This window comes from Wolffia australiana, chromosome 19 (genome assembly GCF_029677425.1).
Source record: "Wolffia australiana isolate 7733 chromosome 19, ASM2967742v1".
NCBI lineage: Eukaryota > Viridiplantae > Streptophyta > Magnoliopsida > Alismatales > Araceae > Wolffia > Wolffia australiana.
Genome location: NC_135853.1, coordinates 4207450 through 4279538, shown reverse-complemented (window position 1 = coordinate 4279538; position 72089 = coordinate 4207450). Strand labels below are relative to the sequence as shown.

Genomic DNA, 72089 nt, shown 5'->3' with positions numbered 1-72089 from the left:
CCCTCTGAATTTTTTTATGTGACAGTCTTGCATTTGTTTAGTTTGGGCGAGCTCTAAATAAGTTATTTGCATTTCAATGAGGGTTTCAGATTTCTTGCATTTGATGGTTGGATAAATATATCCTTCCTCCCGTATCTTTTGCTCGTATTTTTCAGCCGTGATAATAAATGGTAATACTGTTGATTGTTTTATTTTTTTATCCTTTTATCCTTTTTTATTCTGCTTACGTTTTTATACTTGTTGTTCTTCTTATATTTATCCTTTTTTACATATATATAACATTACAGATTCTCACCGTTGTGGCTTCTCTTTTATTTCTTTCTCATGTTTCTCTAATTTTTTATTTTATATGGTTAATAATTTTCATCATCATTTATCCAATGGATTCATCTTAGCTATTCCAGCATTTTCAACCCTCTTAATATATTTTTTCATATCTTCCTCGCAACATTTTGGTTCACTTTTGTCCCTTACACCATTTTTATTCTGCTCATGTTCTTCTCATGTTTTTAGATTTTAGATAATTGAAATCTAATTTTTATTCTTATTTTTATAGCTTCTATCATTTCCCTTAGGTTTTCCTACTTGTGAAACATGTGTTTGGTTACATGCCATTTCTCTTTTTTAATATATTTCAGGACATGTATATTAACGATTATCATAATTTTTATTTTCCATTGCTCAACCTTGGCATATAGACCAGCCCAAGAATCATTCAAAGGTATATTGGCTGACCTTAAGACATATCTAAGACCTAGACTTATGTACAAAGGCTAGAGGGCATTGCAGATAATTTTAAGGGGCCAGATTCATCTTTAGAATGCATCATTAAGTTTAACTTATGGGTCTCAGATGGTCCATAACTTAATACTTAACCTTTATAACGCCCTTAATGTGTTCATGGTTGTTGATCATTTGAGAGCCCATCCAGCAGCCCGCATTGATTAAATGTGGGCAACAGGGGCATTTATGGTAATTCAATTCTAAAAAGTAAATAGTTAGGACAGCTCTTTGTGCGCCATTAGGCTCTAATTTAAGGGGCATTTATGGGAATTTCCTTGCCATCACCGATGGTCACACTTCCTCTATAAACAGACAACCAAGGTGAAGACAACACTCTTTCTGGAAGTCTATGTCTAATGAAACCGGTCCTTGCCTCTCTTTCTTCTCCTTTTTTCCTTAACATTTTTTTTAGTTTTATCATTGAGGGAGAGATCCTTCTGCTTACATCTTATTCCATTCTTTGAATCTGAGGAGGTGACATCAGGTCTCAAATATTGTCACTATACAAACAATGTCTGTTATTGACATCTTCCAGCATCTGTTCATGTGGATAATGATAATGGATATCATTGGAGGATATCAGATATCAAATTTTAAAATACTATGGGTAAATTACGCTAAGAAGCCCATTTGAAGTGGAGGCCACCACCGAATAGGAATGTGCAAATGCCAACAAGAAGTATGGAACATCAGAAGTGTTTTTATGTATGGTCAAAGAACCTTGTTTTATACATACCCTTATTTCATTGAATGAAATAGTAGAAAATGAGGAAATTCCCATAAATGCCCCTGGGAATTAGAGCCTAATGGCGCACAAGGAGCTGTCCTATCTATTTACTTTTTGGAATTTAATTACCTAATTAAAAATATTCTTCACTAATAATTGTTAAAATAAGACAATAAGGGACTATTTAATAAATTCCTAAAAGATCATTCGCGTGATGTTTTATTCCCTTATTCAGTAAAAATTAAATGAAAAGTTATACAAAGTATTCCTTACATCTTATTAAAGTATTCCTTACAACTTATTAAAGTATTTCTTGATATCGTATACCAGTATCTTGTATAAGTATCAGATTTATGATATTTTGTCCCTAATATCTGTTATCAACTTCTGATTAACTTAATATTTGTATTTTAATTAGTATTTTATTTTTAGATCATCAAAATTTTGTAAAAGACCTTGAGTTTTAAAAATATGATTAGAGAGTGACGAGGAAGTGTCATAACCGCAAATAATGATGATGATTAAGTAATTAATAACTTTTAAATTGTGATTAAGAGACAATGACGCATATTTTATAATTATGAAATAGAGAAAAATATGATGCTGAGATGAGAAGGTGATAAATATGTTTGGTTATTGCCCATGAATGGAACATTGGAAAACTCTTTTGCAAGATGCGTAAGCTGAAATCAATTCAATTATGATCCAGAAAAATTGGTAAACTTTGTGTACCTTGTGGGAAACTTGTTCTACCATTATATCTTCCTACATCATTTAATCTTATGTGTGTGACACTCTAGGCCCATATGTCAATCTAGTTTATAACTCTAAAAGCCCAATGACATGTATTAACTGGCCTTATTAATTAGTCAATGATTGATTTAACCAAACTGATAGGTTTAATGTTCAGATCGTGGGGTGCCTATCTACACGTAGTTCTCTAGAAGATATCAAGTAGTGTTTGAACTCCATCATGGAATCTTTACCATCATCGATTACGATATATGTGATAACACATAGACTTAATAGGTCAATATGACGATAATTACATGTTTACTTGAACTAAATTGGATATGTATATTATGTTATCTACTCTAGATTATTTTTTGATTTTTTTAAAATTTTAAGTATTTTTATGGATTTTAGGACATCATATTCTGAAAGAGAATATTTTTTTAGATGAATATGGTTTTCCTGTATTTTTGACATTATATTCACAACAATATCTATTTCTAAGTCAGAAAATTGATATTTTTGGCCTTATATTTAATTTTAAATGAATTTATTCATGTATGCCACTGTTGGGTGAAAAAAGGGAGTTGCTGACATGGCATGCAGAAACGACAAATTACGAGCAAATTCATATTTACACATTAAATGCCCTCAAAGGTTAAGTGCAAGCTTGGGCGCATGACACATTCCCATTAGATGGCCAGGTATATCCTCTTTTTGTCATTTGATTGCCTGTGAATCGTCTTTACTGTGAAAGGGACATGTGTATGTGTGGATTCACACTGATTAGGTCAACCAAGCACTGGATTTTATGCACCAACCATGGTGCATTTTTTGGGTAAATAACATACACTGAAACTCTCATGCACTAGTGGACGCACGGAGAAGAGGAGATTATCAGTCGGATAATTCGGATTTATCCTTATTTTTACTTCAGGAGATCTAAACCCTCAAGAGAAGGTTCGGGACACCATGACATATCATCCCATTTAAATATCTCTATCTATATGTTAAACATGATACTCTCATGTTAAAGTTCTCCGTATCACACTCTTCGAGCACATTTCAGATTTGATGTCTCCATCTACTTGAGGATCTACCCCTTATCACCATTCTACCCACCATTCTAGCTTAGAAGAGGGAGAAACATGAACATTACATAAATGTAGAGTTAAATTTCATGATTAACTTATAGTATTCACACATAAATTGTAGGCTTAACATTCATGTGTGACATGGGGAAGTGAGTGGATGATTCTAAGGCAACATATTTTCCTCCGTTATGCCAATGGAGTATGATAATGTACAACATTTTACAGGCCCCGTGATGCATATATGGAAATTTTATTTCTGAATTTTGTATTCCTAACTTGCGCCCGTTATTTTTTATTTCATTTATGGTAATTTTAATAACCGGATATTTGTAGCGCTAACACATGTCCCTGCTTCAATGGCGTTTCTGGTAATTCTAATTTCCAGATGTTTTAGTGATGACATGAGTCCTTGCTTTCTCGTTGCATTAATGATGAGCTTAGTCACATATTTGTATCCTTTTACCATGTGTCCTAATTCTAGTTTCATTTTTTGGAAATGATTGGGGCAGCCAATAATCAGTCGTAACCATATATTTTTAAGTCCATGCAAATGCATTGACCTACTTGACTATGAAGGTAAGGTTAATGGGCCAAAAAAATGTAGTTTGACTTCACATTTTGATGGTAAAAAGTGGACCACGTATGTGACCAAATTACTAAGATTTGGTGTAAGTCAAGTTAATTTGACCAGTCAAATGGATTGGCCCAAATTCGGGTTTAAGCCTTGGGGTCAATTATGCATTATTCAAACATTTATTGTTATTTTACTTCAAAAACTTACTTTTTATGGGAGCTGCCCATTTCAATTGCAAAAATGTGTCTAAAAATTTCCTCCCAAGTTATGTCACAGAATAAAATGGTTAATGATGAAACTAATGAGCCAATAATTAAGGAAAAACTTAAAAAACACACATGTTAATGAAAAATTAATGAGCCTATGATTTGGACAACAAAACTTCACATTAATGATGTGATTTATTATATTGATATCTCCCACTCTCTCTTCTCAAATGGCATATTTATGGGTCAACTTGGAAACATCCTAGAGCATCTCTTACAAGTCTTGGTTTCAAGGTTATTGATAGGAAACTGGGCGTGGAAAGAAGAAATGAAGGGAAGACTATTGAAAGGAAAAGACAAGAGGAAAAGATCAAGGATTGAATCCTCGAGAGGTTTATATTTCTATTTTTACATTTTAATACTTTGAATATAAGAGAGAGAGAGAGTGAGAAAGAGGACTAGTGATAGGGATTTAGGAAGATTTGAAAGTAAAGGAAAGATGGAAAATTTTGGATTGAATATAGAGGATTTGTGAGAATAATTTAAGAAGGTTTTGAGAAAAAGAAAGAGGGTAATACAAGCATTGAAATAAAGAGGGACTAAGAAGAGAGTTTTTTAGAAATATTTGAGAGGATTAGAAAGGGAGAGATCTTGGAATCAAGGATGATCAAGAAAATAACTTATCAAGCTATTAAATTCATTTTACTGGGAAAAATATAAGAAGTATATTGGGATGTTTTAGAAGAACTTATTGGGCCAAATGTAAGGAGGATTTTTGTGCACGGATTAAAGAATTTCTTTGGGCTTCCTATCATACGTATTTGAGGAACATTATTACATTGATTTCGGAATTATATTGGACCTACTTAGACGAGAATTTAAAGTATCTTGGTGGGCTCATTTTAAGGAATAATTATTGGATTGTTTTCAACAAACTATATCGGAAAACAATGTATCTCCTAATGGGTTAAAGTTGGAGAGTCTTATAGGGTCTACATTAAGTTCTTATTGGGCCAAGATTTGAATCTTAATGGAATTCTTGGCGTGTGATTAATATTTGATTGTATTTATATTTAGTGAGTTTACCATGTGGGATCCCATTCATTGGACGAATAACACATTCTACTTTCAGGCCCATCCGACCAAACATAACCATATCTTTGATCTAATTGATGATAATTTCTCAGATGGGCCAATTTTATCTCCTTGAATTTTTGGCAAACTGGGAACAAACATTGATTCCTGATGGTTTAAGTCACCTTTTGTGCTATTTCAATGAGAGAGCAAATAATTAATAATTTTCACTCATAATGTGATGGTGCAGCGCCGCCGGACACCATCGAGCCGTCACGCGAGGAGACACCGTCGTCATCGTGCCTGCCACCGACACGTGTCCAGCCAACACGCCAGCCGCAGCAGTGACGCGCAACCCCAAATTCAGATATTCGGCATGACGACACGCCGCCGCCACCTTCGGATCGCTTATCGTTCTTGCCATCATTTATATCTTTTCATCCTTTCACCTTCTTATTTTGTTTTGTCTTTGTAAGGAGGGGAAGAACCCATATGAGGATTCTTTCCCCTCCCAGCACCTAGTGGGCCTTAACAGGCCTATATTTCCTTTCCTTTATTTTCATTTTGTTTTGTTATAGGGGGGGCCAGTATCATCCTTCCTATATAAGGAGGAGGGGCGCCCCCCAAAGTTATAACATCCTTGAGAAGTCGAAGAGTCACGTACGTGAGAAGAGGAAGAAGAAGAAGAAGAAGAAGAAGGGGAAGAAGAAGAGAAGGGGAGAAGAGGAGTCCTCTGCCATGCCGCCGCCCTCCCGCCGGAGATCCGCCGTGCCGCCGCCGCGCCGCGCCGCCACCCTCCTGCCGGTAGTCCGCCGCCCAGCCGTCCCTCCATCGATCTCTCCACGCCGTCGTCTCTCTGCCGAGTCCGCCGTATCGCCGCCATCCCGCCCGAGCCCGTCGTGCCACCGCCCGTTCCATCCCGTCGCGACCATTCATTATCGCCTTCGTCGTCTGTCCGCACGATCAGATCACCACCGTCGTCTTTCCCGCCGCTGACGGCCGACCTCGCCGACCGGACGCTCGCGCCGTCGCCCACGACTACGCCCTCCGCAGCCGACCGACCTCTACTCGTCGCTCGGCCGGACTCGCCGCAGCCCGTCGCCCACGACTACGCCCTCCGCAGCCGACCGACCTCTACTCGTCGCTCGGCCGGACTCGCCGCAGCCCGTCGCCCACGACTACGCCCTCCGCAGCCGACCGACCTCTACTCGTCGCTCGGCCGGACTCGCCGCAGCCCGTCGCCCAACGCCGCCGGCCTACCTCGCCCGACTGAACCTGACGCGCCCGCTCGCGCGCTGCGTGCCAGCGCGCGCGACCGCCGTGTGCTGTGCCCGCCCACGCGCCGCACTCGCCCAAGCCTGTGTCCGCTCGTGCGGTGCGCCCACCGTCGCTGCGACCACCGTGAGCCGAGGCCGCCCGAGCCCATCGCGCCCGCCTGCGCGTTGCCTTCCCTGCGCGCCTGCCGGCGCGCTGCCAGTCCGCGCGTGCGCTCGCCGCGCTCTTGCCTGCTAGCGCTCCAACCCCCCCCCCCCCCCCCGCCGCCACCTCGCTCTCCAGGAGCGCCCACGCCTGCACCAACCTCCGCCCAGCGCCAAACCCACGTCGGCACCTACGGTCTCCTATTCCTCCGGCATCATACCGTCGATACGATATAACTTGTCGCCAGCGCGACGAAGGTATTTCCCTGCCCTGTCCTTACGTCTCTTCCGCGCTCGGGTTAGATAGGTGAGAGCGAGACAGGTTGAGAAAACGACGAAAATTGCACGAGAGTCTTACCTGCCCGGTACGAGTCGGGTTCTTCAGTGGGACGTCCCCGTTCGGCGACGTACTCGCCCTCGACCCACTCGGGCGAGGTTCAGGAGGTCCGTCTGACCTCACTCAAAGCGAACCCGTCAATTCTCTGGGACGGCATCCACCGCTCGTCAGCGCACGCAAGTACTACACGTAGGATCTCATTCGCTCACGTCATCATACTTACCTGTCACTAGCATCCGTCGGACGACGTAGTCCGATTAGACCTTGATTCGATACCGAGCCGTACCCTCAGTGACGACCGGACGACGTCTTGACGACGTCTGGCATCATAATGATTTTAATTTTTTAAAATATTGTATAAGAGGAGAGGATGCCAATCCACAGAGAGATCAGCTGAATTCTAGTCATTTTAGAATTTTTTTTATAGGTATTAAGTTCTGGGAATGTGTTGGGAAATTAATATAAAATGTTTACTGAAAGATGTGATTAAAATTTTGTCATTTGATCACAATTTGAAAACTTGAAACAACAAAAATGAAAGATTTTGGAGTGAGATTTAATATTTTGACTGGTTTCCTAGATAAATTGTAGTTAAAAATTGTTAATGAGCTAAATACTAAACACTAGTTAATTATCTTTTCCACTGGTTCAATGTGAATTCTGCCATATTTTTGCCTTCTATGCCTCTTCGGAAATGACAAATCCCTTGAATTGTCTACTGTTCTGTCATGGCATGGACTTTTTATTTTCTCTACGCACCTTAGAGTCTATTAATTAGGGAATGTCACTTCTGGGACGTTACAGCTTGGACATGCCGAGACAGATGATGAGTGGTGATAGACATCACCGTGATGTGGAGTTTGTCACGCCTCCTGCCCCCATCATGTATCCCTGTATTTTACAAAGTTATGTCACATGTTCGTCACCCATCCCTAAATCTGACGTCCCCTCCTTGTCCCATCACAAGACCTCATCCCATCATAGGAGACGAAAGGAATTATCCACAATTTTAAAAAATAAAATATTAATTACTTAGTTTAGGTTGAAATTTTCAATTCTTAGCTTGTTGGCTTGTTGTTATCCAAACCTTTGGACAAATTAAACTACCACCTGCACTGCTGATGATTCTTCTCTTCCCCCCACTGCTCTGCCTACCCTTCCTTTGCTGTCTGCAACTCTGCCTCGCTGCCTGTGAATCTGCGATTGTACGTAACATGCCTCTCTCCTTCTCTTCTCTCTATCATTCGGTCAATCTCACTCTTGCTCTGTAACTCTCTCACACACACTCTCTCAAAGACACACTCTCTCGAGAACTCCCTCAGGCCTCTCTCTCGGACTCAATCTCCCACTCTCCATCTCTCTCTTGTTCATCCACTCTCCTTCCTTCTCTCTATCTTCCAGTCTCTTTCTCTCTCAGACTCTCTCTCTTGCTCCTTGACCACCTCCATCTCTCTCTCTAACTCCCTCAGTCCCTCTCTCTCTATCTCTTTATTAGACTCCCTCTCTCTCGAAGGCTCTAATTCACTATCCCACTCTCCTCTCTCTCATTCTCCCACTCTTGGTCTCTCCCTCTCTCTTTGACCGCCTCAATCTCTTTCAGTTTCCTCTCTCTCCCAGACTCTCTTTGTGACTTGGTCACATTATATTGTATTCATAGATATTTTAATAATTTTTAAAATATCTATCATATCTCTCCTTTCACTTTAAGTGTAAAACACTTTTATTTTCCCTTTAATTCCCTTTTCTCCATAACTAAAGTTGTTAATATCAAATAGGTTATTATACATAAATACTTTCTATATATTTTAACATCATCATATACTTAATATAACCAATGGTCTTGATTTTAAATTAAGTGTTTATGTATAAGAGTCTATGAGCCCAGAATATTTATTTTTCTATTCTAAAGAGAAAAAATATTATCCCCTTTTTTGTCATTTAAACTTCAGTAACCATCGTCCTCTGTCACGGCCGTCCCATCACATCACATGTCTGATACCCACTGGCACCATCACCTCACCTGTCAAGGGTATTTCATCATACCATCCATCATCATCACAGGGCTAAAAAAACATCATCTATCTCCATCACGTCATCTGTCATGGATACGTCACCACGATGAATGACATGACGGATGATGTTAGTTGTTCCTGATTATCAATATGAAAATAAAAGAAGAGAGAGGGGTATATTTTATTGTATAGAAAATGGGCTTGAGGTTTGACTTTAGTCATACAGCTTATGATTCATCATGTTCTTGGTAGACAAGTGACAACATGGCCCAATAACTAACATACACATGCTATTTTTAAAATCCTTGTCTCTCAGCACAGTTAAATCATGATGACTGAGTTGGTAACTACAATTTAACTAATCATGATGACTCACCACAGGATTGCTCTTGCAACCTACAAGCCCACTCTCGTGACCTGTGACTTTGTGGAGCTGTGACCCATCGTCCTCTGTCTATTTAATAAGCTCAGAGAATCCCTCAATAAAATAAATCAATGCATTTAAATATATAGTTCAACATAAATTAACTAGTTCTTATTGAAATAAATGCCATAAAATGATAAAAATATGTTTAAATAAAAATATTAAAATCATTCACAAAAAAATCTAGAGATTTTTTGACTTAACTTCCTCCATAATATTTTTTATAAACTTACAGTAATAATATACAAATGGGAAGGATTGTGTGTATGCATAATGTAAATATTCATATAAATAATTTACAAAAATACTCATGAATGCATATAAATAATTTACATGTCATTCATAATAAATTTATGCCTACAAGTATGTTATTATTTATCTTATATATTTATAATGAATGACATGTAAATTATTTGCATGTATTCATGCCATCAATCAGATCAAATCATTTTATAAAACTGCAATCATTGGTACTGTATTGATTGAATATTTTATTGCGTCATGATGACGATCATCAAATCAATCAAATATTTGGAATTAATTTGATTTTATTTTCTTTAATAGTATCACAATTGAGCTTCCAATATTTTTTTTATCATAGTTCCAATTTATCGAAGTTGATGGACCAATGTTAATTAAACTTGGCGATTGGTGATGATTAAGTGAAATCATATTTGAATCATAAATAATCCATCTAGAGGACCAGGGAATCTAGTCCATCATGATTGATCCAACTGAACTATAACCATCGCCGAAACTTGGTGATGATTGATTGAAATCATGTTTCGATCATAAATAATCTATCTAGATGATCGTGGAAAATCTAGTCCATTATGATTGATCCAACTGAACTATAATCGTGAACAATCAAAAGTTGATTAATTGAGAGGTCTTAAAAAGACAAAAGATAAAATGCGAAGATATTTTTATTGATAGAGTAATATTGTGAAAGGTACAATCAATTTCCAATTCCTATAAAATTTTCTCAAGGAGATGGGAGATCTGGTTGGAAACCTGATAAAAAACCAGAATCAAAATGTTCCAGGTTACTTGGTGGAAAATACAATTTGAATCACCATGCATGCAAGATTAGGAAATTAACTTCCAAATTTTATTTATTGGCCCATGATTTACGCCTTGATTTGTGGTATGTTTGCATATAAACATGATTGTCTTTTTTTAATTCAATATTAGTTACTTATATATGTGATACAAAATTTTAAATTCATGAAAACTTTATAATTACGCAAGTTGATAAATTGTACTTTTGAATGATATTAATTTATTTTCGCTAAAATTAAATTTCTCAAATGCATTTTTACCGTGTGTCAAAGTGAGTCAGATGTTTTTCTAAATAATAGTTATTAGAGCAACATCATGAGTAATTATTTTAAGATGCCACTATTCTGGAGATCAAAGATCTACAATAAACATATAGTGTCTTTAATTTAATAACTAGACGCACACAAAATAATGCTTCTAACGATAGTTTCACCTATTGTGACATTATGTTTAGTTTCACTTAGATGGATGATAGTTGGATGCTAGGTTGAGATTATTCTCGTTGGACATTTTTATTTACCTGAAATTTTAATTATCATATGGGTTGTGGTATATGTGGAATGACACTATAAAAATTTATATTTGTTTCAGTTAATAAAGTTTCTAAGATCATCTTCATTCAGTTTACAATTTTAAAAAAATTTCAATGAAGTACATACACATAATCAATATTTATATCAGTATTTGTGAAATGATTATTTTAAAGTGATGAACTGAACAGCATTCCCGAAAGCGTTCTACGTGTATATTAAGTGCAAACAAAATTGAAAGCAAAACATTTTCACATAGGAAATAGGTATTATATTTGGAAAAAAGGTCTATAATAGGAATGGGGCACAGAAGAGTTAAAGACATTTTTTTAATGAACTAAGAAAATCTATAAACACAAGTAATTAAGACTTGGAACAAAAGACAAAATATATCTACGATACTTTCCTCTTTGGCTGACCATAAAAATTAATCAAAACCTCTTATTTATATTTCGATAATAGATAATAGTATTCCATAGACATTATATTTTTACAATTTCATTAATATTTAAATCAAAATTACCTAGAACCTTCTAAAAATGTTTTGTCAACTCTTTAATCTTTAAATGCTTTAAAGTACTGGTGCTTTTTGTTACGCACAGACCATGGAGAATAGGCAACAATGGGTTGAGACCATTGAACGTCTAGGGTAGACTATCCACATCTGAGTCAACAGGGGACAACGTCGTCCACTCCGGGCCTAAGAACAAAACTAGTCCCTACCTACCCCACCTTCCCTGTGGGTCAACGATGGCAGCTGGAATAAAACACTTAAAACATACACTATTATCATTTTATTAATGTTGTCAGTACTGGACAAATTACCTCAATCCAATGTTGCTTTCCGAAATTCAGATATCCTATGATAATAAATGAGATCCAATATCCAAGATCGATACCATGACCTACCAGTCTACAAGGTGGCAATAGTACCCCCTACATCCGATACATATTACTGTACCAATATCCGATACCCTCATCTGATAAACTAGTATTCATACACATTTTATTAATGTCATCGATACAGGAAAAAATTGCCTCAATCCTTTTCCAAGATTTGGACATCATACGCTGACATACAAGATGCAACATCTGCCACTATAGGGAAGGGCGTGCAGTGTGGTGCGAAAATTCGCACCGATTGTGTGAATTTTTGACCGCACGAGAAGCTCTGTGCGGATTTGTGCGGAAATCCGCACCACACATAGCACAAATTTGCACAGCTCACGATCGCCGGGGCCAGGGCGGCGCCGCCGGGTTGCCCGTACGATGGCACCGGTGAGGTGTGGAAGAATGTGCCGCCAGTGGCCACTCTGGCCATCACCTCGGGTCCCTGCCGGCAGATCTCGTTTCTGGTGTAGGGGGTGGAGGAAGCTGAGTCGGACGGGCGGGCGTCACCACCTAGCTGGCAGAGGAGAAGGTCCACCCATGGATGTTGTGGGCCTCGATGCTGACCTTGGTGGCAGGGGAGAAGCGCACGAATATGAAGTCGTTAACAAAGCAGGAGAGGTCGATGCGGAGGGAGGCGGCGACGGAGACAAAGATATGGAGCAAGGTGGCGCCTTCGTAGTCAACACAGGAGTAGACTGGGTCGACACTCTAGAGGTCGAGGGGGAGGTCGGCGACGACGGCAGGCCCAGCCGGGCTGAGCCCCCAGTCGTCAGCGGCGAGCAAGAAGGCGAACCCGCTGCCGACGGAGGAGGGGTGGAGAGAGCCCGCGGTCGTCAGCGAGAGAAGGGGGGGGAGGGAGGGGGGGGGTCGCTGGTGGGGGGCAATTTGAAAAGTTTTCACAATTGCACATATTTGCACCACACAGACTCCTGTGCAGTGCGTTGTGCAAAAATAGTGAGTGGTGCGATGTGCGAATTTTGCAATGCACCGCACAACCGCACATTCGCCCATTTGGTCGCAAGAACGAACCTTCCCTAGCCACATTCCACACGCTGATGATAATACTCCCAACATCCAATACATACTACAGTACCGATATCCGATATCATCGTCTGACAAACTAGTACACACTTACATTTTATTAATGTCGTCAATGCAGAACAAAATTGCCTCAATCCTTTTCCGATTTCTGAACATCGCACACTGACACACAAGATCCAACATCTACCATAGTCTACACCCTAACGAGAATAGTCCCAACATCCAACACATACTATGACACCAATATCCGATATCGTCGTCTGACAAACTAATAGACATACACATTTTATTAACGTCGTAGATACAGGACAAAATCGCCTCAATCCTTTTCAGACATCTGGACATATGACGAGAATATTCCCAACATCCAATACATACTACATACCGATATCCGATATCGTCATCTGACAAACCAATAGACATACACATTTTATTAATGTCATAGATACATGACAAAATTGCCTCGATCCTTTTTCGACATTTGGACATCTAACGAGAATAGTCCCAACACCCAACACATACTACAACACCGATATCCGATATCCTCATCTGACAAACTAATATACACACATTTTATTAACGTCGTAGATACATGAAAAAATCGCCTCAATCCTTTTCAGACATCTGGACATCTGACGAGAATAGTCCCAACATCCAATACATACTACAATACCGATATCCGATATCGTCATCTGACAAACCAATAGACATACACATTTTATAAATGTCGTCCCAACACCCAACACATACTGCAACACCGATATCCGATATCGTCATCTAACAGCATGCTGTTCTTCGAGGATATAAGACAAACACTAGCGACCATCATGAACCCATCATGAATCCATCATGAAGGTGATGGCACGTGAAGACAGACATACTATAAATACCGGCGATTTGCACAGATCACGTATTCGTCTGTCTTCTCTGTCTCTCTCTCGCTCTATCACTATCTTTCTATCAATCTATCTTTGGGGAACTGACGTACCCAATGATGTAGAAGGGGAGAAGAGACGATTTGCGATTGCCACCTCAAGTTGATTGTCATCTTCTGAAACTTGATCGAAGTCTGAATCTGACCCACCTTCTTGTCGAGCTGAAGAGAATCGATCGGCAAGCCAAACCATTCCTTCTCACACGATGGCAGAGACGGCGACGGACCCATTATTGGAGAAAGTGTATTTTGATGATTGCCCAGGATGTAAGGTCGATCGGTGGAAGGAGAAATCTACCTCGATGCCCGTCAAGCAGTTCCTTTACGTTTGGCTCGTCACCCTCGCCGGAGGTTATCCTTTTCTCATCTTCTGATTGTTGTTTATCTGAAGATTAATCTACTCGTTTGCTTCTCTGTATCTTGATTCTTCCTCTCTTATGTTGATTTTACTTTTTATTATTAATCTCCAGTTCTTTGACTTGTTATGATGGTTCTTCATGTATTGTTGTTGTTGTGACTTCGGATTTTTCAATTTGATGGGGGTTCATGTCCTTTGGTATGTGTCATGAGATCATTTTGACTGAATTCCTTTGTCTTGGGGTACTTGAATTTGAGGTAGACTGAATGCTTTGTCATCCTAATCGCCAAGGCTCACTTCCCTTGACAAATTTACGGCGTCGCCCGATTTTTAGAAAGTTTGAGGGGCTGTAGTTAGTTTTCTCTCTTCAAATCATTGAGATTTATGCACCAAAAAACTTGATAAGTTAAATTGTGTGAGGGATACGTATCTTGGCCCTCTCAGTTAAGCTACTACGTAAGTATTACCTTGCCCAGCTTGCAAGTCTACTCTTGGAATTTGGTTCTCAGAAGCAGGTTTCATGGTCACAGAAGACAAAGATGAATGGACAATGATGATCCATCATCATCCTAGTCATTGATCTACATCAAGATGACTGTCATTTGTCACAAATTGTTGAGGAATGATTATGATGATGATGACTTGTCCTCATCCTGTTGTCACTTTCTCATTTTTTTCTCTTTCACGTGACGAGGACAATGATATATTGTAATCCTGCGCTGTCATTCGATTATGGCGAGAATGGCAATGCCAATTTCAGCCTGGCTGCATACAAAGACAATGGGGGGGAGGACTCATCATTGTCCCTAATCGTTGTCCTTAATCGGGGAACACTAGTTAGAAGTCCACCAGTGAAAATATTTTTGACATATGATGACTATCTCACATTTTCTGTTTGGATGATTTTTTTTCAATATTTTTCTTTCTTCAATATGCTTTGTTCGATCAGATACCATAGCACAACGAGCTACGTCGATTGCAGGCTTCGTGTTGCACTGAAGCAAGAATGAACCAAAATATTGGATCTTCAGGTTATCGGGAGGGCCTGACACTGAATCCACAATTAGAGTTTCCTTCAATTGGATCTCATCTTATTAAAATATCCAAAATATTCTGGTTCAACTTTGTTTCTCTCTATCTTTTGAAAAGGGATCAGTTGTATTTCAAAGTCATTGACTCACTCTTCAATAGCATCTTTGGCTCATCTTTGTTCTTCCCACTTCCTGATACCTTCTCAATGTTTCTTCCTGATATTTCAGTTCCTATGTCGATATATGGTTCCACTTTGCGTATGACTTAAAGGAAATCCCGATGATAGTAGAGTACCAAGACGAGGTGAGAGCTTACACAGGGCCTGACATTGTATGTGGATTAGGATTTGATGCCATGTCATCACTCACATCCTTCGGAGTCCTAGAATGATGAATTAGCATTGGGGATTAGACGATTAAACCTCTTTTTTCTTTAAGTCCCATATTTTCACATTTAAATCATTTTTCTCTATGAATTCAACTAGATTTTACCCCATAAGTAACTACTGAACCCTTATTGCATCTCATAAGGATATGCTTTATCGTTGATATACCAAGGGAAGCAACGAAAAAATAGGCATAATGTTCATGATGTCCGTCTTCATTGCATTCAACATTAACATGGTAGTCATCGACAAGGTAAGCAAATGTAATCTCTTATCAAAATTTATCACCATCCTAGTCTAGGATTGTGGAAATGAATGGACATTACAAAATATGGTGCTGTTAAGGGCAGAGATCCACACTGTTCTGGAGTTGTGGATTAGCCAAATATTTAGAGGGAGCCATATTTGGAAGACCACCTCTGATTTTTTAGGCATGGGTGAAGAATAAGAATCGATGATTTGCTAGGATAAGGTCCCCACTGATTTTTTCATGGAATGAGGTCTTTCTCAAGAAAGAGGAATGAGAATAAGCTTTAGAAATCTTTTGTCTCATCATAACCTTCTTCCAAGGGAGTCACGATGCTTGTGGATATGAGCTTTTTGCACTTATTATTTCCATGTTGTATATTTCCTAAGCTCAGAGTTGTTCACATTCGATGGCATTCTCCCAAAACTATTGATCGATGAAATAGAATGAAAACTCAGGCTAAGAAGATAGTGGTGGTCATTTCAATGCTACAGAGAAAAAATCCTTATCGCATGGAAATTCTTCAAGAAACAGTGGATAAATGGGGATCAGGAACCATTATTTCGTTGGTTCTCTGTGGTTCAAAATGAAGGCAAGGTCACTTGGGAGGACTTGCATAGCTGATAATTTTTCATCTGTAGGTCGCAGAGGAGAGGCCTGGAAGGTCAGCAACTCTAGTCGTTACCATCAAATTTTGCTTGATGTATACATAGTGTCTCCTTTGTTAATGTCATGGAAGAGATGCCGATAGTCTTGAGAGGAAATTAATCTTCCCAAAATATTCAAATATTTCCCCATGTTATCCCTCAACCCTGGGCACCTCTGGCAGTCCGACTGCTTAATCTTGTTTTTTCTCTCTCTGAATAAATACAGGCAAAGAATAAAATAACAAAACAGTCGCACATCAAATTATGGCACCTCTCAGTGGTGTGCCGCTTGTTATTTGTTTGATAATGTTTTCATATGAGCGGAGTATGAGGGGGTCAAAACATTACTTTTTTAGAAAAGGGACGGATTTCAATTTTATTCGACTGAGAGGAGTCAATAATCTTCAGCTTGCAGGAGCAAGGAAGAATAAGCTATGTCGCCAAGTAACCTGTAAGGGGTTGCATTTAAAACATGAGAAAAAGAGATAATAACGCGAAATCAGCTGTTTATTGATTTTGGGGCCTAAATTCCCCCGTCAGCTATTCAACTTGGATGTCAGATCCCATCCTTTAGATCCAACCTGAACCCACAATAAACTTACTTTTGGAGAACTACCTCTTGCATTAGTAAAGAAGTAATTCCCTTACTATAAGCTATAGCTGTGTTAGCTCCGTTGCAAGGGCATATACCTATTAAAATAGATATTTCCTTTATTATATCTTTATCATGTACTGGGTCCAAATCACATTTACTATTTTTTTCTTCTGTTTCTTTTATTTTTTCTTTTTACTCACAACAGCCCACATATATAAGAGGCCTGGCTCATTTGCTTTGTGAGGAGTTATACATAATTTTCGGTGTAACCTGCAGTCTTCAATAATCAATCATGATAAAAAAAAGTAAAAAATTGGGATCCGCAACAATTTTAGTTGTTCTTATGTCAGTTGACCTCGTTTTCCATGTCTTCCTGGGTTTAGTCCAAAACTTTGTTAATTTCTGTCTAGAAGATTGCATTGTCGTTCTTATTTGTTTCCAACATTGAATACTGTGTTTTTGGATGTTCATCCCATGACACACTTTTTTTGTTCCTTAGTCTGTGAGTGATGGAAATACTTGTGTAGGATTCACGTTAACTCAATTTGGATTGTGGGTTAGTAAAGTCAAGATTTCAGCACCACTCTGAATCATATATATTTTTACTCATGTCAGTCTTAGTGTTTTGTTTGAGTGTGTGCATTTGCATGATTCCTTATCTTTTTTCCTGAATTGGGTTTTTTTTCTTTCCAGCCCTGCCGATATCATCATTGTTTCCTTTTGTGTACTTCATGGTAAGTAGGTTACTTATATGATGACTTCCTTATTATTCAACATAGTCAGTTGTATTATTATGACTTAACAACTCTGAAAATCCTATGGTCTGAGCTTTTGTGTTCATCAGTTTCAACGAGGCATTTATCTTGTCTAAGGCCTCAATACTCATGAAATTTGGCGTTCTTTACTTTATGATAGGTTAGAGACTTAAATATTGCGAAGTCTGAGGAAGATATTGGTTTCTATGCGGGTTATATTGGTAATGGTTTGCACAACTCCTATTAACTTTTTTATTTTTATAATCTCTTTTCAGTTCATATTATAACACTCCATGTTTTTCTCACAGGGTCTTCCTTTATGTTTGGAAGAACTTTGACATCGTTTTTATGGGGAGTAATAGCTGACAAATATGGAAGGAAGCCAGTTATTTTCTTTGGCATTGGTTCAGTGTTAGTATTTTCATTCCCTGGTTTTTCTGGAGTTTACAAATTAATAGTTTTTGTCTTGTAACTTTGCATTGTCTTTTGCAGAATAATACTTAATACTCTGTTAGGGCTGAGCGTTAACTTTTGGACTGCAATCGCAGCTAGATTTCTCCTAGGATCCCTAAATGGTTTGCTTGGTCCTATCAAAGTATGTAGTTCTCCTAAAAGACATATCAATGTGGACGAAAAATAATTTTTGGTTGTTTATTGACAATTTTCACGTTTTATCTTGTATCTCTTACCGGATCCACAAAATATTTTTTGTTTGTTTATAATTTCTATTCTTCAGGCATATTCCCTTGAGATCTCTCCTCCACAGTATCAAGCAACTGCATTGTCCCTTGTAAGATATTTAGTTCGTATCTTTTTCATGATATTTTCTCTTACATTATTAACATTAGAGCCATTAATTTTTTTAATGATGGATTTGTTGGAAAGATCTAATCCTCTGATCTCTGTATGCATGGTGATAATTCTCAATGGGTATGCTCGTTTAGAAGCTCAAAACATGTTGATTGTTTAACTTTTATGGTTGTGTGTTTATGTGAATTGGGTTAAGACAACTATTTTTATGACTGTGTGTTTATTTTTTTTTTTCTTATTTGTCCTCATTGTTTTCAGCATATTCAAACTGAATAATGTTGACCTATTGATACCAAACAGTTTCGACCTGATTAGAATAAGGGGAATGATAAACTTGTACATATGTAACGATATATTTGGTATTTTTGCTTTAGAATCTGAATTAGAATGTTTGGCCTAAGATCTATATTTTTATGGCGAATATTTTGAATTTTTTATGAGATTATTTTAGGGATTTTCCATTGAATGTGACGTGCAGTTGGTTGTCCTGCTGTGCGTTTATGGTGATTAAAATTGAATGTAGCTTTAAACTTGGAGAGGGTGCTATTGTTGTCTCCCATTTTAGGCTTTGTTTATATTCTTCTTTTTAAGTGTTATGATGTTTCATTTTATGGACCAAAAATTACGTTAACCATGCCTAATCGTTCCTGTTCATATATTATTAATTTTATGCATAATTTCCATCCCTAATCACTTATGTTCTGAAATTATTTTCAGATAATAACTTCTTGGGGTATGGGACTGATTATTGGACCTGCGGTTGGGGGATACCTTGCGCAGGTTTGATCAATTTCAATTTTCACCATTGTCAACCATTTCTGTTCAGAAACTTTTGGGAATGCATCCACTCTCATTAACTGCTCCACTTTTGCTCTTCGGGAGTCAATTTTGAAAACTGAGGAGGACATCTCCCATTTCCATGGTCACATTCCATTTTTACACATCCTTTTCTTGAGAAATGTCTTATGACTCCAATGACCTTGAAACGCTTCCCACCAGTGGTTTGGGCAGTCTGCGTCAAGGGAATATCTGTGATTGTCCTCTGCTGGCTCAGTATTTTGTGTATGTGTTGATAAGAGTCTTCCAAAGACATCAGAGGATGAAAAGGACAAGGGACTTCGCATGTGCGCACAACGGAAGCACGTGTGAGATTGTGGGACAAAAAGGCTATTAATAAAGGGCTTCCCGTTCAAGATTGGCAGCTGCCTCATCTGGAACAATCAGGATTGAAGGAGAAATTGGCCAGGGGGGAACCCTTTCAGCTGGATGGGCGATGCTGATTCGGCCTAGCTCTTTCCCTTTTCCATTTATTTTTCCCTCATTCAACTTGTCCAGAAATTCTTTTCATATTCCTTGTTCTTGTTCATACGATAGGGTGGAATTTTCAAAATCTCACCAGTTGTGGAAATATTCTTGATACCAGCTTCATTTATCTTGAAGTCAAAGGTTCTTGTCGAATGTATTATGTATAGACTCTTAGAATGTTAATGCACAAGCTGTTTAGTTTTGCCTTATTTTTTCATAAGATCCTTTGGACTTATTGGAAAGGAGCACTGGCCATCGGATTGGGTCAGGGTAAATGTTTGGCCTGGCTCAGCCTAAAAGGCCGCTGGCCATATCTTTTTTTTCTCTCTCTCTCTCTCTCTTTCTGTTTTGGCTATAAGTACCCTGCTGGGACTAATTGTTTGCTAAAGAAACTTGTGGTGGTTTCTCTATCACGTGGGTTGCATGTAACTAGGGAGTGCCCTGCTGCATGCAACAGGGTGAAGATCTGATGCTATACGCAATCATATATATGAACCCCAACCCAGGTCCAAGCTGAAGGCCGACTGATCAACCCAGATAGGCCTAATAGCAGGGCCTACTTAGGAAGGAGATCAGAGGGGACGATACGGCTTTGGACTTCTGTAAGTGTGATATAGTCCTCTTCGGCAAATATCGATATACGCGAACTTCAATTGGTGTACAAATTTGATATCAAGAAAAGTCAGAATTACCGGATTTGCAATACACGGAATCAATGAGAGAGTTGATCCACGTACAATGTAGCTCCAGTTAAAGAGAAAGAGTGATAGAGAATTGAGTTGAAAAGGAGAAGAGAGTGGTGGTAGACAAGGCGGATCGCTCTCGTCTCCCTCTGAGGAGGAGAGTCTCCCTCTCAGCCCGATGTTGATGCCAACAGACTTCAAGAAGTGCCCAAATGACTTATTTCCTCCTTATTTATAGATGGGGACCTCCGCCTATAAGTGGCCTTACACATTATCCGACGTGGCAGCAGTTAGTCTTCTTTTCTTCTTCCTCTTCTCCAGGTAAGTCCGAGGAAGACTCGTATCAAAGTACTATTGTCCATTTGCCTTCCTTGGCCCCTCCTAATTCCACCCCCTTCTTGCAGACGTCCATACCTGCGAGCTAAGTCGGGATCTCCTCTTCGAGCACAAGGCGTTGTCCATCCCGCCAGCTCGACGGCGTAGTCCATTCTGCCAGCCCTTCCATCTTCACACACACTCTCTCTCTTGTTTCTCTCTCTTCTTCTTATTCATAACCATTATCGGAACAGGAAGTGATTTGTCATCTTTATTCAAAAAAAATATTGTTACAAATAGAGGAAAGTAACAAGATTTCAACAATATTGTTTTTCCCGGACTCATCTCCAATCTCTCTCTCTGTCTCTTTGGTAGGGTTCGAAAGGATGATCTTACCATTCTGCTGGAGAGATAGTGGTGGATAAGGGTAATTCTGTGCTAGAACCCCCTTTTATTTCAGCGCAATTCTGCAGACTGTAAGTGCAGCTTGTGTACCTCCCGTGGATGAAGTGTGATGGAAGAAGGAAAGAACTGAGACAAGATGGGACAGAAAAAAAGGAGATTTTTTGGGTTAGAATAGTGTGAAGTGAGGCTCAGCACGAGACTCAATCTGTTTTCACTCACGTGTGGTCCTTTCCCCCCCACACTCGGGACTTCAATATATTTATTCTCAAAGATCATTCTCAATTCTCAAAACCCGTTCGTCATATTTAAAGATCATATCGATTCATCCACAAAGGGGAGTCAGACAGGGTTGCCCGTTAGCACCTCTACTTTTTGTTCTAGCAGTGGATACTTTGGCTACTTGCACCCTCAGAGCCTGGGAGCACAGCCTCCTAAGAGGCCTCCAAACAGAGAGTTATCCGGCGGGCATTCCCTTACTTCAGTATGCATACGACACAACGTTCTTCATAGAAGGATTGGCAGAGGAGGCACGTACTTTATCTACATTATTAGATCTATTTTCAGACTTCTCAGGCCTACAATTGAATCGAGCCAAGTTGGCATTTGTGGGGTTCGGGCTTTCTGGCGAGGAGGAGTCCCAATGTGCTAGCGCTCTTGGCACACCTAGAGGGTCGATCCCGATGAGCTATCTGGGTGTTCTGTTGACAGGGAGAAGTATGTTAAATGCAGATTGGCGACCAGTGATTGAGAAGGTGGAGAGGAGATTGGAAGGCTGGCAGAAAAGAGTGCTATCAAAAGGGGGTTGCCTGGTGCTGCTGAGATCGGTGCTCTCAGCGATCCCTGTTTTCTATCTTTCGGTCTTCAAGATGCCAACAGGTGTGGAAAAACACTTGGATAGATTGTTGAGAAGGTTCTTTTGGGGAAACAATGAACATGAAGAGCGCAAGGGGGTGCCTCTGGTCTCGTGGAACATAGTATGCAGATCTGTGAAACAGGGGGGTTTGGGGATCCTCCACCTGGAATCCATGAATTTGGCATTATTGACCAAATGGGTGGTAAGACTTGGATCAGCAGAAGAGGACCTAGTCTTGAATGTCCTGAGAGACAGATATGGCTCAGAAATTGATTGGGAGCGGCTTTGGGCCAAAACTCGTGGGAAGTCTCCATTTTGGCTGGGTCTATGCCAAGCCTTACAGTGTATCCGCGGGTTTTTTGACGCCAAATTGGGAGATGGTGCTGATTTTCGATTTTGGACCGATAACTGGTCCAATAAATGCATCTTGAAAATAGAATTCCCAAGACTTTTTGCAGTAGCGCGGAGCCCTCACACTACCACTACTGGTGAGTGTTGGGATGGAGCTTGGAACCCAATCATGACAGGGGCATTATTGGAGCCACGGTTTTTGAAATTTATGAAGATGCAACAAGTCCTTCTCCATCTTAGCTCGACGAGGGAGTCAAGGGATGGATGGATGTGGCAAGGGAAAACTTTTCCGGTAAAAGAGGCCTATATGAAGATCAGAGGGGACGCGCTGTAGGATTCAGCAATCACCACCACATGCTCCTTGTTGATGAAACAAAAAATCCCTCTCAAGGTGAGGCTCTTCAGCTGGTTGTTGAGGCGGCGACGATTAGTTACAAGAGTCGTATGCAAGAGGTGGGTCCCGACGGCTTCCACAGAGTGCCCTGTGTGCACCGGGGACAATGAAGACTGCTCCCACTTATTCTTCAGATGTCCCTGCGCCCGGGGAATATGGACATCGCAACAGTTGGCAGGGGCGGATTTGTCCTCAGATGAGGCATTTTGGGCCTCAACTGGTGACGGAAGATACAGGAGCAATCTGGATTGGGGAAGACTCCTTGCGGTGCTATGGGCGATCTGGCTGCACCGTAATGAAGTGGTATTCAAAGGAAAGAAGGCTTCCATGGAGAATGTCCTTCAGGACGGTAAGGCACTAATATTTTTTTGGTTTGGAGTGAGGTGAGTGTCAGACCATTTTGGTCAGGTTATATATGGTTTGTACACAACTTCTTTTGTTAATAGCATCAGGTTGACCACCGCTCCGGTGGTCTTCCTTATTTTCTTCAAAAAAATATATTTAAAGATCATATCACCCAAAGGACAATGCAAGAATTTTTTTGAATTTCAGTTTCTTGATATTTCTTCTAAAGCATTTGAAATGTCTTTGATTCCTTTGATGTATCTTCTACAGCCTGCAGACAAGTTTCCTCATTTATTTCCCAAGGAATCTATTTTTGGAAGGTTAATACCAGTTTATCTTTTTCATATTTCCCAATTAGCAGGTGCTTGTGTTCTTAACGGTGATATAATTGTTTTGTAGGTTTCCATATTTCTTACCCTGCCTTTGTATATCGCTCTTTGCAGTTGGTGTATTCATTCTCTGTTTTTCTCTCCCGGTAAGTTGATTTCCTGTATTTGTCTTTTACAATTTATTTTTCTTTATTCATATAATCTAATTAGCATTTCTATGGCTCTAACAAGAACTGCATAAGAAGAAAATGAGATACCCTTTTATTGTCTCTTTTGGCCCTTTCAAATAATGGTGCACAATTCATGTACGAAAAGGGTAATATCCCTTACTTTTTAGGAATTAAAGATAACAAGGACTGTGACACTGAAATACAGAAAAATATGGTCTACTTCTTGGAAGCATTTTTCAAATTTGGGATTTGCCTCTTTCCTCTCAACATTTTTTCCTGAACTCTTTACCACATTCAAGATGCCCATTGGAGATTGACAAGGTTCTTCCCTGAACCTTACATGAAAGGATAAAGACGAGGCACCATTTAACACATGCGACCACCCAGGCGTATGTAAGTTCAGACTTGTGAAAAGGACAGGAGAGAGTAGCCTATGAACAAAGGTGGTTGGGGGTGGACAGCGGCATAAAAACCTTCTATCTTGATTTTCAAGATAGGTTCGTCAGCTTCTGTTGATCCAGCAGCATCTGCTTATTTTCCTTATCAATTCTCCACCAATTCAAAATTCTTCTCAATGCATTGACTCAAGGTTAAGGGAATTATATGGTGCTAAGGATCATTTCTCTCTTATTTTGGTGTTTTCTTGATTGGATCTTTAAGGAGATGTGTATCATATTGCCATAGTTCTGTGATGGTGGTCTGACCTAGCAGCATCACTGGAACAGAACTCAAGATTTATGTTCTTGAAACGAGCAGAGGGGAGGGGCTGGAGTATGCGATAGCTGCATTTTAGTGCCTAAACTATCAAGCTGCAACATGGGGCAGGGTAATTTTGCTTATGACGGGAGCGGGCCTTGGAACGGAAGGACCGGTGTACAAACAGGCAGTTAGACAGTCTTAGGAGCATCCTGGAATTTCATCAAAATTTTGATTGAGAGAGTGACAAAAGGAGAAGAAAATGGAGAGGATAACAGATAGAGAGAGAAGAGAGAGGGAGAGAGTAGTACAGGCCCAGGCCCTTACCAATTAAAATATATCCTTAACTCAAATGTATTTTTGAATTGAAAACCAATGTGTTATTAGAGCTCTCACCAATTAATATATCATCTGCTTAAATTTACTTATTAAAGGGTGCACCATGACATTGGTATTTTTTTAGTTGAATGTTTTTATCAACATTAAAAAAAAAAATTTCAAAAAAAAATCTACATTATAATATACTTTTGGCGATGTATATTGTAATGATATTCTGGTGATTATCCATTTTCCCTTTATGTAGCTGCATCATTTCTCTTATTTTTATGAGTTAATTTGTGCTCAGGAAACTCTCCATACCCACAAAGCAATGAAAGAGTACAAGCCCTATGATTCGTTGGCGGCTTCAGAAAATGGTTCTGCATCCAATGTTAAAAAAGTACACGTGGAAGGGAAAAATCATTCCTCTGACAAAAATCTCTTCAATAATTGGCCGTTAATGTCATCTATCATTGTGTATTGTGTTTTCTCTTTCCATGATATGGCCTACACTGAGGTACATTTTTTTTTTTGAAAATGAGGTACCTATTTAAATGATTATAACAATGATAAAATAATTTCAAGGCTTCATCTGATCTCAATTGTTGTTAATTAGATTATTTGATTGTTGATCTTATTGTTGAATAATTTTCTTTGTAGACTTTCTCGCTTTGGGCTGAGAGTGATAAGAAGTATGGAGGTCTGGGCTTTTCCAGCAATGATGTTGGTGAAGTGCTTGCAGTATCTGGTATTTTGCATCCTTGGCCATAGAAAGTTTCAGTATACCTTGTGTCTTCTGAAAATCAGAGATAGTCCTTCTTTCTAACATTTGACTGCACAATTTTCTTATTTAATTGGGTGTTAGTCTATTTCTAGTCTCGTCCCTACTTCACTTAATGGTCTTGTCCATTAAGTTTCTGCTCACTCCTTGTCTATACGTGCATCATTGGAACCCTAATCTGGTTATGCAAACTTCGCATTCTGTTTTAAGTTTGCTGTTCTTCCCCCTCAACCCTAGGATTCTTCATGGTATCAGAACTAAATGGGGATTCACATTGGACCATTATATCTTCATTGGCTCAAACTCCACTTGTTGCATGGTTTTTTAGCATATCTACGACCTCTAATGATGTCTGCTGCTCTGTGCTGTCTGTGGATCCTTGCCATATACCACCATATGATGTCTGACACTGTTGTTCATGCCCCTGTCCTGCACGCGCATTCACATGCGCCTGCATTGCTGTCTTTTGGTGACTGGTCCTTTATACTGTAGCCTTCACAGCTATTAGCTTTCTTCATCTATGATCACTGTGCTCTGTGGCTTGTTTGCAGTCTTTTGATTTTGGCGGCCAGAATTATACTCTCCCATGAATTCTCCTGTAATTTTGTTTTACAGGGTTGAATCTACTGCAATGGTGTCAATATATGCTTACCGCTCTTAAAGCCAGACTTATGAACCACCTGCTTGCGGTTGGGCCTCTACCATTGGATCCCAAATATGATCAATGGCTCAATGTTGAGAGTGTCGTTTATCGAAGGTTACTCTACAGTATTCAACTGTCTCTTGCTGGAAATTTTTGCCTCTTACCGCTGCTCAACAAATTTGGAACACGACCTGCTAGAAAAACTACATGGCCACTATCTATGATTTGGTGCAGCACTCCACCAATCCTTATTCAGGGTAATCACTCAGTGGAGTACAGCATTGAATTGCATTCGCTATGGGTCGAGCTTGATCACTACATGCCTCCTAATCCATCCGATCTCGATTGTTGACATATACTTCATCAACTTTGGGTGTTTAAGTTTCTAATGGGTCTTAACCCAGAGTATGATTCTCTGTGGGGGCAGCTTATTCATCATGAGAAAAGCGTAACCTTCATAGAGACTTTCTCTGGTATTTGGTTTGAGTCACAATAGCACATTTTTAATTCTGAGCCTGCAACAGTTATGGCCCTACTGCCTGTGGGAATTTACTACCCCCCACCAGGCCTACATTGAGTGACACCAGTTTCAAAACTGACCCCTCAATATTTTGTAACTGTTGCAAGAAATAGGGTCATTAGAAGGAGATATGCTTCAAGTTGCAAAAGAAAGGTGTTTATTGGGGTGTTAACCAGGTTCATCTTGCTGATATAGATACGCCAGTTTCCTGTTGATATGATCCCCCATCGGGTTTACAATGGAAGAAGGCCCAAAAGCAGCCCAACCCGGACAAGTCAGGCCAGCCCACTTCGACCTCGACATAAGCCCGGTCTCTATGGAGGTTAAGTAGGAAATCATATTGCGAGTTCTCCCTAGAGTATGCTTTCCTCTCATTGTCTCTGTTGCAATTCCTCTTTATGGAGGTTAAGTAGGAAATCATATTGCGAGTTCTCCCTTGAGTATTCTTTCCTCGTTGTCTCTGTCGCAATTCTTCTTCTCTGGTGCTCGAAGGCCTGACATTGTCCCCCCCGTCGAGTAGCAACTGTTCACTGGTGATCCCTCACCATTCTCTCTCCATTCCCGTTCTTCTCGCATTACCCCCAGAATCTCTCTCATCGCCCTCTCCCTCACATTCTCTTTTCTGTGCTACATTGGATCCTTTGGCTATTGTAGGTATCATTTCTATCGAAATTCCGGGTACAAGCAAGGATCGATAATGTTCTCCACCTCCCTAACATCTCTTTAGCTCATTGCCCGTTCCTCCACTTTCTATTTGTCTCCTTCCTGCTTCCCAACCTGCTCTATACACCTCTACTCTTGGAGCTAATTTAAGGCAGGACAACACAGAGTGGATTTGGCATCTACTCGATTCCACTGTCATGGGATTCACTTCTCCTTTATCGTGGATCATTGAATCTGGCGCTGGCATTCATGACTCTCGATTCCCATTTTTAGCTGTCGTACCACCCTTCCCTTAAAGTTATAAAGTTCATATTGTTTCTGGTGATGTGCAGGCCGTCGTGGGTGTGGAGTCGTGCCCATCTTTCTCCACCACCCACGCCAATGTTCTTCATGTTTTCCACCTTTCCTTTCATCTTGTTTCCCGTTCTACTCTAGTCAAGGACTTGGGTCAAATATTATGTTACCCGTTGTGCAGGTTTCTGTCATGATAACGTATCAAGGAAGATGAGTTCACTTGCTCAGCGATGTGAGGGTTTCTACCTCATCCATGCCTCTCCTCAATTTTTTTTGGACTCCACTTCCTCACCTGCACCTCCCAACAAGTGGTAGCTCCTTCATCATATGCTCGGCCACCCCTTTTTCTTTATGCTTTAGCGGATGCTCCCTCGTATTTTTTCATGAATGTCCCATGGACGATTTTTTAGTTGAAGCTTGTGGGCTTGTGAAACATGATCACAATACTTGTCATTATTCTGATCCTTCTTCACATCATCACTCTACTCTCTTTGCTCTCATTCACAGTGAGATCTTGGGCTCGGCCCCCTTTTCCAGGACGTTGGTTCATGAAGGATGGCTTTATCATAGATGATTCCACTCGTGTCACTTGGCCTTTTTCCTTGGACATAAATGTAATATTTATTAAACTTGTCTTAACTTCCATGCCCTTATTCAGATCCAGTTGTCTACATTTATTTATAGCTTTTTCTCCGACGACGCTATAGATTACCTCAATTTTCCTCTTTTAGTTCTTTCATACCCACAACATTATTCATGAGAAAGCCTGTGCCTGTAACCCCAACAAAGTACAGTGGATGAATGTAAATTTTGCCACATATTTGATACTACCCATGGCCTTCTTTTCCACCTGAATATCCCCCAGAATTTCTGGGGAAAAGTCGCTCTTACTGCTGTTCATCTCCTCAAGTTTTGATAATTTTAAACGCTATGACATTGTGATAATGTTTTGATCAATGTTTTCTGTCACTAAATGTGTATCAATCTCAATTGGCTTAATTCTGTTATGTTGTATGATATTATGAGCAATGTCAATTTGCTTAATTGCTGTCACAAGATAAAGTGATTGGTTGTACGTCAAGTCTTGACGAATTCCCCTCATACCATGTCAGAATTGACCTTCCCCGAGTGCATGTTTCCATAGCCACAATGGGAAACAAACATTGATAGATATCTATTCCATAATGGGCTGTCTTATACCCACCTGGGTGACATCCAGGTGAGCCTATCAAGTGGAGCTATAGTGTACCAATTATTGTAATCCCTTCTCGGATATCAAATGGAATATCTTATGATGTGAGGAATCTATAAGATGGAAATAAAAAAATCTAAAAACCCATTGTAGAAAAGGAAATAAATATTGAATGTAACCTTGGAGCAGTAACACCTCCCCATCTGTCTCTTCCCCTCTCCTCTTTTCCTGTTCATCCCATCTATTCTCCTGGTATGATCTTATATGTTCTTTTCAAGAATTTATCATCAACGCACCTTCAAGAGACAGCGGTAAGTCAAGTCGCACATGCGACTTGACTATAAATAAGGCCAGTCCAGCTGGAAAGATCAAGAAGTCAGTTAGTTCTCACCTGGCAGCTGGATGCTGAGGCTAGAGCGCGGGTGACTACTGCGACCAGAAAGGGGAGAGAGGGAGTTAATTTCCTATCTCCATTGTATATTCTTTCACCTTATCTCTATACTCTCAATCTCGTGTCGTTCCACATCGGGATTTCCCTTTTTCTCCGTTGGAAACTTGAACGCTACGATCGGCATTGATGCGTTACAATTGGATTTCATATCGAAGATAAACTTGATACCCTACGGTATCATGATCAAAGCTCATCATACAAACATAGGAAGATGAGGCCCCAGTCAGACTGCTGACTGTATATTATTTGTGGGAAATAGCCATTCTAACTTCCTCATTTGATTGTTTTCCTAAAATAATACCTCAAAATTTCCCTTTAATCGTATTATTTCTCCATTATAAATAAGTTTGTGTTCGTGTTCATAATTTATTTGTGATGATCTCAGGCTTTAGTCTTCTTGTCGTCCAAACATTTTTGTACCCTTCAATTGTCAAATGTCTTGGACCTGTTGTTTCTTCCAGAATGGCTGGGGTAAGGTTTAACATTAACGAATTAGTTATTCTCATTTAATTATTAATTATGACGGTTTTCGTCTCACACATCCTGACAACAGGTTATGGCGATCCTTCTCCTATCCATGTATCCTATTTTTGCGAAGTTGTTTGGTATTGCACTCTTAGTGGTTGTGAACCTTGCATCATTGTTGAAGAACGTTCTGTCTGTGAGTCATGCTCAACTTAATTACTCTCATTTTGAAAAAGGGAAACAGCTTGTTCATGTATTATCAAGTTCCTTATAATTAAAATTTGAAATTCACTCTGAATAAATTAAATGGAACACCAAACCAATTATCATACATTCCGTAGTGTTTCCATGCTTCTCATCAGCTTCTGTTGTCAAATTTTGGATCAGATGATTGCTATAACTGGAATGACAATTCTCCAAAACAACGCTGTGGTAACCTTCAATTCTCAGTAGTCAACATCAGTCATTTACTTTTTATTTTTCCTAGAAAATGTTTTTGCAAGGAAAAAAATTTATTTGGGCGGACCGGCATCAGGAACAACACCGAAGGGGTGCTGCGAATGGGATATCATTGACACTGATGTCTCTCTTCAAGACCGTGGCCCCAGCAGCCGGAGGCACTGTGTAAGTGGTTTTAACTCGTTTCTAGTTCTTTGACACAGTAAAAATGAAGAAGTTAAAAATACTTTAAAATAAAAATGGACAGGAATATCAATTTTTTTTTAAAAAGAAAAAGATAATTAAAGATTAAAAAAAATAAATCAAAAAAACTTCTTTCTATCCCTCTATCATTTTTCTCTTCTCTCCTATTTCATCTTCGTTTTTTTCTTATCGTTTTCTTGTTTTGTGATATGCTTAACTAAGGTTATGTGTGAGCAGGTTTTCATGGGCCCAAAGAAGGCAGTCAGCTTCATTTCTTCCAGGTAAGAATTTTAAGTGATGGACATTCACAAATACATGATATTTTCCATAGTTCATGCGTAAATCACATCCATTCATTCTGATGTGAGTAAACAACACTGAATAGTTATCTCCTTCAATGCAGGTGATCAATTGGTCTTCTTTTTCCTCAATCTCGTTGAGCTGCTTGGTGTTCTCCTGACTTTCAGACCTTTCCTGGATCCTTCAAACTAGCTTCCTGATGAAATATTATTTTTATAGAGTATCTAACAGAATAATAAAATATATAATATAATATATTTAAAATGCTATATTCTCCTTTTACCTGAATGGCCTAAATAAATTTTTATTTCTTTATAGGCCATCAGAAACCAATTTCTGTAAGTCATCACTGTAATACCCCCTCATTAATTGTAAAATCTTAAAATAATATTTGGGTCTGTAGACCGTCCAAGTCTTGGATACAGGATTGGCCCCGTTTCTTGGGCCCAAATAACGTGTGCGACGAATGGACTAACGGAGTATGGCTTAAATAGGTGTATTAGGGCTAAGGCTTGTGGATTGATGACAGTATGTCATCCGATCCATCCCTTACCATCATCAGTCATCCGTCTAGAACTTGAAGCACAAAGCATCCACGCCTTCCGTTCTGTTCTGCTATTTACGATAAGCTTATAACCGTCCTTTGTCCATTTTGTCCTCCGTTCCTTCCACCCCTCGAACCAAAATAGAACGAAATTGCAGACTCTGGCATATGGCTGTCCAGAACTCCGATCAATCTGTTCCGTCCATCCCGTTCCGCCATCCGTTGTCTGTCAACGAGCCGCAATTGGGTCTGCACAAAACATTGTGTCAAAAATTAAGGTTCGGCACATATAAGACAATGTGGGTGGGACGTGATGGGACAGATGACGAGTGGTGTCAGCACAGAGTGTGACGGGTAATTCGTCACGTCTACCATCTCGTCACACGTCAATTATCTTTTTAGAAAAATTCATCATGCCACGGCATTGCCACCCAGACACCCATCTACCGCCACGCCTCTCGTGACTAGACATGGTCGTTCTGTTCTTTTTGTGCGAATTGTTCGTTCTACTCGGTTTTCCGAACAGAACAAAAACGAATTCCAACGGAACATATCACAGACCCGCGTGCGGTTCTTTTGTTCGCTTTTTGCGAATTTTGTTCTAGTTTTGTACGAATGTGCGAATGTTCTGGTTTTCAAACAAATAGAACAGAACAACCATGTCTACTTGTGACGTTACGGAAGACAATTGCCAAACCCTAATCGATATTGAACATCTATCTTACATTAGCCTAGATTGATGACATGACATAGTTAAATGTATCTTAAATTAAGCTACAATCCGCGTAGAAACCGTGTGGGATTTTTAAGAATAATTGGATGGCCAAGATTTGGCCAAGTGGCAGAATCTGGTGAGGCAAGGGGCAGGATCGTATTGATAATTGTTGAGAAGGGCTTTTGTGGAAAAGTGCGAGGTTGGGGGAAGTATATATATATCCGTTGTGACCTTGGAGGTTGTCGCGTCAATTTCGTCGGATCGTTTCTCCAGTTTTCTCGCAGGGAAATCGTCGGAAGGGAGCGGAATGGCGGACCAGCTCACCGACGACCAGATCTCCGAGTTCAAGGAAGCCTTCAGCTTGTTCGACAAGGACGGAGATGGTCGGATTCGTCGATTATTTCATCGTTTCCGCTTTTTTTTCCCTATTTGCGTGGAATCTGATGTCGGTTGTTTTCCGGAAGGAAGGCGTTGTGTTCTTTGCTGCCGGTTGATTTCGTGGAAATTTGGCTCTATTTTTGGCAGTGTTTGTTGGTTTGAACAGTTTCAGGGCGGAAAAGATGACATCTTGGTGGGAAATTTGTGCCCTTTATCGGTGCCCGGCGTTTATTTTCTGTTATTTTTAATCGAATCGGCTTTTGATTCATGGTATCTGATCTTGTTTGTTGGGGTCGTCTGCTGGACCCAAGAGATAGCCTTGGCGTGTGTAAAAATGTGCCCTGCATCGGTGCCCGATATTTATTTTATTTCATTTCATTTTTCTTTGAATCGGTTTGTGATTCATGGTATCTGATCTTTTTTGTTGGGATCGCCCTTTGGATCCCTCGTTTGGACTCTGATCTAAGAGGTAACCTTGGCCTGTGTAAAAATGTGCCCTTTTTCGGTGCCCGACGGTTATTTTATTTCCCTTTTCATCGAATCGAGTTGTGATACATGGTATGTGGTCTTGCTTGTTGGGATCGTTCGTTGAATCCATAGTTTGCGCTCTGGTCTAAGAGGTAACATCGGCGTGTGTAAAAGTGTGCCTTTTTTCGGTGCCCGACCTTTATTTTTTTTCATTTTTCATCGAATCGGCTAGTGATTCATAAATTCTGATCTTGTTTGTTGGGATCGTCCGTTGAATCCACCGTTTAATCTAAGAGGTTATATTGGCTCATGTAAAAGAGTGTCTTTTATCGATGCCCGATGATTATTTTCTTTCCCTTTTAATCCGGTAGGTATATGATTCGTGGTATCTGATCCGGAATCTTGGGATCGTCTGTTGAATCCATCATTTGATCTCTGACCTTAGTGCGCTCGTGTGCTGAGCACCCGTTTCCTCTGTTGTTTCAATATTAAGACAATCTAGTGATCCAGGTAACCTGATTGCAAGATCCATTGTTTTGTTAGATGCATCTATGCTCGCTCTTTCTCTGCGAAATTTAGGTTAATTTATTATGAGATCAAGTTTTTTTGGGCTGTCGTTTCGTCTCGTCGTATTGAATGTTTTGATTTCAAATTATTTTTGATATTGACGACGCCAAGAACGCGAAGCTATTTTCATGATACCTTGTTGTCTCATTTTTTGGTGTCGACATCCGTGATGATTATTTTTGTGCTCTCGTTTGTGTTAAAACTACCTAAAGTCATCTTATTTCAAATTCTGTCGTAGAACAATGAACTGTATTAATAAGGTGGAACTATGAAATCTCTATTTATATATATTTCGGTTTTTTATTCTTTTGAAAGACAAAATACGTGAGGATTCTGATTTCTTTCCACGATGTAAGGCAGAAACCATTTTCTGGTTTCCACATCTTTTTTTGTGCTTATAAAAGTCATAGAAATATCGAAACTTCTACAAAATCCATTCCTTGCTTACAGAAGTCTACAAAACTGTGGGGATTAAAATTTAGTGTAACGATATTAGTGAGAACCTACATCTTTTTTACATTGACTGATGTTGAAAATAATTGTGTTGACTGAGGTCTCAACTCCTGGCAGGCTGCATTACCACCAAGGAGCTGGGGACAGTGATGAGATCTCTGGGACAGAACCCAACAGAGGCTGAACTCCAGGACATGATCAACGAGGTCGATGCCGATGGCAATGGGACGATTGATTTCCCCGAGTTTCTGAACTTGATGGCGAGGAAGATGAAGGACACAGACTCCGAAGAGGAGCTCAAGGAGGCCTTCCGTGTGTTCGACAAGGACCAGAATGGGTTCATCTCCGCCGCCGAGCTCCGTCACGTGATGACTAACCTCGGCGAGAAGCTCACCGACGAGGAGGTTGATGAGATGATCAAGGAAGCTGATGTGGATGGTGATGGGCAGATCAACTATGAGGAGTTTGTCAAGGTCATGATGGCCAAGTGATGGGGCTTGTTTTTCCTCGTACGGGCAGATGAAGAAGAGGAAGAAGAAGAGGCTGCGGTGGCACATCATGCATTCCTGAGGTTGTTTCTATCATAATTACTTGTTTTATCTCTGAATACTATGTTTCCCAGCAGATTTTTCGTATGGCTCAGTTTCAGATGTTTGTGGTAGCTAACTTGTTACTGTCCCTTCACTTTTCCTTTTTTTTACTGGATTGTCCGTTATTCTTGGCTTGTTATGTTACAACCTTAGCCTATATATTTCGGTGTAAAAAAATGTAGGTATATGTGTTAAAGTTTTAGGACGGACTACTTTTTAAAAGCTATAGCTGGTAGGAAGGGCATTACTTTTCTTTTTTTTCTGTGGCATGATCTTCAACTCCACCATTTCCTGCCAACAATATGAATATATTTGTGATTGTCCGTGTATAAATATGTAATTTTCTCTCATTCTTTCAACCCCATACCCTCTTTTTCTCATTACCTTCTCTTTATCTCATGTGTTGGCCATCCTCCATCTTAAACTGCCTCCAATCTCTCACAAATTCATTCCCTCTCTCCTCCTCTTTCTCTCTCGCTATATATTTCTCTCTGTCTCTCTCTATTTATATATATGACCTCTTAAATCATATCTCTAAAATTCCTTTCCAGCCTCTCCCTCCAATTTAATTGTAGATTTTCTAGTGAGAAACTCAACTCCTGCAAAATGTGAAAGTGCACGAAATGCCTTAACCATCCCACCAACTTAAGGCATAAGTCAACAATTGGGAGCTCTAGATCCTTAACCAGACTTGTACAACTTCTGAAGTTGTCTCAAAATGATAACAACCTCATAAAATCGGTATGTTCATTTGATGGCTTGATTATGTCAGTTCGTCAGATTAATGATTTTTTGCACATCGATTCAGATCACTTTTTGAAGAATCATTAAATTTCACTTTGATTTCTTCAGATTACTTAATCCATTTGTTGGGCTTCTTGAAACCAATTCAGAGCAAATCTTTAAATACGAAAACCTCAGTTCTGAAGATGGTGGAAAGAGCCAATTTTCTCATCAGACAACGTCATTTACTCACTAAATTTAGAAGTTTCAATCTTCTTTCCTGTGGAACCCACCTGAAAGAAACTCCAAATTTTCAATTCCTGCAATGTCTACAGCTGGAAAGCTCAGTTCTGAAGAAGTTCCAAAATATCAACTCCCACAAAATCGGTGTTGAAAACTTGTTAGAACCAGTTTAGTAGAGGTTTCAAAATGATTTTTTTAAGATCACCCGAAATCAGTGACCAACCTGAAATTAATAATTAATATGATCATGGAAAGTACAGGACCGACCAGCCTGGTCCCCTTTCAGTCCTCCACTTCCTACTCCAGTCAAATTTAAAAGTTCTTTGGGTGATTCGATAGTCTCATCAACTTGTGGACTTCAGAAAATAAATGGGGGCCATCTTTTAACCAGAGAAACTCGGCTCTGGATGGCTTCCCAATGTAATCTTCTCATTATACTTCTTTTTCTTATAACATTGAAGATCTCTTTAGGTCAATTATTCTAATTTTTCAACCAGTAACTATTTGTTCAAACCCATGTCGCCATCTTTTTACAAGAAAAACCCCTGCCTAGAAGAAGTTTCAATGAGTAAGCTTTCATAGATTATACAATTTCTGATTTCTTAAAATAAAAAAGATTATACAATTTCTGAACAAAAACTTATAAGAAATCACAGGATCAAGATCAGAGATATTTGTTCAAACCCAATTGCCGCCATCTTTTTACAAGAAAAACCCCTGCCTAGAAGAAGTTTCAATGAGTAAGCTTTCATAGCTTATACAATTTCTGATTTCTTAAAATAAAAAAGATTATACAATTTCTGAACAAAAACTTATAAGAAATCACAGGATCAAGATCAGAGATATTTGTTCAAACCCAATTGCCGCCATCTTTTTACAAGAAAAACACCTGCCTAGAAGAAGTTTCAATGAGTAAGCTTTCATAGCTTATACAATTTCTGATTTCTTAAAAAAAAAAAGATTATAAAATTTCTGAACAAAAACTTATAAGAAATCACAGGATCAAGATCAGAGATATGATCCCTTGGGGTCTAGTCTTTTTTTGTCTTATTTCCTCTCTGGGATCCAACAATCAATCTGAAGATCCAGATGCTGAGCAATGTGGCCTCAATTGGGGCCAACCAATAGACGACAAGATGCTCCCTCGACGTGTGCTTCCCCCCAACATGATAAGCCCATGCAAATGCCTGAGCATGAGGTAACCCCAAAAAAGTTTAATTCTCAATGTTTTTGTTTGATCAAGTTATGAAATGGAACGCAAGTCAAGAATATTAAACACTTAATGGATATTGAAATATCACATTTTTGTTAACTAGATCATATAATATTGAAGTACCACAAATTTATTAAGTCAAAATTATCATATTTCAATATTTAGTTTCCTGAATGGAAACTTCCGAACGATGAATGACTACAAAAATCATATAATATAAATAATAATAGGGAAAGTATATTAAGAAATCAATATGGTAAAACTAAGAATATTATATTTTGAATATGTTTACGTTATAAATGCATAAATAAAATTAAACTTGACCTAGGTCATATTAGCTATCCCCTATGTCAAAGAGTTTCACCCATGTTCATCTAATAGCAGAGTAAGAATCTTGACTAAGGTATTGATACAACCTCGATCCTATATAGGGCATTCTAGTCATTTGTCAAGAGGGGCATTTCTGTCATCTTACTTGCTAGAGGTATTTAAGATATTTTTCCTTTCAACAGATGTAGTCTCCTTTGGGGAGGACAGACAAGAAGTAACAGAAGTTGTGTTCATTCCCATATCTCTTCCCCAGTGAAGTCCATGGTGCCACTTATCCATATCCAATGACGATGTACATTCCACTTGCTCTTCTTCGTCCTGCAGTATCCACTCTGCCCAATCCTCTCCATCCCTCTCCTCAGTGTTGATCTAATACCCATCCTCTCACTAATAAGATTCACAAATTTTAATTAGTATTATAAAATGCCGGCCAACCCTCTCCAGTGAAGAGATTTCCAACCTTCAACCAGAAATTTTAATTAGTTTTATTACCCTCCATATGATCTATAAAATTACTCCAACTTTGTTAGATAAGTTTACAGCGAATTTCCACATGGGATATAAAGTTGAATGTCACAACTAATATTGTAAAAAAAAATCATAAAAAAAATATTCTGAATCTTAAATATTTTTTGAAAGGAAGTCTGAAACTTAGATGTCTTGGAAACAATCAAACAAACAAATTTCTAGTGGAAAAATGCTTTGCATCATTTTCACGTCAAGTCAAGTCATGGATGCTTCTAGTAGGAGAATAAATTGATTGAGACAAGTATTGAATGCAAAGCAGAAATGATTTGACTCTTTAAAACTGAAATAACTGCCAAAATTAAGAAGGAACATTTAAAAATAATCTTTTAAAAATGAAGAAAAAGTAAAAAAAGGAAATAGTACACAAACAACATTGCAAGGGCCTCAAAGGAATCACTTACGGAAGCAGGGTTCATGCATCCTCCTGTCAAATCAGATCCCAGGATATGAAGGGACAACTTGGAAATACTTTGAATCCATGTTTTCATGAAGAAACTTCTCGGATCCCTCTGCTTGAGACCCAGGGAGACGATAACGACTGTAAAAGTAAGAAGACCTTCTGTCAATGCCCCCTGATGAATGTCCACATTTAGCTTTGGCCCCCGGCCCACCTCAGGGAATATTTCCTTTATTGTTCCAACGGCAATCATAGATCCCACGACCTGTAAGTGTCCAAACCCCTGAGTTAGAAGTACGTTCACCCACAATAATTATAAGCGATGCCCAAACAGAAGATAATCGATAGTGGAATCAGGATGTGCCCTCCACTGACATCTTGCCCTCAAGATGGAAAGTTGGAAATTGGCATTGGAGATCAGCTTCGGCTTCCCACAAATTATTGTCAGCTAGAAATTCACCCACTTAATCAACAGCTACAACCCCTGGGGAGACTGGCGAGTAGTTCCAATTAACTATGGCTGGAGTGCCCAAACCAGGTCCTCACCCAATTAATTCATGGTTAACTTCGCGACTCACTGTCAATCCCATAAACCTGGGTAAGAGAAATATGAAAAAACAAGATGGATATTAATGGTCCCACGCAAATCAAGTCGGTCAGCCGTGAGTTGCAGGTCCCTCTCAGGCAGTGAGGCAGTAGTTCCCCCTAGAATTTGGGTGCCAATTTCTGATTTTTCATGTGGCTCAAGAAAATATGGTTGGATCTTTAGTAGTAGCCATTCCCTGACCTCAAAATAGCATCTAGGCAATATGGGTTTAGAAACCCGCTGAATTAGGTCTTGAATGACATGGAGGTTCTCTTGTAGGAAGTGGATCATTTCATCAATGTATTGGAGGAGATTGTCCACTCATCAATGGGTGACTTGGGGTATCTTTAGGTCATTAGTGGCAGGGGTATGACCATATATGGCACGAAAAGGCAACAAATTTATGGAACTGTAATTAGGTGTGTTATAAGAAAACTCCACCCAGTGCAGACAGTGTTACGACTCCCTCAGATATAGCTGACATAAACAAACTAATCTGAATTGAATCAACAAGAGTTGACAATGAGTGAGAATCAAAAGAAATCCAGAATATGTGACATCAAATCCTTCGTATAAATATATAGGAAACGAAAGAATCCTGCAGGGAAAAACACACAAAGATGATTTGGCGACGACGAACTGATGACGCAGAGATGAACGATAACCACCCTAGGAGAATCTGGATAGGTAATCCCCCTCGCTTGCAGAAATGAGGATCAGTTGGATCGACTTCTCCTCCTTCCCAACCAAGAGAATCTCCACCCCTTGTAACTGTTTCAAGACTCGCCCTCTCCTTCCAGATCTTCTTTATTTATAGACACAACTTCCCACCTTCAGAAGTTTAAACTGGTGTGGGTGTGCCCTGCACGTGGCCCGACATTTCACCTATGCTGTTTGCGTTGGTAAGTTCTCGAAAGAGCCGTATCAGACAGTTGCTCCTGGTGGTGGGTTGACCCATGGTAAAATTATGGAGGCAAGCCTCCAAACTCCTATTCACCCCTTCTATCTGGCAGTCAGATTCCACCCGCTATACCACCCCCCCTGCATAAATATCTACATTGTATTTTATGGAGTTCCTACCAGAAAACGTGGGTAATTACAATCCCCAAGAAATTTTCTTGCAAAAGGACTCAGCCATCAATTTTGCAGAGAAAGGGTGTTTGAGTGGTAGGAAATGATCATACTTGCTGAGTCGTTCCGCCACAACCAAAACAGAATCAAAATGTCATGATTTTGGAGTCCCTTGAAGAAATACAGACAACTGACCTCCATGATTGGAACAGGGAGCTTTGTATTTCTAACAAATCTGGTAGCCCCCTATGTATTTCATGATGGTGCAGATTTGGACCTCGTGTAAGCTATATTCAGAAATTTGATCAAGAAATTATTCGCAGGACTTACACCTTGTATTCCTCAATGCTACCTAAGTCCACATGGAAGGACATCTCTCCAAAAGTGAGGTGAGACATAAGGGCATCCACTTCTTGGTAGCGTCTACCCTCCTTGTAGCAAATATCAAAAGAATAGCTCATCAGTATCACTGACCACTTGCTGTTCTGATGGGGCAGTGTCAACAATTATGACCTACTCCCCCTCTCAGAAGCCAATTTAGTCTTTGTAGCCTGGGGAAGCCCTGTCTGAGAAATTCAATCAGTCATGTTTGCTGAGTCAACACTGCACCGATACCCTCTCTGCAGGCGTCCATCTCCATGGTGAAGAGTTAATTAAAACATGGGAATGCAATAATCAGCATGGTGGACAATGGTGACTTCACTGGGGCAGACCACGCAAATTTTCTTTCTTCAGTCATAGCATGAGTTGGGAAGTGATAGCTACATACCTACCAGAGCCCTATGGTAGTATCCTGCCAGTCCAAGAAATAACTGCCCTGATCTTCTTCTGGTATACTGTTATGCCTTCCTCTGGTTGACATAAAGGTCTTAGCTGGATTGTGTTGCTCAGGAGTACCACTGTACACCAAAATTTTGTCAAATTTTAGAAGATGAACTGCTGCTGAAAAGCCAAGAATACCTTGTTCATCAGGGATTGAAGTGTATCCATGACCTTTGACAGGCTGAACAGCATGAACTGGAACTTGTAATGGCCATGGTGGAAACAGAAAGAAGGATGCTCAGATTGTCGTTTTCGGACATACACAGCTGGTGGTACTGGACTTTAATTCCAGTTAAGAGAAGATTCTCTAGCCATGGAGCTCCTCTGATAAATTTGTCGACAGATATGGGCCGGCGGTCTTGCTCCTTGACACTTTAGCACCTGGAAGTCGACACAAACGTGTCAACTTCCACCTTTCGTCTTTACCAGCAAGACCAGCCTGGCAAACAGCCTTTGTGAGTGCTGGATGAGACCGGATTCCAACATTTTCCAAGTTAATATTTTGATATTTTTATTTAAAAGTGTGATTAACTATATGGTCTTCTGTTGATTGGCTGGGCGCCTGAAACTAAATCGAATACAGTTTTCGATGTCTCTTGGAGGAGAGAGTGTTGATGACATTTAAAAGGCTTGGAAAAAAATGCAGCAGAGTCGATGTTCATGGATCTACGTGGCATTTTCCGCTTCCACCATTGCAGCATTGGCTCAAACTATGCAGTAAGATGGTTATGAAGTACCTTGGGCATCTACTTTTGGGAGACTTCTTATCTGCATAGTTAGGGTCAACCTCTAACAAATAGTAAATATTGTCCAGTCTGACAGCCATCTTGAACATAATAGAGGTGGACCCATCACAGGTTACCCAACCATTCAATGTGCAAGATGAAGTTTTTCAGCCCTAGCAGGATGGGTGAAAACTCTTCTACAGCACCAAGTCCCAGTGGATTGAGCTAGATTCTCTTGAAGACATAAGATAATGTTTGTTTGTATCCATCATTAATGCGATTGTAAAGAGCTCTATCATCTGTAACACTGTAAAACCAAGGCTTCTCACGAGATCTTTGCAAATAAAATTATCTGCTGCTCCTCTGTCAATGAGGTCCAACACTCATAGTGCCCCATATTCGGAGAATTATATGAGGTGTTTAGTCCAGCACAGAATTTGAGAATGTTTGAGCCAATTGAATGCGCTCCAGCTCCTCTCAGGTGAATCCTCAAAGGCACTACTTCCACCTCCTAAGTTGGCTCTTCTCATCCTCCTCCACTATGACAATGTTGAGGTAGAAACATTATTGTCTCTCGAATGCCAGGTATTCCACATCTCCCATCAGTGTTTGCGCTCCAATATCTGTCCCCATATCAGTTATTAGACACTCCAGTATTTGATATCCAGGAAAATAAAGACGGTTTCAGATGACAGTATCAGATGTCGGGATGGATATTGGAACTGAAAACAAGAAAGGGCCCTTAATGGGCTAAGACAAAGAGAGGAGAAGAGAAAATAATGTCAACACTCCCCCTCAAGCTGGAGCGTGGATGTTTTCCACACCCAGCTTGACACAGAGCTCCTCAAACCTAGGGGCATGAAGCCCTTTGGTGAAGATGTCTGCAAGTTGGTCAGTTGACGGAACACATGGCGTGCAGAAATTTCCCGACTCAAGCTTCTCTTTAATGAAATGTCGATCAATCTCAATGTGCTTTGTACGATCATGCTGGACGGGATCATGAGCAATGCTGATAGCCGATTTGTTGTCACAAAACAGCTGAACAGGAGAAGAAACTGGACACCGTAGCTCGCGAAGAAGCTTGGTAATCCAAAGTGCTTCACAAAGACCATGCGCAAGGGCACGGAACTCCGCTTCAGCACTTGATCGGGATACCACTTTCTGTTTCTTACTCCTCCAAGTAATAAGATTGCCTCCCAAGAAAGTGCAGTACCCAGAGGTAGACCGGCGATCAACCACAGACCCTGCATAATCTGCATCAGTGTAGACTTCTAGGCGCAGACCACTGTGACGACGAAACAACAGTCCACGGCCAATGGTGCCCTTCAGAAAACGAAGGAGTCGATGGGCAGCATGAAGATGGCTTATTCGAGGGTTTTGCATAAACTGACTAAGAACACCCACTGAATAGGCAATGTCGGGACGGGTGTGGGTGAGATAAATCAGTTTGCCCACAAGTCTTCGATACTGTCCGGGCTCAGCAAGATCTTCATTTGCATCAGCACCAAGTCGATGATTCGCATCAATCGGCGTCGAAATAGGCTTGGAGTCCTCCTTTCCAAGCTCACAAAGAAGGTCCACCGTATATTTCCGCTAACAGATGAAAATCCCACTCGAAGAATAAGCCACCTCGATACCAAGAAAATACCGTAACGGACCAAGATGACGAATAGCAAACTTCGAAGACAGATACATAGCCAGCTAAGTAATGGTCTCCGTATCATCACCTGTGATGATAATGTCATCCACGTACACAAGAAGAATAGCAACTCCCCCTGACGTGGAATGACGGTAGAAGAGGGTGTGATCTCCATTACACTGGCGGTGTCCCCGGTGCTTCATGGCCATGGTGAAACGGCCAAACCAAGCACGAGGAGATTGCTTCAAACCGTACAACGCTTTCTTCAGCCGACACACAACCGAACTCGGAGTAGACGGCACTAAGGAGGCATATCCAGGAGGTAAGGCCGTATAGATCTCCTCATTCAAGTCACCATGAAGAAAAGCGTTCTTGACATCGTACTGCTGCAATATCCAGCTACGGTCTGCAGCAAGGGCCAAGAGAATCCGGACAGTGTTCATCTTGGCTACAAGAGCAAATGTTTCCTGATAATCAATGCCATATTGCTGTGTGATAATCTTGCGCCACAACACGTGCCTTGTGCCTTTCAATAGAGCCATCGGAATTGTGCTTGACAGCATAAACCCAACGACTGCCAACCAAGTGCTTGCTCGGCGGTAGAGGAACCAGATCCCATGTATCATTTAAAGCGAGTGCGTGGAGCTCCTCCTCCATAGCCCGACGCCAATGAGAGAGCGATAGGGCAACGTCCACCGTCTTCGGAAGGGAGATAGCGTCAAGGGAGGTGAGAAGAGCATGGTAGGATGGGGAGAGGCGATGAGATGAGATAGACGCTTCTAATGGATACAATGGGGAAGGATGAGGGCAAGACACCAGGGCTAATGAAGGATTTTCTGGAGGATTGGCGGAGGAGGATGAGGGAGCTTCGGGAGTGGGAGGAACACGAGGCTTGCGATGAGCAAGAGTGAGACCATAACGTTTTTCGGGCGGGCAATGGCGGATAGGTAAAGGAACACCAGAGAGAGGAATAGATGAATCCGATAGGGAAGCTGCAGGAGGATTCAATGGAGCAGAGAATGAATCGTCGGTAAGGACTGGAGAAGGAGCCACGGAAGGGACAGGAGGATCCGAGAGTGGTGCGGGCAAAGGATCGGAGGGCGAGGTGTTAGCAAGTGGAGGCTCGTCGGGAGGAACAGGCGGGGAAGGACTGGAGACTGGTGAAGAAGTAGATGTGTGAGGGAGAATAAGAAATTCAAGAGGATCTGACGAAGGTGGTAAAGAAGGTGAAACTGGAGAAGAAGAGGGGTAATACGGAGTGAATTCGTCAAAGGTAGCATCCTTGGTGACGATAAATCGACGAGAGGGGGGATGATAACATCGATAACCCTTTTGGGTGGAAGAATAGCCAACGAATACACATTGGATGGCACGAGGATCAAGCTTATCACGACCAAGATGGTGGTTAGGCGCAAAGCAAACGCACCCAAAGACACGAGGGGTAAGATTGGTTCGAAGAGAAATAATTGGGAAGGAATGCTGGAGACAGGCAATGGGAGTAGAATAATCAAGCACTCGAGACGGAAGACGGTTGAGAAGATGAATGGCGGTTAAGACAGCTTCACCCCAAAAATACTTTGGCACATGCATGTGAAATAAAAGGCTCCGAGTCATTTAAAAAATGTGACGGAATTTTCGTTCTGCAACACCATTTTGCTGGGGTGTGTATGGACACGTGGTTTCATGGATAATGCCGTTTTCTTGAAAGAAAGTGCTTAACGTGGAGTTGACATAGTCTCTAGCATTGTCGGAGCAGAAGCGACGAATGGAGGTAGAGAATTGGGTTTGAATTAGAGAATAGGATTGGGGAATAACAAGAGATATCTCAGATTTATTCTTCAATAGATAGGCCCACGTGAAACGAGTAGCGTCATCAATGAAAACGCATAACCACCGAGCACCGGAAGTGCTATGAACAGGGGATGGTCCCCACACGTCGGTGTGAATGAGAGAGAAAGGAGTCGTCAAATGAGAAGAAGAAATAGGATATGTGGTACGATGATGTTTAGCAACTCGACAAGCGTCACAAACAAAGCGGTCTACAGAATGACCTTGAAAGAGAGTTTTGGAAATAAACGATAAAGAGTAGCAAAAGATGGATGGCCGAGACGTCGATGGAGAAGCCACAAACGCTCATGAGATGCCGAAAGGGAAACAGCAGCGGCAGCAATAGCAAGGGGGGACGAAGGATATCGAATGAGATAGAGGCCTTCATGTTCCTCAGCAATGGAAATCGTCCTCCCTGACACCTTATCACGATAAAAACAGGCATTAGGAGTGAATGTAAGATCGTGGTTTAGATCGCGAACAAGGCGAGATAAAGAGAGAAGATGATGAGCAAGACGGGGAACATGAAGGACTTGAGTGAGGTTCATCGAAGAAGAGAGAGCCACACGACCAATCCCAGCCACAGTGAGAAGATCGCCGGAAGCCGTTTTAACTTTGGAGGAGCCGGAAACGGGTTGATAAGTCACAAAAGCTCGAGGATTGGGTGTCATGTGAGCCGTAGCACCGGAATCAAGAAGCCAAGTGGATGATGATGGAGAGTTTCCAGAAGTTGATGGAGGTGTAGAAGGAATGGTGGACGTACCTGCATGGGCTAGAGAGCAAGAGTCCACGACGGGAGGATCAAGCAATCGCCGAAGACGTTCCACTTCTTCAGGTGTAAGGCCGGGAGGAGAGGCATTCGTCGGGAGAAGACCACAAGGCATAGGCACTTGACCAGGCGCTGGCACTTGGCTGACAGAAGGGGCGACAGTAGCGAGATTGCTCTGTTGGATTCGCTTCCGTTGAAGCTTAAAGCACGTCTCCTTAGAGTGACCCCTCTTTTTGCAGTAATTGCAGAAAAGGGAAGGATCACCTTTGGAGGATTCCTCAGTCCGAGTAGACGGACCACGAGGCGAAGCTCCTGCTCCAGTTGGTGTGATCGTCATCAAGGGACGCGTGGAGGAAGACGAGTGTGCTACAAGTGCTGAAGCCGTGGTCTGGGTCTGCTGAAAGCGTGATTCTTCAATTCTCGCACTGCGGAGCGCATCCTTGAAGGAAAGCTCTTTCTCCCGGTGTATGAGCTGAAAAACCCGAAGTTGAAGAGTGTATTTTCGATCCACTGAATGAGGGTCTGGAGGCATGTAGTGATCGATCTCATTCCAGAGAGAAATGAGTTCAGTGCTGTACTCCATGACAGTCATGTCACCTTGACGCAGATTGACGGCCCGATGTACTAGCTCATACAGCGTGGCAATATTATGCTTCTTGGAGTGGCTATCAAGGGCCGCTTCCCACACAGCTCGGGCAGACTCAAGAGACAGAAATTCACCTTTGAGGTTGGGTGAAATGCTGTCTAATAGCCAGCGGTGAACCACCCCTTCAACATCCAACCAGTCGTAATACTTGGGATCCGTTCTGGGTGGTCCGTCCTCAAGCAAATGGCGCATCAGACGACCCTTAAGGGTAATCTGAACATACTGGCGCCATTGAAGCAAGTTGAAGCCAGTGAACATTCCGTCAGGAGGCATCTCGGGCAAAGAGAACGGTCCAGTCGAGGCAGACCAATTTCCTGGTTCAAGAGAAGGCGCCGGTGTAGTAGGCGATCGATCACGACTGGATGACGTAGATCCCGGCGTCACATCAGAGGCCTGGACGTCTGGACGAACACCATCCGTAGGATTCTCCATGGACATCTTGAATGCACCCAGATAAAGAATCCAAAGACGGTCTGCACACGTGAGGCGATTGCACCGAGAAAGGCTTTGCGCATGCATGTGATGATTCAGCACACAGCCCTTTCGCACGCAAAATCTGCCGCGACGAAGACAGACGCCCGATGCACAGAATCGCCGCACAAAGGCAACCGTTCAATGCACAAAATTGGCGCGGAGGCAGCCGCTGAGCGCACAATCGCCGCTCAAACAGCAGCGTAGCACACAGAATAGGCCGCGCGAAGCAGCCCTGGCGCGCAGTCGATCGATTCTGTGTGCACAGAAGACTCTGCGCAGGATGCAGAGTCGGCCACTCGCAGAAGGAGGAGGAGTGCTTGAAGACGGCCGGGAGAAGACCGCCGAGAACGGCACACCACGCGCCGGGATTAGGGTTATAGTTATGGCTCTGATACCATGAAAACAAGAAAGCTAAATTCTTGATACTGAAACAACGGGATTACAAGGGTTTTATAGGGAGCCCTAATGGGCTAATTAGAGATAGGGCCCTTAATGGGCTAAGACAAAGAGAGGAGAAGAGAAAATAATGTCAACAGGGACTGTAGGACATATTGGATATCAGGACACATCTCTGTCATTTAGAAAATGAGAAATATCAATACCTGATATCAGATATCAGATCTCTGATATCGGAAAGTAGCAGACGATTGAGGCCAAAATGTCCCGTATCAAAAAATAATAATAATAATGACTCTAATATAAACCCCAGTCAAATCTCAATACAAGATATCAGATATCAGATCTCTGATATTGGAAAGTAGCAGACGATTGAGTCCAAAATGTCCCGTATCAAAAAAAATTAAAAATAAGAACTCTCATATAAACCCCTGTCAATTCTCTAGTGAATACTGAATAGAGAGAGAGAAACAGGCAGATTAAATACATTGACCGAGCATTACAGATGTTTCTCTCGCTCTCTATTTCCTCTATGGTCATTACATAGGTTGACCAAACAGGGAGAGAGAGAGAGAGAAATAGAGAGATAGAGAGAACAGAGAGAGAGAGAGAGACATAGGGAGAAACAGATTTACAGAGATATGATAGCAAGAGAGTGAGAAACAGATAGAGAAAGAGAGGAAGTAGCAGAGGACTTCAAAGCCCAAACGTTAGACTTGGACCGTGGACGATTTGAGAGAGATAGAGAGTGTGTGAGAAAAAGACAGTCTCTCTTACTCACATTAGGGAACTTTATGTTTGTGCTTCATGATATGAAGAATTAATCTAATACTATAAAAATATAATAAACGTTATACGGCGGTTATCGCAAAATCTGATATCCACCATATAACCATGTCCGATATCCAATATCAGCATCCAAACCTCAAGAAGCAGGTATCAGGATGGATATCAATATAATAGCTGTACTGTAACAACCGATATCCGATGCCGACACCCAATATGGGGACATCGATTCAGGCACACATGGGATTTTTTAATTCCATATCGTTCCCGTTATCGGCATCCGATATCGTCATCTGGAAGGGGCGACCACTATTCCTGACATTCAGTTCTTGTTTCTACCCAAGATCCTGTCACAAGGGCACTCAGAGAATTTCTTGAAAAGAAGCCAGGCTTCAATTCTGTCACATAAAAAACGTAAGATCACACATTCATTTACTGCAATGGTATACATCAGCAAGTAATAAAAAAGAAGGTTCAAGAGAGAAGCCAGAAAACGTCCATGGAAGGTAAAAAAATTGAAGAAATATTAATTCTTCAAATAATCAAGGATTTGGAAACGAAACAGCAAATCTATCAGCCTTTCAACTCCAACGGATGCCCATTCACGCCAAAGTCATATCAACAACACGATAAATCTTCAATTCATAACATCGCCAAAAAATCTGAATTTCTTTTTTCTTTTCTTGTTTTAGAGAGAGGAGCGAACCTGGATTGGAATCCTACCCAGGACGGTGAAGAGGAAATTGGAAAAATCTCCGATTACGGCATTGGAGAGGACGGTGAGCGGATTATATGAACCGCCATTGGTGAAGATCCCAAGCCAAGCGAAGAAGAACATAACAAGAACAGTGCACGAATACCTGAAAGCATCGGCACTCGATTGCCCAACAATACCCGCCTCGAGACATCTCAAAGTTACGATCTTGACGAGCCCGCCAGCCCAGACCCACGCGAAAGAAATCACCAGATCAACAGCGAGAAGCCTGACAGAGGCCCCCATTAAAATCTTCTTCCCAGATTCAGTTTTCAGACGCCAATCGCCAGTCAGAAATCGATTAGCCTCCAGTTTTTTGGCAGTGGTGATCTGGGTTTCTGCGAAATTCCTGTTCTTTTGATCATTGTATGCATGGAAATTTCTGGGATCGTTCAAAATTTATCAAGATAACTTTGATCAGTCATGAGGAAAACAAGAGGTTGACATCCGTCGTAAGTATTAGCCAATTTTTTTATTTTTTTCATATGAAGCTTTTGAATGTATAATGTCAGTAATAGGCGATTGATTATGCCGGAAGTTTAATAGTAGGAAAAAACGTATAGAAGGTTGGCATTCTCGACAGACATTTACTGATGGGTTTGGGATATTATTTGAAACTGATATTAAAATACTACCTCTATATCGCTCTATGTCTCATTATTTATATCTTGTCCTTTTTATATATATGTCTTGCTCTTTCACATCTTCCTTTAACTGAAAATTAAGAAATACAACATAGGTGGAAATGAATGTTGAAGAGGGCTCGACAAATGCTCAAAAGAATTAGATTTTTGATAAAAGAGTTTCCTCAGAATAAATTTGAGCATGGTGACAAAATTAGCTCCTCAACCTTAAGTTGGTAAATTTTTATATAGTCCCACATCTAGGGAAGGTCGCAGTCCAGTCGCTGTTTGGTTTTGCCAAATACCTAAACCTAAATCTGAAGTCCGTTCTGGTCTTGGTCTTGGTCTGGTCTCACCACGTCATTCATGTTGACTAGTCCATGTGAAAGTCAATGTCAGGTTGACTTGGTCTACTCATCACATCAAACCAGAAGCCATCTGAATGTCACCTCAGGTCAAGAAGTAGTGTTCAGTAATGAGAGAGTGAGAGAGAAAGAGGGACAGGACTGCAATTAGGGAGTGAAAGAGTGAAAGGGAAACACAGAGAGAATGAGAACGAGACAATGAGAGAGTGGAAGAGATAGATAGGGAGAATGGCAGCGTTAGCCTGAGATAGCGCAAGACGGAGAGAATAGCAGAGAGAGAGAATGAGAGGAGCAAGACTAAGAGAGAGAGTGTGAGCTTGAAAGAGGAGAGAGGGAGAGAGAATGAGAGATTGAAAGAAGAACAAGGGGAAGTGAGAGGGAGAGAGTGCAAAACGAAACGGACTGCGAGGGGGAGAGAGGGAGCAGGTGAGAGGAGAGTATTCAAGAGGGATAGGAAGAAAGTGAGAACGGGAGAGAAGGCAGGAGAGAGAGAGAGAGGTAGGAAGAGAGGGAGAGGGAATGAGGGTGAGAACGGGAGAGAAGGCAGGAGAGAGAGAGAGGTAGGGAGAGAGGGAGAGAGAATGAGGGTGAGAATGGGAGAGAATGCAGGAGAGAGAGAGAGGTAGGGAGAGAGGGAGAGAGAATGAGGGTGAGAACGGAAAGGGGGAGAGAGGGAGAATGAGAAAGAGGGAGAATGAAGGAGGGAGAACGCGAGAGAGGAAGAGAGGGAGGGCGTGAGAGAGGGTGAGAGAGAGAGGGAGAGAGGAGAATGAGAGCAGGGAGAGAACGAGAGAGAGAGAGGAGAGAGGAGAGGAGAGAGTGAGAGCAAGGGAGAGGGTGAGAGTAGGGAAGGTCGTGCGGTGCAGTGCAAAAAATTGCATCGGGTGTGCAAATTTTCGCACGCTCAAAAGGGCATGTGCGATGTGCTGTGCGGTTTCATGCCGAAATTCGCACCGCACAGCGCACAAATTCTCACAATCATAAACAATTTTTTAGAACTATTTTTAATGCGATAAATGATATAAAATTACCAGCTAAATTAAAAAAATGATCGAGGGAAGTCGTGAGAATTGAAGGAAAATCATTAAAAACTTTGGAAATCAGTTTTAATGCCAAAAAGAAATCAGTTATACCGTTAAATTCATCATATTGTCAATAAAATTCTTTAAAGTTGTATTAATTTCTTACTTAATTTAAAATTCATTTGTAATTTGTAAAACAATAAAACCTTAACTGTTAAATTCATTATATAAGCGACAGAATTTGTTAAAAATGTAGTAAATTCTTATTTTTTTTAAAAAAAACCATTTGTAATTTGTAGAACAATAAAACATTATTCGTTAAATTCATAATATAATCTATAAAAATCATTAAAAATGTATTAAATTCTTAGGTTTTTTAAAAATCATTTTTCAATTCATAATATAAGCGATAGAATATTAAAAAAGTCTTAATTAATTTGAAGAATCATTTCTAAGGCAAACATGATAAAAAGATAAACCGTTAAAATCATAATATAATCGATAGTAGTCGTCGAAATTATAGGAAATTTTGAATTTATTTTTTAAATCATTTCTGAGGCAAAAAATAATATAAAATTAATGTTTAAATTCATAATATTATCAATAGTAGTCATTACAATTCTTAATTAGTTGTACAAATATTTTTTAATGCGATAAACACTATAAAACTCTTAAGTAGTTGTGTCGCTTCAGCCACTATCATTCCTAATTCATACTAAGCCCTGTGAAAGCATTGAAGAGTCCATAATGAAATTATTAGTTGAGAAGGTAATTAATATTATGATGGGTCAGTATCAAATCAGCATAGAAAAGTCTACGAAATTAGCAGGAAAAACTGATCATGCAAATCTGAGTTTAAAACGGAAGGACTTCATTGGGGTCTCAAGTCATAGAGTATGACTCTCAAAATATTACCCGCAGACCCAAATCATTCACAGTTAAGCAAAGACACAAATTTCACCAATTTTTCGACTGCATTTTGATTTACTATTAAATGGATTTTCAGCTCAGGAGTGCCTTGTTCACCAAGGACTTGAAAAAGGACTTGACGTTCAACACCTTCTATCACTGCAGCAATAGCACTTCCTCGCTCCGCTGCCTTTTCCATCTGTGGTATAACATCATAAGGACATTATGTAATGTTTAACAAGGCCATGACCTCTCCGTTTTCAAAAACTGGAAGGCCAACTAAATTTTCAACAACTAAATTTTCCTGCAACCAAACAGTTGTAAGAATAAAAGAGTGAAGAAGACCAATGTCACATAAATGAAAAGTTGTTTGTGATTGAGATCTGGATTTTGGGGAGCTACTGCTGCAAGCATTGTTCCATGCAACTTAACACTTTTTTAAAGAAAAGTCTATTAAATATTACTCTCCTAAGTGGAATAAATATGAGTGTTAAGAAGATTTGTTTCCTCAACACAAAATGAATGCAGTAAGAAGAGATGGAATAAATGTGGGTGTGGTCGGTCGGTTTGCTTTGTGTGAATTTTGTTTCAAGCGTAGGTGATATTCGGAGTAAAAATGCTAAAGGAATAGAATTCTGACTTTGGCACAGAAGACCGATACATATATTAGAAAAATGAAAAGCATAGAGATAGAAAGCACAATTATGGTAATACAGAGGGAAGAACCTGCAACCTTTTCCAGGAACACACAGAGGAAGAATCTTACTCATCCCCTTCAAATTTTTTTTGCCTCTTTTCAGATCAAGAGGAAGAGACCAACACTATGGTAGAAGAAAATATGGAATTAACCGCTAAATATGAAATTAACTGCTAAATAGAAAATAATAAAATAGCAAGTAGTAAAGCATAGCATGGGATCTTTGTCCCTGTCTTCTTCTGATTGCTTTATATCAGTGTCTTCACCCTCTTCTGCTCACCACCAACACTTTAGTGTCATAAGTAATTCAACGCTCACTACCGTCAATCTTGAATGTTTGTAGTTGATGACTGAACAACCAGCACAGAAGAATCTTTCTAACGGAGCACTCGTCATGCAGACTGATAGGAATTCCCATTGCCAGCCTTGGATATGAATGTTCTCTTGTTATTTTCCACTAATTAAGTGGTTCAGTCCCCTCAAGAGAGGCGGCCAGCTCATGTACACATCTAGCTCGTGTCTTGGGGTAATAGTTGACATCTGCTCATTGTTTGGTAACAACTCGTCCAGTGCTTCACTAAAGAATGTTGTATACATCCACTCCGTTCGAAAGCAGGCCAAGGAATATGAATGAACGATGATGTCATCATCGGTGATATCGGGGACTGCAGTAAGCTTTGCACATACGTGACTGTTTCATCTCGTTGGTCGCGGTCCATTAACCGTAACTTCATGGAGGGATCAATGAGGGAAGCAATGGTGAAGGCTGTGTTGCGAGTGAGGACTAATGCATATCTGCTCATCTTACTCTTCATCGCCTCACAAGCCTTTTACACTGATGGCTGTTGCTCGGTGGACATAACATTGTTCACTCGTAAAATCTTTCCCTCTCTAATACCGGCCATTACACCGTTTAAGTGTCTCATCACTGCTCTGATAATAACAATTGCCTCATCTTCTGTGGGTGCTTTTGAACGACACGCTAGAGTAACAACCAATTGAAGGGGTTGCAATATACCCGCAAACTCCTTGATCATTGCCCATTCCTCATCACATAAGACTTGTTTTTGTAAAACGTTCAATGCTATGATATCTACAACATCCCTTTTTCTCGACAACATCCACTAACATGGGGTATGTAGAATTCCATCTCATTGGGCAGTCCAATGGAATTTTATTATGATCAGGCTATCCAAATTGATTGCATAATGTTGCATAGCGTTCTTCACGCTAGGTTGAGCAGCGTATTCCTGCCACTATCTCGCGGAGCTAGTGTATGACATCACCTAGATTAGATGCAGAGAATGCAGCAAGTATGCTGCCTTGCTCTACATCGTTCATACCAGCCATATCATGATTGTCTATAATCAATGACTTTGATGGTGCCTCTGTCACACGTAGTGAGCTCATCCCAGCGTGGACCGCAAGGTTTAGCACGTGCCCTACGCAAAGCACGTGGTGACTTGCACTAAAATGAGGGTTTTCTAACTTTAGATGCTCCTCTAGAATAGCCATCGTCTTTCTATCGTTCGATGAGTTGTCTGTAGTACTTGCACACACTTGCATATTTTGGGTTCATCAATGAACAGAATGGTGAAAAACAACAGTTAGTCAAATTTTTTATGTTGTAACCCATATGTTTTTCTTCAAGTCTAACTCCTCCAACAGTTCAAGGACACGTGCACTCATGTTTTCACTAGTGTAGGAGCCAGTCAATTGGCATATTCCTAGAATACGCTTGCACAATGTCCACTCAAAGTCCACCCAATGCACTATCACACCGAGGGAAGAAATGTTGTCTTTGAACGTCCATGCGTCAAGTGTCAACGACACTCGAGCAACATATGCTATTTTTTTCGAACAAATTTCTTCATATCTTGGTATAGTGAGAAGTCTTTCGCCTTGATAGCCTTCACTAACGGGATTGGTATTTCTTCTTACACAATATAAGGAATAAGCCATATGAAATATTTCTTCCTAACAATGGCCCACGGCGAGTCAGATAGACATATGAACAATATTAATTCTTCTTTGGTCTTCTCCACAATACGTCCAACAAACATCTCTAGAACTGATCGCTCCTGTATGGGTTAACTTGTCTTTGCTTTCAAAGACTGGAATAATTTGTAATGGAACCTTTCCAGGTACCTCCACAGTGGCGTACTGCAATGGTACTTGTTGCTGTCTACAGTGGTACCACACAAGTTGCATTTAAATTTTTTTCCACTTGTGTTTGTGAAGCACCTTACTACACCAGATGCATTAAGGTGAGGCTTTTTCCTTATCGTGGCTCGGCAACTGTGAGTTTCTTTTTCTGCAGACATTTCTGTAGTAGTCTGTTGATGTGGGGGCATACCATCTTCCATCCTATAGTTTTATTTTCATAATGTAGACAAGAAACAATAGTACCCATTTCATGTGGATTTGGCATGACATGATCAAAAAACTAATTTGACACTAAGGCACTGGTACGCGTGATCCAATCCAATAATTAATGGCCATGTCAAATCTAATTGCAAACCTAATTTATGAACTGCTGAAAATGTCAATCTTAATTTTTCCTGAATGTTAATAAAGGAATGAATGAGAAAAAAATAAGAGAAGAAACAGGACGATGAAAATAAAGTGTCTGAAGAAGGAAAAATAAGAAGAAGAAAAATGAAGTGGAAAGAAGAAGGAAATTAAAACAAGAAGAGAAGAAAATGAAATGGCAGAAGAAGAAAAAAAGACGAAGAAGTTAAATGCAATGAAAGGGAGGAAAAATGACTGAAGAATAGAGTAATTTATAGCCGTATAGAGGAAATTAAGGGAACAGGAAAAAGGAATAAATGAGAAAAAAAGAAGAGAAGAAACAGGATGATGAAAATAAAGTGGCTGAAGAAGAAAAAATAAGAAGAAGAAAAATGAAGTGGAAAGAAGAAGAAAATTATAAGAAGAAGAGAAAAAGATGGAGAAGTTAAATGCAATGAAAGTTAAGAAAAATACCGAAGAACAGAGTAATTTATAGCCGTACAGAAAAAATTAAGGGGACACGAAAAAGGAATGAATGAGAAGAAAAGAAGCGAAGAAAAAAGGATGATGAAAAAAAGTGGTCTTTACAATATTAAGGAGACGATGGTGATTTTCGGACATTAAATGCTCTTTACAATATTATCTGGCTTTCGGGCAGGACAACCAGGATTTGATTAGGATCTTGAGACCACTAATGATGAATTGTGCAGTTTCCATAAAAAAATCAAACTAAAAATGACTAATGTTCAGTAAGTTATGATTGACACCCGATTCCACCGCCAATGAGGACGAAGCAAAGAAGGAAGAAATTATGTAAGAAAAAAGAATAGGAAGAAGATAAATAAGACAAGAATAATAAAATTAATAGGCACACGAGAAGAAATTTAGAAAATGAAGAATAGAAAGAAGAAGAAGAGAACAAAGAGGCAAAAAAATTAAACAAGAACTGAAGGATAAATCGGTAGAAAATTACAACTAAATTCGAAGAAGGTACTTGAAGAGACACAACAACGAATAATGGATCGCAGCCCCTTCAAAGCAACCCAGATGGAAGAAGAAGAAGAAACAGAGATTCCGGGGGAGCCCATTGCCGCTGGAAAGCACTCCAGAAAGAGAGCGGGGTGGAAGAAGATGGATTTGGATTTTGGAGAGATTGAGGTGAGGGGGAAAATGGTTGGAAAATGAGGTGAGAGGGAGATTGAGACGAGAGGGAGTGAGGCTTCCCTATTGCGATAACGATGGTCGATGGTTGATACAAACGGAAGAGAGACGACTAAGAAGAGAGGGCAGTCAGAACTCAGAACTCAGAAAGGAGAGGGCGGGTACACGTGGGGGCACCAGAGGCGAGGGGGGTTAAGAAAAATTTACACACTCGTACATAACTGCACCGCACAGACCCGTGTGCGGTGTGCGAATATTTGTGTGCGGTGTGGTGTGCGAGTTTCGCACTGCACCGCACAAACGCACGAAAAAATATCCGCTTGCATGTTTGGACCTTCCCTAGGTGAGAGAGAGGGGAGAGAACGACAGGGAGAGAGGAGAGTGAGAGGGTGAGAGAGATAGGGAGAGAGGAAGAGAGAGGAAGAGAGGGAGAGAGAGAGAGAACGATATGGAAAGAGGGTGAGAGAGAGAGAACGAGATGGAGAGAGGGTGAGAGAGTGGGAGGGATGAGATGGAGTGAGGATGATAGAAAGGGAGAGAAGGAGATTGAGAGAGTGAGAGCTAGGGATGGTCCATTCGTGCGACCAAATGGCCGAATATGCGATTGTGCGGTGCGGTGCGGTGTGAAATTCGCACACTGCACTGCATAATATTTTTGCACAATGCACACAGATCTGTGCGGTGTGATTTTGTGTGAATGTGCAAATTTTTTAGAGCACACACCACCACCCCCTCCCCCTCCTCGCAAACCGCGCCGTCGGAGGTGCAGGTCACGTCCGAGCACACCTCGTGAACCAATCCAGGCGCTGCTAACTGTCACCCTCGCCTTTCTCTTCTTTGCCTGGGGTTCGAGCAGCCAGCCCACAACCACTCCTCCCCCCTCGTCGGCCTCGTCCACCCCGGCCCTAGTGCCACCGCCGACGGGCTCGTCGGCAGCTGCGCAAGCCCAGGTGCTCTCGAGCTTGGGCTTCCAGGAGCTGGTCGCGGTCGTTTTGAGCCTGCCTCCCACCTCGCTCACTGCCTGGTCCTATGGGCGCGCCACCGTCTTTGCGCCCCCGGACGACGACGCCGTCTGATCCTACCACGCGGCCTGCGCTCTGGCCCAACTCATCTCAGACCATGTGGCGCACGGGCTCTTCCCCCTGGCATGATTTTCCTCTGTCGCGGGTGCCAAGGAGCGAGTTGTGCAAATTTGTGCGATGTGTGGTGCAGATTTGCACACAAATCCGCACTACACATTGCACGGAGCTTCTCGTGCGGTCAAAAATTTGCACAATTGGTGCGAATTTTTGCACCCCACTGCACGCCCTTCTGTAGTGAGAGTGGGATAGAGGGTGAGAGAGAGGGGGAGAGAGGGAGAGAGAACTGGAGGAAGAGCGGGATAACATGATAGAGGGTGATGTTGGGTGATGAATCCAAAATGATAGTAATATGTATGTGCAATTCTAGCTAATTTATCTACTTCTTTATCTTTATCTGGAAATATTATCAATATTTATGTTAAGTTGAGAAAAATCATGAAATAAATCACCTTTTTCTAATTTTGAGTTAATTATTATCATTTGTGGGACTAACCACATAACTCAATGAGTTAAGTGGAATGAATCTCACTCTCTTTTTAGTTTATGTGGAAGATGCAGGAATTAGGTGAAACTTTCATGAATAAAAGGGATAATTAAATGACGTAGAAGCTATTTGGCCCAAAGGAGCAGGCCAAGCCATGACCCTGGGCCAAAAAAGGAGGCCCAAATCAAGACATCTGGCTCTAGTCTAAACGCCCACTAAGGAAGATCCATTAAGCCCACTATGAGAGGCATCTTGGGCCAAAGAAAGGAGGGCAAGGGGAATGTCCAGTCATGACTATTTATGAGCATTTAAGGTGCTTGGATGCTGATTGGAGGACACCCTTGGACATGGATCCAAGCCAGAGAAGAAGATCCACCCATTCAATCCATAAATCATCCAAGGGTGGAGACTTAAAGATAGCATTTTTAATGCTAATTAAGGAAAGAAGTCTTGAACATCCCTGGGGTATCTAAAAGGTCTCAATGCTGATTGGAGGACCATAATGGATGTGGCTCATAACCCAAAAAAGAAGATCTGGCCATCCATGTATTAAAAATCCAATGGCCTCATTTTCTCTCTCTCCCTATGTAAAACCCTTCACCCTATTATAATATTCATCTTGTGATTCAATCCAAAGTAATATTTGGTGGCCTAAGTGCAATTGAGTCATAGATCCATTCACCTTAGTGAGTGCCAGGCTGAGCAGGAAGCATCCAGGGCTGAAGAAGCTAGTGGAAAGGAGAAGAAGTCCCTTAGGCCTTGGAGGGTGTGACAAAGAGGTTACCTTCTTATTTCTCTTTTTTCACTCTTACCTATTCGTATTTTGTTTAGCCTTGGAGCATCTAGCCAATATCCAGACGGTTCCAATGCATCCAACCACGCTCAAAAATTCATTCTAGAACTCATTCTAGAGTGAAGTTAGTTCAGGCTATTTTTCTCTCTCCTCCGCCAAGCCACTTTCCCCATTTAGCATCCTGACTTAGCCAAATTTTGACTAAGTCCAGAGGGCTAGCATGTTTCCTTTCCTATTTTATTTTGGCTTTAAAATATTCCTTAAAATCCCATAATTTTATTTTCTGCCTACTAATATTTTATTTATATTTTAATTTTCTTTGTTTATATTTTTAGTAAGTATTTATCTTCATTGGTAGTAAACCCACTTATAAAATTCATAAAAAGATTATAACTAAAGGACAAATTCATTAGGAAAAACCCTTGCTCCCTACGCTAGTAAGGTTATTATAATTTTTGCTGTTTCAATTCGGATAAACCAACGACACTAATTAGTGAAGTTCAATCATGACTAATTACCTCTATAATCTGAATCGGTGCGAATTGTTTCACAATCGGTGCAAATTTTTGCACTGCACCGCACGCCCTCCTTAGTGAGAGAGGGATAGAGGGTGAGAGAGAGGGGGAGAGAGGGAGAGAATGGGAGGAAGAGCGGGATAACAGGATAGAGGGTGATGTTGGGATAGAATCCCTACTGCTACTCCTTGGCTGCACAGGTCCTGGTGGGAGAGAACAAGGGAGAAGGTGGAAGAAGAAGCCAAAAAAAAAACCATCGCTCTAGAAAATAACGTTCAAGAATGTTCTTTTTATCAAAGGAACACAAAGTGGGAGATGAAAATTTTGGAGAGGGAAATAAAAATGGGTGGGACCCATCTCAAGGTCAAACCTCACAGGCGAGAGGGAGAGAAAGGAGAGGGGGAGAGTGAGAGAGAACAATAGGGAGAAAGGATGATGGGGGAAGAGGGAGAGAGCGAGAGAGAAGGAGAGAGGGTGACGGGGAGAGAGGGAGAGAGCGAGCAGGAGAGAGGGAGAGAGAGAGGTGTTGAGGAGTCAGTGAACTTCTCTAATGAGTCAGCCAACTCATCACATTGATAACATAGTCAACAGCCAGATCGATAGGGACTTAACAAGATAAGCTAGTAATAAATTGACGCGTACCCTATACTTGTTAAAGAATTTAGCGGCCAGAATTAAATGTAGGTTCAAACACAATTAGGATGAAAGATAGGGCTAGGATTAAACCGTAGGTCGGAAAGACATCAACGATCAAGATTCATGCACATATATTCGTTATAACCAGTGATCACTTATAGGATTAAGACCGAAAGTTTATATTATTACATTACTATACGGTATAATTAATAATAACCAATGTTAACATTATCTTTTGGGGAGCATACAATGATCTTTTAACCACTAATCTTGGTGTAATCTTGGTGTGTATCTTCTTCTTCTCTCTTTTCCTTCTCCTCTATCTCCATTCTTGTTCTTTATTCTTCTTGAAGAATCTTCACATGGTATCAGAGTGCATCTCCACCTAGCATGGCTGAGGAGAAACTTGACGCTGCTGTCATTGCCTATCCTTCAAGTCTAATAAGCATGACTACAGTTGGTCCCTTACCAATCATAATTTCATCGAGAACTACAATTTCAATTCAGCCTGATTCCAACAACTACCAAATGTGGAGGAACATCATCCATCCTCTTATAAATGGGTACAGTCTAAAAAAAATTTATTAATGGAACAAATCCACCTCCCATTTCTACTTCAGAACAACAAGGAAATATTGTGGAAAATCCAGAGTTTGAAATTTAGTGGAGATTCCACCTTCAGGTCCTTGGATTCCTCCATTCCACCATTTCTAACCAAGTGCTACCATGTGTTGTGAAAGTCAAGTCAACAAGAGAAGCTTGGGAAAAACTAGAGAGCACATTCGTAGGAAGAAGTCAGTCCAGGATTATATATCTGAAAAAACAATTCCACAATATCGCTAAAGGTTTCTATGACAATTGATGAATACATTAAACATTTCAAATCAGAATCAGAAGCTCTAGAAATTGCAGAAAATCCTGTAAAACCCACAATAATTTATCCCTTTTAAGAGGGTTGCCTCCAAAATATTCTCACTTTGTGATCTGTATGAGTGCTAATATTGATCACATGGAGTTTGAGCAAATTGTCACAAACCTGAAAGCTCATGATGATTACATATTGCATCATCAGAAGGGAAATTCAAATGTATGCCCTCTAATGGCAAACACATCAATCATCATTCATTAGAAACACCAATCATTGGTGTGGTTCAAGAACAGATAACTACTAGAGAAATATGTCTCAATGGCATAGTCAAAATCTTGGCAGAGGAAGAAATGAAAACTTTCAATTACATTGTCACTTCTGTTCACAGTTTGGACATCGTGTGAGAGAGTCTCAAGAGTTCATCAAAATGTCAACAGGAAACAATCAGAACCAACAGGAGATCTGAAGGACAACCTCAAGCTTACTTAACAAAATAACATGGATGGTACCCAAACATTGGAGCTACCCATCATGTTACAGCCAACCTGAACACTCTACAACAAGCTCAAGTCTACCAAGGGAATAATGGTAATGGCACAGGTTTGAACATCTTAGCAATTGGAAATTCAAAAATTACTACTTGAAAAAAAATTCTTTCTTTCAATAGCATTCTATATGTTCCATCTATTACTGAAATTTTATTATCTATTCTAAAACTCACTTCTGATGACAATGTTTACTTGTCGAGTTTCATGATTCTTTCTATCTTGTGAAGGACAAAACAACCAACAAAACTCTTCTCAGAGGATCAACTAGAAACAGAATCTACTATCTGGATAATCACAATCTTAAGACTGCCTACATTGAAGAAAAACCTTCTAAAGAAACATGGCATTTGAGATTAGGTCATCCCCAGATCAAAACTCTAAAGTTCTAATTCAAAATATGGTCTTCCTGTTTTACATTCACAAAAACACTTTGTTTGTGACTCTTGAAATATTTCAAAATCAAATAAAATGCCATTTTCCCCTACAATGCATCATTCTAATAACTATCTCAAAATTATTCACTCTGATTTATGGGGGGCCATCACCAATGTTATATCATTCAGGTCTTTCATATTATGTCATTTTCGTTGATGATTTCAGAAAATATCTCTAGCTTTATCCTCTTAAAAGGAAGAATGACCTTTTAGATATTTTTATTAACTTTCAAAAGCAAGTTGAAAAACAATTTTATTCCAAAATTGTTTTTCTGAAATATTGCAATCTGATTGGGGATGAGAGTACTAATATCTCCGTTGATGGAGAACCATCCGATAGATCAAGTTGAGACCCTCAACAGCCGCGTCACGGAGCTAGAGCTGACGTGAATAACCTGAATTTATGATATCATGTTTGACAGTAGCTTCTTATCATCATTATTTTGTGTATCTTCATTTTATTTAATGCATATGTCATTTCCTTTGACTATAGGGAGCCCCCCTTTGTGTGTAAGGGCCTCCCCCACAATTGTTGTTTCTTTTGTGTGTGTTTTTTTGTTCAATCCTTTAGGGGAGAGCATATATTTGGCTTCTCCCATAAAGGGGCCCATTAGGGCAACCACAACCCCCCTACTGTATAAGGAGTGAGGGGTTAACGCTCATTTTTTGGAGATCATTTTGTGAAAGAAAATTGATTGTGTTGTTTTCCACTTGGGTCTCCGTCTTCCCCCTCCAAGGGGGTCTAGAGCCTGCTTCCCTTGTTTTCTTCCTGATGCAGGATGACTAGGACTGACATGGGTGGGTTAGGCTAACTCAACTAGGGAGGGATAAAACAGACCACAAATTAACATGATCGATTTTCAAACATTTAAATCAAGTGAAAATGTTGATGGTGCGACCCCTTTCCTGAATCAAGGGCGGGAGGACTGTCTTACAACCACCGCGGTGAAAAAAAAGCTCCAAATCCAACATCAAGAACAGTCGATCACGAGAATATTCAAACCTATTCAACTAAATATGACGGCGGTAGAAAAATAGACGAGAAACACTGGACGGGGAAAACCAACACCAAAGAGGGAAGAATGTACCTTTGTCACAAGAGTAGTGCGAAGAGGCGACGCAAGAAATTCTTGACACGTCGGTGGCAGGGGCGAGTGACGTGCGCTTCGACGCGGTGACGTGCGCTGGCGATCTTGGGGCAATCGGCTGCATGCAATGGCCAAGCGGCGGGCGACGGTGTTGGCAGTTGCAAGAGGCAACAGAGTATGTGGGAGGTGGCACTCGGTGCACGGTCAAGCGGCCGTGCACGCGGCGAGCGTGGGTGGGCGGCCGTGCGCGCTGCGGGTGCAGTTAGTCCAGCGTGCACGTTGTGGGGATAACGGCTATGGGCAGAAAACTCCTCTCTCAACGACTGCGACGGTGGAGGCAAGAGGTGACGACGGCACCAATAGAGAGGGGACTAGGGTAACTTCTCTTACAAGAAGAAATACTTCAATTCCAAAAGAAAATTCACAGAGTAGTCCATTACCGCACTGGCCTATGCATAGGCCTTGGAGGAAAGAGAAACATTAGATAATTATAAAATTCAAATCTAATTTTAAAGGACGCTTAGATCACTATTCTGAAGTTAATGTTGGCGACATGTCATGATGCAGGACGTCTTATGCGGTCGTGGTGTCACATCCGGTGATAGCATGTAGTCGCATGCGCCATCACTTCCTTTCTAGGTTAACTTGCGAGGAAGAGCTTGTCGAGATATTCTTCTGTCGACGGTACCTTCTTATCCTATCAGTTCGTCATCAACTCATGTGCGATCGTCAGAGGACCTTACTGCTGCTGCTTGGCCCGTACACTTCGATAGGAAGTTTCTCTCGCAGCGATTCTTTTACCCAAGATTTGCCTCATTGATTGCCGAGCCACCGAGCTACTGGGCAAAAAATCCACGTTGTTGCACCACGAACCTGCTCACCCATTATATACCGGCTCCCCCGTAGTAGAATATGACCGTTCAGATAACGGATACGAAACTGGGTGTTGGTATCCTAATACAAAATGCATTTCGTTCAACATTTGTTCGTTATCTACATTATCATAATCGATATCTGATATCCTTTGTCAGATATCGGAGTCGGATAAAAAAAAATATTTTGGACGTTAGCCATTGCAAAAAAAATCATAACACTTTATCATCCTCATCCTCCAAATTCTTCCATAGATTGATGATGTCTTTCTAACCATCTTCGAACCCCAAAAAAGGATCAGCCAATTTTGCCCAAAGGGTGATCTCTTCTTCTTCTCAAACAACTTTAGCCTTCACATGAAGTTATCATTGGAATTAGTGGACTGTCTATGATACTTTTGCAATCTTATTTATGGCAATATTTTATTTTTCAAATACTATTCAGGGTCCCTTTTTTAACATACATTACACATACACCTCACACTTCAAACAAGCACCTACCTTGTCAACGACGGAGAGTGCTTTACCTCAATTAGATGAGGAGTCAGCATTTGAGGAATTACCAGCAAAGCATATTATTAATGTGTCGGAGCCCCGTGGACGAGCAAAACGGTCACCCATTCTAAAGTGCTTCACAGTTATTGGGGATTCAACATACGAGTGTGAAATTTGTTGTACGAAGAATGCGACAATGGCGGTCCATTTCAAGCGCCCAGTAGACGATAGTCCAAGCATCTTTTAGCATCATTTCAAATTCGTTCATCCGAAAGAAATGATGGGCTAAAGGGAATCACTAGTACACAATGATGTATAGATGACTTAGCAAACGACGAGACATTAGGGTCTTTGGCAGAAGGCGACCATGGAGGGGTCAAACACTATAAGAGACCAAGGACATCATTAGTCGGCTAGTTTATCGCACAGACTTGCCATGGTGTTGGGTTGACACAGATGCTTGGTGGAGACATGGAAATTTGCGACACAGAGTGAGGTACCCTCACCGAGTGCCCGATTCATCAAGGCATGGACAATGAAGTTTTTTGAGAGGATGAAAGCGGTGATCATTCTCACATTAGAAGATGTCGACCGTGTGGCAATGACAGCTGATGGTTGGACAACGAAAAATGGTTGTAGACTTTTGGGCATAACAGTCCATTGGATCGACGCTCATTGGACGTATCGTGAACTTGTCCTCATCGTTCGCAAGCTCTGTGGGAAGCACGACGGGGAGTCTATGGCAGAAACTCTTGTCGAGTTGCTTGAAGAGTATGGACTCAACTAAATGGTGAGTAATGTTAGGACTATTGTATTTGATACTTTTCAATGTAAGCTCTAATTTTTAATGTGCTTTCCATTGCAGTTATGCGCATGGAATCAAGAAACAAAAAAATGATGGCTATATTAGAAAGAGGACTGCGTGGAAGGAGCATAGGGTTCGGTGCCAGGCAACATGTTCCATGCGTCACACACATAGTGAATATCATCGTTCAAACAACATTGAAGAGCTTGTCTATACCCACTACGACACCCATAGTCGAGGAGAGTGATATCGGCATGATTGCCAATATGTATGATAGTGAATCAGACGTGGAGGAGGGCGAAGACGACATCTCATTACAGCAGTGCAGCGGTTCACTTGGGAACATAGTGACTAAAGTGAGAACAATAGTTCGAGCTATTCGTCGATCAACAAAGTGACATATATATTATTTTGATATATGATGGGCACATAAATTAAAGCCAAGGTTGCCCTTACTTGACTGCTTGACACAATGGAATAGCACACACGAGATGCTAGAAGAAGCTATCGCCAAATGGGATGTGATTGATACAGGGGATGCATTCTTCAACATGGGGTAGCCAGACGAAGATCTCGCATGATGAATGGGAGTTTCTTAAAGAGTTTGCCTTCTTACTAAGACCTTTCGCGTACACCACCGACCATGTTAGCAGTTCGAAGGAGTCTGTCATTGGGGATGTCCTCCTCCGAGTGTGGGCATTAGCACAACACATGGACGATGTCAAGAAGCAGATTGTTGAGTCCATGCTGTTCGCCGGCAAGAGAATGCCACAAGATGAACGTACATCATTTATGCATGAAATTGTCACCATGCACACGAAACTAACCATATATGAGAAGCTGTTGTGGAACAATGATGCCATCCTAGTTGCCTCATTACTTGACCCATTTTGCAAGGGGTCAATGTTTGATGAGACGTCCTATTTAAAGGCCATATCCTTTGTTTGAGGAATTCTCCCTACTACACTAGCATCTTCCCATGACCGATGCCACACATGCCCCCATAGCAACAACCATCAAAGGCTTGGGTCAATAAGGCCCTTAGTAGTGAACCGTCTTTAAGAACAACCTCACCAGCCTTCCCCTTTAGAGGAAATGGAGACATACTACGTACAACACATCAAGGGGGAGACTCTATATGTGCCCGGTGGGGAACTAAGGGTGTTCTTGTTTATCCAGCACTATCAAAAATTGCACGTGAATTTCTATCAATGCCTGCTACAAGTGCTCCCTTAGAATGGTTGTTCTCCGCTAGTAGAGCAGTTGTCACTTATGAAAGATTGCGTCTAGAGGGGATGAGTATTGAGACACTTGTTTGTGTAAGTGTTGGTGTCAAGGAGGAAAAACTAAATGGTGTCAAGAAGTATTGAGGCACTTGTTTGCTTTGATGGTGACATTGATGTTGACCTTGATACATCAGGTAGGATTCTAATTTATCTTCAGTTATATAATACATATGGATGGTAAATTGACATGGCTTTTTATTGTAGATGTCATGGTAGCTTCCGAGATGTAGGGTGCACGTGATGCTGCATTACATGGGATTTATGATGAAGTATGTGCAGCGTTGTGAATACAAACCTAACCTTTTCCAAAATGGAGAAACATTTTTTTCAGAACTCTTCTCGTACTACAAGTACACTGTCTATAGCTTGTTTGACATATGATACTTTTTTACTTTATCTTTGAGTGTTGCAGCGAATATTACCTAAGCCATATAGAGAATGACAGGTTCCATGATGTCTGGTGATGAACCAACAGCACATCACACATACCATGTCGGAGTATGCGTCTACTCGTTCAACACGTGACGAAGAAACCACAAGACTCAACTATGCACATCATCAGCTCTGACTCTGAATATGACGGCGATAGTAATGGAAGGTTTGGCAAAGATAACGAAGACAACACTATCAATGGCCCTCAATTCTCACTGGAGAAAATTGAGTTGATTGATGCCACTATGATACGAATCCTTGCAAGCCTTCACTTCATTCCAACGAAGCCCATACCAGAGTCGCACATCCTAGTGAGCCGTGATCCATTTTTTGAGCCATGGGCAGACCACACCTATTGGACCCGCTACAACTTCACCCCATAAATGATTAACTTTGTTGAGTTTCAAGTCACCCATAGCATCTATAAAAGGCAATATCCATCACCAAAAAGCGACGGCGGGGGAAATGGATGGCTTGTGGAATGAGAGCCTATGATGTTTGTTATGTTTAGTGTTAATATTGTATGTCAGCTATTGTCCGTTCTATAATCCATTATCCGCAACAAGCAATCTACAACTTTCCAAAAATCATTTCAAACTTGATAATGGCTTCCATACTTCAACATTTAGTATGATTTTTCCTAAACAACTTTGTATAATAAATATTAGCAACATAAGTGAACCATGTTCGTAATCTGTTATCCGTTCGAATATTGTAGATGACATCGTATCCATTACCCTCTTAACAATATCGACATCTGATAACATTATCACAATAACAATGTCCGAAAATGTTAAATGTTCATTAAGTCATAACAATATCCGCTATTGATATCCAATGCCGATGTTGTCCTCGTTCGACCTTTTTTGCGTATGGATGACGCGTTATCCCATTATGGATAACGCATACGGATATTGTTAGTCACACCCTACCCCGTAGAGGGTCTGGTCTACATAATCTCGCTGACGAACCACATGGGCGCAAGTCTGTTAGGCTTGACGATTACTCGTTGCTCCTGTCTCCTTTGTGATCGACTGCTATTGACTCACCATTGACCGATGTGGCTGATCGCACCATCAAGCTGCGCACAAAGAGCACGTATTGTCGACTCCCCCTTCCACCAGTGGAGCTGTTTGTTCGTACACCATCAGGAAGATCATACGCATCCCTAGAGCGAAGAGCACTGCTTTTGCTCAATATCGCATATATCAGCCCTCCCGAGGGAGCCATGTTCTTCAATCCATTATCCCCCCAACGGACATCAACACCGACATAGAGACTGCATATAATCTCACCTACTTATTGCCCCAACCAATGGTGCAACCCCGTCGTTACCACTAATTGCTTGTCCGAGACCCCTTGGTTCCCCGACACTTCTGTCGACCGCCATTGCACCCAAGCATTCTATCTTCTGTTGACATCATTCCTCTTATCGTTGTCCACGGTTGCCGCCATCTGGTGGTAGAACTTTGGATTCTATCCACATGTGGAGGACTGCCCATGGTCAGGCAATCATCCATGCCCCATTGAAGACGAGGACTGATTTTTGCGCTCTGTTATTGTTGGCCCTCCACTCGTGACTTTCTCAGCCACATGGTGATCTCTAGTGCCATGTCTCGATAGGTGCACCTGCCCGAGCGCCCGTCCCCGGGTGTGTTAGGTCGGCTCCCAGCGACACCACTATCGACGAACATGATCTGCCCCGAGCACCCGGCCTCCCTGGTCTGCAGGTTCCGCCACTCCTTCCCTCCCCTTTCTTTATATTATCATTACTCCTGTTAGTGCTACTTTGCATGCTCCTCTGGTGAGAGTTTCCTTTTGCCGGATCAAAGGATTAGCCATCCGAAATACGTGTAAGGGATTTCTCTCTTTTGGTATCAGATTTGTTTCATTTTTGGCGATGGATGCAAATGCTCATGGGGGTGATCATCCCCCCCACTCTGTCGGCCTTCGAATCGAACATCCAGGTCATTGGGAGCATGTCTGTTGCCCAGACCCCTCATGTCAATTGTCAGGTCTACCGTCCCGGGTCAGTCAGTTTTCTGTCATTTTTCTTGTTGAATTTCCAAGCGAACGCATTACATACTCACGTTGCATCACTTATTCTCACCCGCTCCTTGTGGTGTGACACGAGCCATTTGATTTTGGCACTTTGTGTTACATCATCCATACTCCTCTTAAAACACAAGGCATCGTTCATAGGGGGTCTTGTCTGATAAGCTCAAATTATGGGTATTTTTACTGGTTATTGACTGGTCAATCGTGTGAGGATTTGAGCTTACGCAACAATATTTTTTTAACCTCACAGCCTTAGGGCGAGTAAGGTGTCGATCCACAGGGAGCAGATAAAACAACAATAGTTCATTTTTAATGCAGTTTAATTTATCAGATTTCTGTATCAATCCTAACAATCAGAGAAATTATCTTCAGTAGAATTCAGGGAATTTCTTCAGGAGAGATATGTAAAGTAATTTCTCAGTAGACTAATGAACTCTGTTTCAGGATTGGCTTAAGGGAGCTAACACCTAAAGGGTGTTTCTTCCTTCACAGGCTTAAGCCTGTGGTTTTGGCAAACTACCAAACACCCTGCGCGCATGCACACGGGGTCAACCTGCGCGGGGAGTTGGCGGCGCGCGGGTGTGGCCTGCGCGCGGCAAATGCTGCGCGCGGTGTTGGCCTGTGCGCGGCAATTGCTGCGCGCGGTGTTGGCCTGCGCGCGGCAATTGCTGCGCTGCTATGCTTTGGCTGCGCGCGGCTGTGCTGCGCGCGGCCTTGCTGCGCGACTTGGCTGCGCGCGGCTTTGGCTGCGCGCGGCTGTGCTGCGCGCGGCTTTGGCTGGGCGCGGCTGTGCTGCGCGCGGCCTTGCTGCGCGGCTTGGCTACGCGCTGCTGTGCTGCGCGAAGCTGCGGTTGAAGGGGCGAAACTTGAACTGGGTGTGATGAATGGATAGTCGATTTGAAGAGAAACGAAGAGAGAATGGAATTGAACAAACTATAAACTTGAAATCAAACCAAACGAGGAACAATTTCAGTTGGAATTGTTGGAAGATCACTGGTGAGAATCTTCCAACCCAACCTAGATTGTCTAGTAGAGAGAGAATTACACAGTTTCTGAAACTTGGGAAATCGCTCCAACCTTGTGTCACGATCCTTGCGGCGAGGTGGAGGTCGTCTAGCCCAAGCTACTCCTCAGCTTGCTCCTTCTCTCCAGCTCCAATGCTCATCAGCTCTTGGAGGGTGCAGAACTCTTCTTCTCCAAGCCCTAGCCTGTTCAGGTGGAAATTCTGGACAACCTCAAAATGAACTCTCAAGAGAGTATTTATGGGTTTCTCTTAACACATGCCCCGGGGGCATTTTTGGAATTTTCTTCTTCTTGAATTTTCGCCAACTCCTCTTGATTCTTGTCGTCCTCCTTTGGTTGTCTTAACCTGTTTCTGAACTTACTAACCAAAAAATGTCAAATATAATCCACTTGATTCGAAGAATCAAGTGGGGTTAGTAATTTTATAAAATAATGCATATGTATGACAACTCACATGAATTAACTAAATATTCTTGATGCTTTGATACTTAAAAGTCTAAATATTTGATGACTTATTGAGAGTCATCATTGTCCACACACCCCTGGACAAAATGGAACAATAGAGTGAAAACATAGACACTTGACTGAAGCGGCTCTCACGCTACTTCATCAAGCCAAAATGCCTAAGCAGTTTTAGGGTGAGGCAGTTGTGACAGCAGCATATCTTATAAATTGTCTAAGAACACCATTCTTAAATAATAAATCTCCCTAGGAGGTTTTTTTAAGTGTAAACCAGATTATATTGTTCTCAAAACATTTAAATGTTTGTGTTACCCATACCTTAGACCATATGAAGACATAAGCTTGAGCCTAGATCAGAAAAGTGTGCGCTCTTGGGATATAATGCTTTACATCTAGGATATCAATGTTTGTCTCTCCACACAGGTAAAATTTTTATTAATAGACATTTTATAATCTTTGAAAATTCATTTCCTTTTTCTCATTCGATCCCAAGTATTCAAAATGAAGGAATACTTGGATCATTTCATGACAATTTTGAGCAATAAATGCTCAAGAATTAAACAGCTCAATAAATACTTCTCATGATCCAGCTGAAACTAATACGCATACAACTTTCATGGATAAATACTTCTCATGATCCAGCTGAAACTAATACCCATACAACTTTCATGGATATTGAGACAAATGTATCATCAATCTCGACATCAGAAACCAAATTGAAAATTTGGTATCTCATGACTCTCAATCTATTCTGTTATTTGATCCAAACAATCCATTAGAATCTGAAATACCTATTCTGACAACTTTAGATTATTATCCTGAACCAGGAGATATTCTAAAGACAAAGGCTATCAAGGATATCTATCTACAAGATAATCCACAAAACATAAGTATACAGCCTACACAAAAATGATTATCGTTCACTGCCATTCGACATATAATGCCACAATGTCTTTTGACAACCTTAACTCATATTGAAGAACCTCACTCCTACAGTACTGCGTCCAAGAGTCCTGATTGGATGCATGCTATGTAACAAGAAATGTAAGCCTTATTGCAAAATTAGACTTGGGAACTAGTCCCAAGAAATCCAAACTTGCATGTTTTAGGATGCAAATGGGTATATAGAATTAAATATAAACCCACATGCACCATTGATAAGTACAAAACTAGACTTCTTGCAAAAGGATACAATCAACAAGAAGGCTTTGATTTTAATGAAACCTTTAGTCATGAAATTAAATACACAACAATCAGATTACTGCTCTTTTTTGCTGTCAGCAATAATTGGGCAATACACCAATTAAATGTCTCTAATGCATTTATGCGTGGAGATCTAAACGAAACAATATATACGGAACAGCCTACTAGTTTTAAAGATCATAATTTCCCTCATCATGTTTGTCATCTTCGCAAGTCCATCTATGGTTTAAAACAATCACCTCGAGCTTGCTTCACCAAGCTAACTCAATTTCTTAATACACTTGAATTTATATGATCAAAGACAGATACATCTTTGTTTTTCAAATTATCTCAAATGAAACCCATTTTTATTTTGATATATGTAGATGACATACTTCTCATTTCCCCTTTCTCATCTAAAATAAATGATTTAGTTCAACACCTGCAAACTAATTTCGTTATCAAAGATCTAGAACCTGCTCATTATTTTCTTGGCATCGAATGAATTAAACATCATGATGGATATCTTTTGTCACAATCTAAATATATCTCCCAAATATTACACAATTCAAGCATGGAGCATTGTAAACCATCATTCAATCCCTTTAGTTTATCAGAGTCTTCATCTCAACGTGATACTTTTACTGATCCTACCTTTTATAGAAAAATTGTTGGATCCCTTCAATATCTTACATTAACTAGACCTTATATAGCATTGGTTGTTAATAAAGCATGTCATAAAATGCACTCTCCTACTATTGATGATTGGAAAATTTCAAAACATCTTATTTGTTAGCTTAAAGGAACGATTTTTCATGGACTTTTTATTTGCAAACATTCAAATATCCCAATCAATGTATTTCGTGATGCTGATTGTGCAGGTAACCCACAAGGCATATGATCGACAGGAGGATTTTTGGTATTTCATGGGAATAATCTCATCTCCTAGAGCTCCAAAAAGTAGCCAACTATCGTCCGTTCTAGTACTAAAGCTGAGTACAAGGCATTAGACGATGCAGCTGCTGAAAGAACTAAATTTGGCCACTACCACTCTAGCAACCTATTGGTGAGACATCATTGGAGCTACATATATTGCTGACATTCCAGTTTTCAACCCTTGGACAAAACACATAGAGAGCGACTTACATTTTGTCTAAGAACAGGACACAGCCTGATCGCTCTACATTCAATTCATCAATAGTGAAGGGAAAGTGGCTGACATTCTCGCCAAGGCACTTCCTTCATCCAGATTCAATTTCCTGTGAAGCAAGCTCAACATCTTCTCCTCGCAGTTGTGCTTGAGGTGGAATG

General features: G+C 40.9%; 4 protein-coding genes across 4 annotated transcripts; 2 read left to right on the top strand and 2 right to left on the bottom strand.

The window, feature by feature from the left end:
• Nucleotides 1-14045: 14045 nt before the first annotated feature.
• On the top strand, nucleotides 14046-30975 carry LOC144715499 (protein ZINC INDUCED FACILITATOR-LIKE 1-like). The gene is made up of 17 exons (XM_078590431.1): nucleotides 14046-14190; nucleotides 17797-17837; nucleotides 18019-18079; nucleotides 18167-18269; nucleotides 18351-18453; nucleotides 18595-18648; nucleotides 19386-19448; nucleotides 23590-23639; nucleotides 23719-23794; nucleotides 25140-25349; nucleotides 25493-25580; nucleotides 29762-29847; nucleotides 29930-30037; nucleotides 30229-30273; nucleotides 30377-30465; nucleotides 30721-30764; nucleotides 30887-30975. The coding sequence occupies exons 1-17, from the start codon at nucleotides 14046-14048 to the stop codon at nucleotides 30973-30975; spliced, it is 1455 nt and encodes a 484-aa protein (XP_078446557.1).
• A 1289-nt stretch (nucleotides 30976-32264) lies between these two features.
• Nucleotides 32265-34569, top strand: LOC144715503 (calmodulin-2). Its single transcript, XM_078590434.1, has 2 exons — nucleotides 32265-32425; nucleotides 34026-34569. The coding sequence occupies exons 1-2, from the start codon at nucleotides 32350-32352 to the stop codon at nucleotides 34397-34399; spliced, it is 450 nt and encodes a 149-aa protein (XP_078446560.1). The 5' UTR covers nucleotides 32265-32349; the 3' UTR covers nucleotides 34400-34569.
• A 1796-nt stretch (nucleotides 34570-36365) lies between these two features.
• On the bottom strand, nucleotides 36366-48875 carry SIP2;1 (small and basic intrinsic protein 2;1). The gene is made up of 3 exons (XM_078590433.1): nucleotides 48380-48875; nucleotides 37937-38197; nucleotides 36366-36651 (listed from the first exon to the last, which is right to left on the bottom strand). The coding sequence occupies exons 1-3, from the start codon at nucleotides 48671-48673 to the stop codon at nucleotides 36496-36498; spliced, it is 711 nt and encodes a 236-aa protein (XP_078446559.1). The 5' UTR covers nucleotides 48674-48875; the 3' UTR covers nucleotides 36366-36495.
• LOC144715500 (uncharacterized) lies at nucleotides 38194-46490 on the bottom strand. Its single transcript, XM_078590432.1, has 2 exons — nucleotides 45366-46490; nucleotides 38194-45024 (listed from the first exon to the last, which is right to left on the bottom strand). The coding sequence occupies exons 1-2, from the start codon at nucleotides 46453-46455 to the stop codon at nucleotides 44996-44998; spliced, it is 1119 nt and encodes a 372-aa protein (XP_078446558.1). The 5' UTR covers nucleotides 46456-46490; the 3' UTR covers nucleotides 38194-44995.
• Nucleotides 48876-72089: the final 23214 nt, after the last annotated feature.

Coding starts and splice junctions, on each gene's coding strand:
- LOC144715499 (XM_078590431.1), top strand. CDS start 14,046: ATGGCAGAGACGGCGACGGACCCATTATTGGAGAAAGTGTATTTTGAT. Junction 18,080..18,166: donor TTTCTATGCGGGTTATATTG/GTAATGGTTTGC, acceptor TTTTTCTCACAG/GGTCTTCCTTTATGTTTGGA. Junction 30,765..30,886: donor GTCAGCTTCATTTCTTCCAG/GTAAGAATTTTA, acceptor CCTTCAATGCAG/GTGATCAATTGGTCTTCTTT.
- LOC144715503 (XM_078590434.1), top strand. CDS start 32,350: ATGGCGGACCAGCTCACCGACGACCAGATCTCCGAGTTCAAGGAAGCC. Junction 32,426..34,025: donor GTTCGACAAGGACGGAGATG/GTCGGATTCGTC, acceptor AACTCCTGGCAG/GCTGCATTACCACCAAGGAG.
- LOC144715500 (XM_078590432.1), bottom strand. CDS start 46,455: ATGTCCATGGAGAATCCTACGGATGGTGTTCGTCCAGACGTCCAGGCC. Junction 45,025..45,365: donor TTGCTCTCTAGCCCATGCAG/GTACGTCCACCA, acceptor TATCGTGATAAG/GTGTCAGGGAGGACGATTTC.